At 37.0% G+C, this 72,089-nt stretch overlaps 3 protein-coding genes and 1 pseudogene across 3 annotated transcripts; 2 read left to right on the top strand and 2 right to left on the bottom strand.

The window, feature by feature from the left end:
• Window positions 1-1,229, bottom strand: part of LOC143531581 (S-type anion channel SLAH1 pseudogene) — a 1,263-nt pseudogene extending 34 nt beyond the window's left edge.
• Window positions 1,230-37,550: 36,321 nt separating this feature from the next.
• LOC143531580 (uncharacterized) lies at window positions 37,551-38,988 on the bottom strand. The gene is made up of 2 exons (XM_077026846.1): window positions 38,688-38,988; window positions 37,551-37,969 (listed from the first exon to the last, which is right to left on the bottom strand). Exons 1-2 carry the CDS (start codon window positions 38,923-38,925, stop codon window positions 37,560-37,562), a joined length of 648 nt encoding a protein of 215 aa, XP_076882961.1. The 5' UTR covers window positions 38,926-38,988; the 3' UTR covers window positions 37,551-37,559.
• A 20,165-nt stretch (window positions 38,989-59,153) lies between these two features.
• Window positions 59,154-60,545, top strand: LOC143531588 (uncharacterized). The gene has a single exon (XM_077026852.1). The coding sequence runs from the start codon at window positions 59,154-59,156 to the stop codon at window positions 60,543-60,545; it is 1,392 nt and encodes a 463-aa protein (XP_076882967.1).
• Window positions 60,546-67,788: 7,243 nt separating this feature from the next.
• On the top strand, window positions 67,789-69,936 carry LOC143531587 (uncharacterized). Its single transcript, XM_077026851.1, has one exon. The coding sequence runs from the start codon at window positions 67,789-67,791 to the stop codon at window positions 69,934-69,936; it is 2,148 nt and encodes a 715-aa protein (XP_076882966.1).
• Window positions 69,937-72,089: the final 2,153 nt, after the last annotated feature.

The following is a 72,089-nucleotide window of genomic DNA, read 5'->3' as shown; positions in this document are numbered from 1 at the left end:
TTTGAAGCTTAAGCGCCTAGATTACTAGCTTTTTCTTCGAAGGTTCACTTATCACCGTCTCTAGCAGCAAGATCAGTATTCGTGTTGAGCGCGTTACAAACCATTATAACAAACGAAACCAATACCGGCAGTCCCAAGAAAATAAGCATAACCAAATGAGCCATTGTGGTCTTCATCTCTTGTGCATATTCTATCGAACCCAATGCCAATACTGTCAATGGATACGAATACGCCCACCACACAACACTAAACTTCTTCATTGATTTCTTGAACAAATTCGGCCTTAACACCAAAGACAAAAACAAAAACACCGAAAGATAAAACATCTTTGACGAACAATCAAATGTCCCCGAAATTGAGCCCCAAGCTAAGCTCGCCATGCTCGGGGCAGCAATGAACAAGAACATAACCGGCCGAAGCATTGCTGGCATGCAACTGGTTCCCATTAGTCTTTGATAGAGTGTAACAAATAGTACCACATAATGTACAAACCCTAATGTAAACATTATTATTGCCCACTCTCTCCACCCCATTTGCGCGGCTGCCCGTGCTCCAACGAAGTTCCCGATCACAGAAAGTTGGCTTGCCGGATTCGCTGCAATTGATAGAAACCTCTTCCCTTTTGTAAACCATTGTCCGTATATTTCCACGTCAAGAATTAATATGGGGACAACAAATAGTAACCAAAGTGCATGATAATAAACGGTTGTTGGAGATAAAAATGACAATGGGGAGGACTTGAGCAAAAGAAGCCATGATATCCAAGGGGCAAAAAGGTAATTTACGTTGATATGGTTTAGGTATTCATCTTTGACCATGTTGAATAATAATGCACATCTTAAGATATATAGTATGGAAAGTGATACGAGTATGAACAAAGATAAAGACCATATGAGGAGGAATGCGGCGTAAGGGATCGTTAACATTTTTCGATATGCATGGGCGTTTTGCGGCGGCTCTACTAGGGTTTTCCAAAGTAGGGTTTGCCAGCTTAAGGAAAGAGTTATACGAAAGTAGCCTGCATGGAACCTTGAAATGAGTGGAAAAATAGTAGATTTGATTGTTATTAGTGTGTCGTCGTGGGCGACGACTTTAGGGGTGGTTGTTGAGTCGATTGTTAGCATAACATGTGGTGGTGGCGGCGGCGGGTGTTCTTCGGTGGATTTATCTTGGGTTGTACTGGTGGTGGGAGTGGAGAATAAGGTGGTTTGTGTGTGTGTTCTACACATTGTTGTTACTATAGCTGATGAATGATGATATGCAAGTTTGCTTCTTGGTGGTGTGACTTGTTTCACATGTTTGGACTTCGGGAGAGAGAGTGTATATATAGAGAGTAAGTGAGTATTTTTAAAATATTTTAGTTAATTTTATTGTGAGAATAAAAAAGAATTACACTTTATAATAGGAATAGATGATTATCTTCACAGGATCAGAGACCGGGTATCTTTCGATCTCTTATTAATTATTAAGTAACTAATTAATAATCCATTTTAAATTAAAAATTTTTATTTGTCTTATAATTTTCTAAAATATATATGAATAGGCCATATGGATGTTTTACCCATACTTAACTGTCATCATTGAATAGTATATGGTCAGTACAGGCCACGCCCTAAAAACGCCTTCAAAACGGCTAAAACGGGCTACCATAATTCGACCACTACACATATTCACATGCCTGTTTAGTATGGAACCAGCCCAGAATTACTCATACATATTTCAAAAATTTCAGACTTTTTTTTTTTTTTTTTTTTTTTTTTTTTTGAGACATGGATTACAACTAGGTCATGGTGTGAATCAACACTTTAGGAGTTTAGCCTTTCATTAGGCTAAAATTATAAAAATAAAATAGTAAAGAAATAAAGAATTGTACCTGGAGTATAAAGGACTTAAAAACTTCAAAGATTTTTATTATCGAATATTTTACAAGTGAAAGAGAGGGTTTTTGATCAGTGGTTTTTTGATCTCTGCCCCATTACAAAAACCTACTACTCCTTTTATAATGGGAGTTCTATAAAACAAACAAAAGAACAACAGTAAAAGTAATAATTATACATCAATTATTTGGACAATTGTGTCCAAAAGAGATTCCATTTGTCTGGGCTGCTGGCTTTAATTATTGTACCTCTACCCACTTTTTGAATTATTGATTCTCCTTTATTCAGACGCATGTGATCTGGGACACTAATTATTCATCAAATTTTCATATATCTCCTTTAGGATATACTGTTAGAAGTCCTTCTAGAGCTTCAACTTCTCAAATAAGAGAAAAATATCCTGAAAATAACAATAGAATTAATGAATTAAGAATTAATTCTGATAATATAGTTAGAGGAATTAATAGACCTCAACAAGACCCGGAATTAACCGAGTCAGAAATGGATTTCTCTATATCATGAATAATATAGAAAAAATTGATTTTAGACCAGGCTCCCTGGTAAGAGATAAAATAAATTCTGAATTCCAAGATCCTAAATGGGAGGAATTTAGAAAATGGTATTTAAAAAATTTTGAAATAAAACAATTACTATATTTTCGAGATGAATTTTATAAAGAATTAGAAGAACAAAATTGTATTATTTATTTTGTTCCATGGTTCTTTAATAAGTATGTGAATAGTATAATTTCTACTATTTACAGAGAATATGATTTAGGAGAAAAGAAAATAAAATCTATTTTCCCTCCTCAAACAGGTTTTAAAATTGAAAAAGAAAAGGTAACAATGTATTACCAAGCTTTTCAAAAATTACTGGAAGGTGATACTTTACCAGTAACAATTTTCCACCTAAATAAATTATTTAAACATATAAATTATACAAATTTATGTTTAATTATATTAGGAGAACAATTAGGTTCTATCCAAGAAAAAATTGAGGAAATAACCTCTTTAATAAAAAATAAAAAAGTTTTTGAAACAGGAGAAGTTATAGCCGTTCCAGCTATTCAACCCCCTCCTGAAATAAGAGATTTTAAATTAAAATCTAATTCTGAAATATCTAAATTATTAGATACTAAATTGGAATTTATTTCAGAAAAAATGAAAGGTTTAAATATAAATACTCTTTCAAAAGAATTTTCTAAATCCACAAATAAAGAAAATTATAAAGAACAAATAAACTTAGAAATTGCTAAGTTACAGAATAAATATGCTAATAAACCTAGCATGAATAAATATTATTATGATAGACCAACTCCTCAAGATGTCTTAATAGAAGAACAGGAGTACATAGTAAATAATTCTTATAGTGGGAAGAACATCTATGAATGGAACATAGATGGTCAAACTGACACCCAAATAGCTAATACTATACATCGAATGATGATGTATTCTACGATATGTAAAGCAAATGGAAATACAGATAAATCTATTGCTAAAATGATAGTAGCAGGATTTACTGGTCAATTAAAAGGATGGTGGGATAATTATTTAACCCTCCAAGACAGAGAACAAATTTACTCTTCTGTAAAAGAAGAAAATGATATCAGTCAAGAGAATAGTGTGTATACTCTTGCTATCAATATAATGGAACATTTTACAGGCAGATGGTCTGATAATTCTGAAAATATTAGAACTCTTTTGCAAAATCTAAAATGTGAAACCCTTACATCATTTAGATGGTATAAAGATACATTTTTATGCAGGGTAATGGAATTACCAGAGAGTAATAGTACTCATTGGAAGTCTAAATTTATAGACGGTTTACCTCATTTCTTTTCAGAAAGAGTTAAACAGAAATTGAGAAAAGATAATATTAATATTAATTATGATGAATACACCTATGGTAGTTTAATAGGTATATGTAAAAATGAAGGATTAGCTTTATGTAATGAAATAAAGCTAAATCAGCAAATTAAAAGACAGTCTTTAATGGAAAAAAGACAGTTAGGCCAATTTTGTGATCAATTTGGCATGGAGAGAATTACTCCCCAAAATAATAAAAGAAAAGACGCTTCTTCTCAAAAACCAAAAAAATATTTTAAAAGGAAAAGGAAAAGAGAAGAAAGAAAAATAGAAAGAGATAAGAAAAGGGAAATTAAACCCTTTGAAAAATTTTATAAAAAATCTTTTATAATTTGTAGAAAATGTGGCCGTCCAGGTCATAAAGCAGCAACTTGCTGGGTAAAGAAAAAATTGAATGAAATAAAAGATGATAATCTTAGAGAAACTTTAGAAAAGATTATCATAAATTCTAATAATACTTCTGATGAATCAGAAGCAGAATCTTCATATGAAGATATAAACATTTTAGATAATGAAAGCTTTATTTCATCTTCTTCAGATGATAATAGAGATTGTCATGAAGATTGTTGTAACAATGAGATAAATAATGATTCAATTTATGATATTATATCTCAATTCCAAAATATGGAATTAAATGTTATAACAAATGAATTTTTAGATTTATTAAAAAATATTCAAGATGAAAAAATTAAGAAAGAAATGATTTTAGACTTAATAAGAAATGATAAAGGTGAATCATCTTCATCTAATAAAAATTTTCAACCTTATACTTTTGCTGAGGTTAAGAATCAATTGAATAAAAGAAATCAACTAAATAAACAGGTTGGTATTGAAGAATTAAAAATTGAGATTAATAATCTTAAAATAGAAATTAATAATCTTAGAAATAACAATAATAATTTAGAAGAAAGAATTATTAATTTAGAAAAAAGAAGATTGGAAATTAATGATGTAAATTTTCCAAAACTTCAATTAGAAAATTATTTAAAACAAATAGAAGAAATAACTTCTCAGAAATGGCATATTAAAGTCAAATTAATGATTGATAAACAATTTTCCAAAGAATTTACTGCTCTTTTAGATAGTGGAGCAGATTTAAATTGTATTCAAGAAGGATTAATCCCTTCAAGATATTTTCATAAAACCACCCAGAAATTAGGGTCTGCTGGTGGAAAACCATTACAGATAAGTTATAAGCTTCCCAATGCTTATATCTGTAATAATAATAAATGTATTCCTAATAGTTTTATTCTTGTTAAAGATTTAACAAGTCAAGTAATACTTGGATCACCATTTTTTAGGAAAATATTTCCTTTAACAAAAGTGGATGAAAAAATTATAAAAGGAACATTTCAAGGTGAAGAAATATCCTTTGAATTTGTTTCTGAACCAATCACTAGAATCATCAATAATATGATTGATGATTTAATTAAAGCAAAAATAAACCAAATAGAATTTTTAAAACAAGAAATAAATGAATTAACTATTTCAGAAAATTTAAAAAATCCTAAATTAAAGGATAAAATAAAATTGATTCAAAATAAGTTTTCTTTACAAATATGTAATGATCACCCAAATGCTTTTTGGGATAGAAAGAAACATATTGTTTCACTTCCTTATGAGGAAGATTTTAATGAAAGACAAATTCCTACCAAGGCTAGACCTTGCCAAATGAATTCTGAATATTTAGAATTATGTAAAAAGGAAATAGAATCCTTAATAAATAAAGGATTAATTAGAAAATCTAAGTCTCCTTGGTCATGTACAGCGTTTTATGTTAATAAACATGCTGAGCAGGAAAGAGGAGTTCCTAGATTGGTTATAAATTATAAACCACTTAATAAAGTGTTAAAATGGATTAGATATCCAATACCTAATAAAAAGGATTTATTGGATAGACTGCATGATGCAGTTATATTTTCTAAATTTGATCTAAAATCTGGATACTGGCAGGTTCAAATTAATGAATCTGACAGATATAAGACAGCATTTACAGTTCCCTTTGGACATTATGAATGGAATGTAATGCCTTTTGGGTTAAAAAATGCACCCAGTGAATTTCAAAATATAATGAATGATATATTCATTCCTTATTCAAATTTTATCATTGTATATATCGATGATATATTAATATTTTCAAAAAATATAGAAATGCATTTTCAGCATTTAGAAATCTTTAAAAATATTATTATAAAGAATGGTTTAGTAATTTCTAGACCTAAAATGATGCTTTTTCAAACTAATGTTAGATTCCTTGGTCATAATATTGACAAAGGAGTTATAATTCCAATACATAGAAGTATTGAATTTGCTTCTAAATTTCCTGATGAAATTTTAGATAAAACTCAATTACAAAGATTTCTTGGGAGTTTAAATTATATTTCTCCTTATTATGAAAATCTTGCAAAGGACACAGCTATCTTGTATGATAGGTTAAAAAAGAATCCTAGGTATTGGTCAGACGATCATACTAAGGCAATACAAAAAATTAAACAAAAGGTTCAAAATCTTCCATGTTTGAATCTTGCTAACCCAAATTGGGAAAAAATAGTTGAAACTGATGCTAGTGACATTGGTTATGGAGGAATTCTTAAACAAGTTTCTCCAAACAATAAACAAGAATATTTGGTTAGATTCCATTCTGGAAAATGGAATAATAGTCAAAAAAATTACGCAACTATTGCAAAAGAAGTTTTAGCAATAGTAAAATGTGTTTTAAAATTTCAAGATGATTTATATAATCAAAAATTTATAATAAAAACTGATTGTCAGGCAGCTAAATTTATGTTTGACAAAGATTTTAAACATAATGTTTCTAAACAAATGTTTGCAAGGTGGCAAGCTCATTTAGCCCCTTTTGATTTTGAAATAATTTATAAAAAAGGATCTGATAATAGTTTACCAGATTTCTTGACGAGAGAATTTCTCGATTCTATTTTGCAGAATTAATGGGAATTAAAGGACCATTGAAAATTGCAATGGGAAATATTCGAAGACAAATTGATTTTGAATATAGGATGAGGATGAGACATGCTTTAAGAATAGCAGAATATAATATGGACTATTCTTTACATCCTCAAGAAAAAAATTTTCTTATAGCAAATGAATGGAATCAATACTATATTTTTAAGAATCGAATAAAGATTCTTCAAGAAAAAGAGATAATAATCTCTTGTGCTTAATTTTATTTGCAGGAATGGATCCTCCATGGCGAGGAGGAAAGAAGAGCCAATCCTCCAATAGAGGAAGAGGCAGAAATTCTCATAATAATTCTGAAATAATTATTGGTCAATTTGGCCAAAAGAGGCTAATAGCTTCCAATATTGCTAATATAGCAAATTCATCCAGTAATACTGGAAAAAATCGATTTAATAATCCTGAATACCAGGAATTCCTAGCTTTCAAAGCAGCTAAGGAAAAAGGAAGCAATACTTCCTATTCAATTGTTACTCAATCAGAAGAATCTGATGAAGGTTCTTATGATCAAAATCCTTATAAGGAGATAATTTTACTCCTTGATAATAAACAGCTTAAATGGAAAGATAATCCATGGACCTTAATGGAAAGGTTTTTCGATACTGGATCATATCCAGCTGGAATTTATAAATCAAGATTCGTTTATGAATCAATTTTAAGAGCAACCGAATCTGCTCAAATTTTCCATCATAATTCTGGAAATGCTAAGGTTTTTACCTATAGCAAAATAATTATTAAAAGGATAATATCCTTAGAAGATTGGGGAAATTCTCCATTAAAAGAAAAAGAGATGAGTCATCCAGAATCTGGTGCTCTCATCAAATTTAATTATTGGGATTATATTGAAGCTTTCAATAAAGCTTTTCTATATCAAAATCCAATGAAGAAACATTCTTGGTTCTTCAAGATATGTCCTCAGGTTTATAACCAGGATATACCTAATTGGTTTTTAAAATGGTGGATTTCCTATGGAACATCTGTAAAAATTTTACCAGAATCCTTTAAAGGATACTATAATAAATGGGTTGAATTATCTCCCAGAATAATCGAAGCTACTCATAATAATGAGTTAATTGAAGGAATGCCTTCTCTATTTTTCTTTATAGAATTTGGAATTCCATGGATATGGAGATGGTCTTCAGAAGTTGGTCATACCACTCAAAATATTCCATGTTTAAGAAGAATTTTCTATACAAAATTTTGGAAAAAATTGACTTCAAAAAATAAAGAAGGAGTCATAGAAGGTCAAGAGACCATTGATCAAATTGAATCAACTCTGGACCTGTATCAAAAACAAATTCAGGTTCAATCTCAAAGAGAATCTCCTAGCCCATTCCAACAGATTGCTAGGAAGATATCAATTAAAGAAGGAAAGGATCTTTCCAGAAAAGATTTACTGGAAAAATACTTTGCAGCCATGGAAGAAGATTTAATGAAAAATTTCCAACCAGGGCAATCTTCATCGCAATACTCTTCAAATCCCTCTTCTAATCAAGAAGAAGAAGAGGATACAATGTTAGCAGGTTATTCTCAAAATCCAGAAGACGATGTCATGGATGAGGTCACAATAAAGGCCAAGACAAAATTGGAAATGTTAAAGAAGAAAATAATTGAATCAATTGACGATGAGGACGAAATTATGGGTCCCAGATCACATGCGTCTGAATAAAGGAGAATCAATAATTCAAAAAGTGGGTAGAGGTACAATAATTAAAGCCAGCTGCCCAGACAAATGGAATCTCTTTTGGACACAATTGTCCAAATAATTGATGTATAATTATTACTTTTACTGTTGTTCTTTTGTTTGTTTTATAGAACTCCCATTATAAAAGGAGTAGTAGGTTTTTGTAATGGGGCAGAGATCAAAAAACCACTGATCAAAAACCCTCTCTTTCACTTGTAAAATATTCGATAATAAAAATCTTTGAAGTTTTTAAGTCCTTTATACTCCAGGTACAATTCTTTATTTCTTTACTATTTTATTTTTATAATTTTAGCCTAATGAAAGGCTAAACTCCTAAAGTGTTGATTCACACCATGACCTAGTTGTAATCCATGTCTCAAAAAAAAAAAAAAAAAAAAAAAAAAAAAAAAAAAAAAAAAAAGTCTGAAATTTTTGAAATATGTATGAGTATCTGGGCTGGTTCCATACTAAACAGGCATGTGAATATGTGTAGTGGTCGAATTATGGTAGCCCGTTTTAGCCGTTTTGAAGGCGTTTTTAGGGCGTGGCCGGTACTGACCATATACTATTCAATGATGACAGTTAAGTATGGGTAAAACATCCATATGGCCTATTCATATATATTTTAGAAAATTATAAGACAAATAAAAATTTTTAATTTAAAATGGATTATTAATTAGTTACTTAATAATTAATAAGAGATCGAAAGATACCCGGTCTCTGATCCTGTGAAGATATGGTATCAGAGATCGAAAGTACCAAGTAGACAAATATTTTAGTTAATTTTATTGTGAGAATAAAAAAGAATTACACTTTATAATAGGAATAGATGATTATTAGAAAAATGATAAGGCAACCATTGTATTTGTCTACTTGGTACTTTTCTACTTTATTGGATTTTTTTGTACTTTTTAAAACAATAATATTTAATAAAGTTAGGATTGCATTAACAACAAAGATAATTATGCAGCAGTAAGTGAATTTTAGCATTGTTTTACTAAAGGCAATCACTATTTAAGAAATTTCATCAAGAACACAAATCAAAAAATAAAACTTAGCTTTTGGTTTTTAAGTGCTAAACATACACAATTTACCACCTACACACATGGAGAACTGAATGCGAGCTTAGCTAGTTTTTGCATCGACGGCCTAGAAACATGCAAAGTGGAATCTTTAGGTGATGATAATCAGCAGCCAAAAATCTTTCAGTGAATCACTGGTCGATGCTCCAAAAGATACAGGGGAGCATGTTGAATTCAAAATCAAATTTTTTTTAGGCCTATCGTAGATCTAACTCCAGTGACCGTGTTGTTCTTCCTGCCATCTTTAATAATAATCCTTCAACGTACTGAATCACCACTTTTATTACATTAGTTATTATTGTAAGCAGTTAATTAAGCTTGAGAATAATTACTTATTAATTCATGCTTAAGTTATATATATCATTGAAAATTATGTGACTTGGGTTTTCAGTGTGCTTGGTGAAAATAATTAGTTAACGAATCAACCAACATTAATTCATATAAATTTATATAGCGATCATATTATAATCATGTGCGCACCCAAAATTTGTGGATTCGATCTTTTATGAAATTCATTCAAATATTTGATCCCTTAGTTTAGTCGATTTATAATTATTTATCATCATAAAAATTAACTAATGTGAAAATGGATGGATATGTTATTGTCTTTATTTATTTATTCTTTTTGGTGCAAAATGCATGTTCTTGGAAGTTTACGTGGGACTAAAAAGAGGCTGACTAACTCGGCTAACCCTTTTGGACCGAACCGGCTAGATGTCTCGTTCACTTTGCACGTTTTTCCAGCTAGATGTCATGATGGTGGGCCCACTTATAAAGCTCGGCTTAAGGGCTTGACTAGTCAGTCAAGTGGGGCAGTGGGCAGACAACTAAAGTTCACACCACTTTCAGTTTTTAATCCCATATATTAAGGTAAATTATATTTATCTTAATTAACTAAATTATAAAATTTATCATTTCAAGAAATTATTTTGTTAAATAATAATAATAATAATAATAATAAAACTACCTTTTATTTTTATTTTGAATTATATACATGAACATAAAAAACCCAGGGGTTGGGGGTGGGTTAGTGGGGTTAGTCATGCAGGAACTGCAACATTGACAGTGCATTCTCGGGTTTAAAATACAAGAAAAAAAAAATGATTAGATTGGATAAGGGAAGAAAAGAAAAGAAATTATATACTTAAAAGACATTCTCAAGTTAAAATAAAAGAAAATAAAGTGTTAATTACATTATTAAGTTAAATGGGATGAAAAAGATTAGAAAAAAAATTTTAACTTTACAATTATGGGTTAATGAAACGTTTAAACGGTTATAGAGTAGCATATTGGATAACTTCAGTTCTATAAAACCTCATTGTTGAGTTAACTAGGAAGGAAAAGATGGGTTAATTAGTAATAAATAAACTTTTCCTTCACAATCCGGCCATATTTGGCAGAAAAGTTTTGGAGGAAAAATGCCTAACTTTTCTTTTCATTCTCTTTCTTTTTTTTTTTAATAAAAAAACTCAAAAACGAAACAAGAAAAATTTTCTATCTTTTCCTTTCTAAACCCTTAAATAAAAAACTTAAGAATGCAGTGTGAGAGAACTTAGCGGCATCTATTTTTGATTTCTTAACGACTGATGTGTCTGCTTTTAAACTTAGTAGGTTAAATGTGTGCATTGACATTGGTTCGATCTTCGTACACTTCTCTCTGTGCTATGATACTATGTCTTTGTTTGTACTTTAGTCTTTGGGCCACATTTGAAACAATAGTGATACCATCGAACTATGAGTTAACCAAATGGCTGATCGAACCCCTTTAGAAGGCCTAAAATGAAATAAAAAATTGTGGGTCTTTTTCGGATTTTATTGTTACGAAGCAAAACAAGTAACGACGAATGCATTTGTCTTTTCAAATAACTTAACAATCATTTTTATCATTTAGTATGTTTTCTTGTCTAACTTCACCATTACCACATAACTCCTTGACTAACTTCCGTTTAATCTTCCGGAGTTCTCGGCATGTCCAGTTGGGGATCCAATATAGATGACCCAAGGAAATTGCCTTCACCACCTCCACTGTTGGAACCGGCCAACAAAAAAAATATCTTGGCGAGCTTATATATTTTGGTACCTCTTCTAAAATGACTTATTTTAAACAAACTCCATTTTGACCCGTTTTGATTTGTTAAAACTGAAACTTTTTAAAAAAAATGCTTGTTTTGACCTGTATCTATTTTGCTTAAAACCCGTATTAACCAAACAACCCGTCCAACCCTCTCAATTTGCAAGGCTTTGGGACGACATTTTTTTATTGAACCAGTACTGATTGAACACAATTGTTGGTATTTGGTATAATGTTTTCAGTATCGATCAATATTCAATACCTTTTGTTTCGGTATTTTTCGTATCTTAAATCGTAACGGTATGATTAGTACCAAACCCAAAATATTGGATATGATTTCACACTCGAAAACCAATTTTCGTTTTTTTCTCAGGGTTTTTCTTTCCCAGTATTTCTCAATCTTATAATTAGACAAAACTTTGAGAATATGAATATTTTATAATATATAATGTTAGTGCAAGAAACAAGTTTATCAGATTTAGTGGAAAGATGGAAACAAAATGAGGACAAAACAAGTTGCACACGGAAAGTGCTTTTAAAGATGTTGTTTAGTAGCACTTTAGCCCCACTCAATCTCACATGATTTTATTTTCATTTAATTATTTCTGTTTGTCGAGTTATATATTACTTCGATATTTATCCGATATATCTCTATTTTATTAGTCTTCTCTTGATTAGAACATCGTACTAGTGAGCTCATATATAAATTACGTTTATTTATAAACACGTGATACATGAGTATATATTTTTATGGAAATTAAAGTATCAAAATTTAGATAATAATAATATTTACAACAACACTCTTTAAAAGTGCAAGTGTATTGTGGGCTAATAGAAGAAGGTTTGGTTCTTCGGAAGTTCGATTCCTATTTGTGCCACTTGTGACAGATTATGGCAATAAAAGATTAGAGTTAGACCTAACTTGTGCAAGGTTGTCAATTTGAATTCCGAGTCTACCCGGGTTTTCATTCCAGCGCATGTTACACTACACCAGAGAGTTCTGCTCTAGTGGTGGCACAACTGTCAAGGGCAGCCGAAGGTATGCACTTAAGCCAGCATGACCCGATTAAGACAGCATAGTTAGGTCATAGTAAGGCAACGAGGGTCTCTAAAATTTAAGAAGTACGATAGTTTAAACACAAGAAAGTCACATTTTTCAAAAGAAAAATTATAATTGATATGATAATTTATGTATGCTGATGCGTAATGTGGCTACTTTGAGAAAAAGTTCTCAAGACTATTTTATAATTATTGCAACAATATTAACTTTTAAAATATAAGTCCATTATGGCCTCTTCTTTACACTTCATCTTGTTATCCAGTTGGGTAGGTAATAGCTATGGCTTGGCATGAATATTTGAAAAGATTCGAACCTAACAAGAGTATAAAATTTTTTAAAATGTATATTGGTTGGTTTTGAATCGTTTGGTTGAGAATGTGAACACGTCTAGCCAAGCGAACCAGGTTAAACTTAACTTGACATATGACGGACTGATCCATTATTTTTATAATTTTATTAACATGTAATTTTAGATAGCAATTGGAACAAACTAAGTATTAATTATATCTTAAAATTACTTAGAGATTAATTCTAGAAAATATGTGAAAAAAAGTAGGTTAATAGATTCGTATATAAGTCAACTTGCAAAGACCCATATCGTGTTTATGTCGGATTGAGGTATGTCTTACACATTTTTAGGTTCATGTGAAAATTATGAGAGTGATCAACACGACTCGCTTAATACATCAACCTAGTTTGGAATGATTTTACAAATACAGCTAATTTTCTGTATTCTCCCGTTGTCATTGTATACTCTTCATTTGCCACCTAACTAAAATCCGACGAGTCAATTTCCAAGAATTCTATATTTTGTAATCAGATTTATAATAATAAAAGTTCTAAATGCTTTTACATAAAAGGTTTCAATTCATATATTACGTAAACATCATTAGATATTGATAAGCATCATTAGATATTGATAAACATCATTTTAAAGCATCCCTAGCTATCTATGTACATATTACATCTTTTTTTCCCTCTCCTTTTTCATATGTTTGATTGTATTTAATTATGAAACGTTTAAACGGTTATAGAGTAGCATATTGGATAACTTCAGTTCTATAAAACCTCAATCACCATGTTCAAAATGAATTCAAAGTTATAAATATTAATTAGTTTCTATACTTACTATTCATAAACCACACACATTTAAAAAGAACAAACAAACAAACTCATCAAATTTTATCATATAACTTCATTGCTGGATTAGTTGCAGTCTCTAGTTCTCTACCTTTGTTGAATAAAACCAACAAATCTACTGTCGCTGACAGTCCTCTTATTTATAATGATAATCGTATAGAAAGTTAAAAGTGTTACGAAATATAGAAAACATCACGCATTCATATCTTTAAAACATGCACATATATGCATACCTTTTTATATTTACGTTTTTTCTTTGTTTTGTTATTTTTTATTACCTTTACAAATCTTAAATATATATAAACGAAACATTTAAAAGCTCTTTGGCTGCTTCCTACATTCTCTCAAGCCACCAGATTGTTTTATTTGTTAATGAAGACTTCTCATACATTTGACCCGAATTCATGGACATGGATCTTACTAAACTCATATAACAATTAAACGGGTTATTACATCTCATTATATTAAAATATCACTAAATATTTGATATGAAAAATTCTATAATATATATAAAATAGGAATAAACTAAAAATTAATATCCATTTTTTTTAAATAAATATTATTTATATTAGGGTTGAGCAGAAAACTGAATTAACCGAATCGAAAACGAATTAACCGAAAAAACAGCACTGAAAAAACTGAACCGAAGATTAACCGACGGTTAATGTTTTGTTTTCTTGAAATATCGAAATTTCGGTTTCGATTTGGTTATCCATTTTTAAAACACCGAAAAAAACCGAACCGAACCGATTGATGATGATAAAGATTATCAAGATGATGAGGAATGGACTAAACTTTTAAGATAAATAAATAAGATGATGAATGAACATCGGGACTAAACTTTTAATGCTTTTTAATTTTTAAATTTTATTTGGCAACTTTGTATTCGTATAGTTCCACGCAACACGTGTCAATTTTTGTTTTTGAATTCAATATATATGTGGACTATGGTACTTTAACGCGTTCTTATACAAGCTTAAAATATGCATTTTCATTATTTTGATTTTTGTTTTTTGCAATGTCAACGCTTAAATGAAAAAAAAACCAAAAATAACCGCACCGAAACCGAAATTAACCGAAAAATCGAAAACCGAAAAATCTAAAAACCGAACGGTTTGTATATTCAAATAACCGATTACTTCGTTTTCGATTTGGGTTTTTCCTAATAACGGAACCGAACCGAACCGTGCTCAGCCCTAATTTATATTAAGCAACAATTTTATAGTAAAAAACATAAGCGGGTCATGGATCTTACCAAACCCAGATAACTTTTAAACGGGTTATAGTATCTTATTTATTTGTGAAATTATTTCATTATTAAACCTTAAGTATATTATTAACTTATTTACAATAAATAAAATTAAAACTAAAAAATATATAAATATTTGACACAAAAAATGAAACACCATCCCGTAATACGGGAGATAAAAACTAGTTTGTTATAAAAGAATATAGTAGTAATTATAATTATTATATATTTCTTTTACAAATATTTTCGTGGTTACCTAATATATTACAAATATTTTGGATACTTGGTTTGGTAGGAAAACTTTAACAAAAGTATCCATTAACTGTAAACTTTTGTCACGCGTTACTGGAAAAACCAATTCGATTGCGGGTTTGCGGTCCTATATATTGTTGATAACGGTTCATTGTGTAAACTTTTTCTGTACTATTCATTATGGATTAAATTTGAAGACTAAAACATGTTAAAACATATTTACTAGTTAGTATAGCATTAATCTATGATCTACAAATTTACTTGCTTCGCCTAATAATGAAACCTTTTATGCATCCATATTAATTTAATAACACTCCAATGTAATTATAAACGCACATATATAACGCGATCATAGTTTAAAACTATAGTACACTAGCGTTTTAAGTATAAAAGTTTCATTATAACATGATTGATTGCCTCCTGTCCTATGGAACCAGGAAGATTGAACACACTGCCTTGATGGTTGCAAAAGTTTCATTATAACATGATTGATTGCCTCCTGTCCTATGGAACCAGGAAGATTGAACACACTGCCTTGATGGTTGCATAATAGTTGAGCATAACAACTTGAGCATATAAGTTTACATGTAATGGCCAACCATCCAAAACAAGTTGTAGCTCCTCCTAGTCACACACTCATATGTACGAGCAATCAGTGTGGATTACAATATGATTGTACGGAAACAAATGAACGGATATAAGGTATATATGAAGAATTAAATGGTCGTTCAATGAATCAAAATGGTTGTCAGCCGGATAATATGAACAAGAGGAGTTGGCATCCACCCGACACTTGTGGTATAAGTTTGATTATTAATCAAGTTGATGTACTTTCTTACCGAATGGAAGGCCGTACTGAGTCATAATGCTACTATGTGGTTTTCTTGCTTCCCATTATCTTTTCAGACCCATTGAAAAAAGCTTGTTTTTTTAATTTTGACACATAGCAAGCTAAAAGTCAGATAAAATAAAAATCTACTCCTTTCTTACAAGTGGTTGTGATTCCTTAATTTATAGGAACACAAATATTCTTTTCTTCTCAACCCCTATTTTACATTATTTTTCACATGTAACTAAATAGATTGATTATTGGAACCAAAGGTTTTTAAGGATTTTAAAATCGAATGACATTATACATAAGTTGTCATTCTTAATAGTGTACTGAAAAGGAGACAAGATTGATTTTTGTATTAGTTTTATCTTCGACAAAAAAGTTTTATACAAAAGGATTAATTTCACAACGTAGCTTCATAAGTTTTTACTAGCGTAACATGCTCTTACAATACACGTAGGTTGTTCACAATTCGGTATAAAGTCATGAAACCATATAAACGACAATGATCATTTGGTTTCACTATCGTCTTTTTGTAATCGGTTAGTGGGATTCATAATCCTTAATTTGTAACGAATGGTTTGGTTTGCCATTTATATAGAAAGACGAATGAAGAGTTAGAAAACTTAACAAAGCTAGAAAGAACGATCTATATTGAATGATACGATTTATTACAAAGACAAACGCACACCGATTTAGTATAAATCTTTTTGTTGTCGGTATTTCGATCTTCCTCTCTTCTGTGTACCCTTCCTATCAACTATTAGGGTACGCATACTTATGGATGAGCAAATTCGGTACCGGTATCGGTACCGAAATCGGTGCCGGTTTGGTACCGTCGGTACCGAATCGGTACCAAAGTTTTTTGTTTTGGGATCGTTACGATACCGGTATGGTATGGTACGGTACCGGTATTTTCCGAATTTTTACCTTCAATACCGATACCGTCCGGTACCGATACGGTACCGAACCGAATGTTTCGGTACATGTACCGGTACCAATAAGTTATGAATTTCGGGAGCGGTATTTTCGGTATGGGTACCGAGTTCATCCCTACTTATACAAGAGGAAATGAATATCTTTAAGGGACTACTAAGGACATGTATTCTTCTCTTATTGGTGTGGATTTATTCACATTCCTTTTGCTTTAGACTATGTGTTATTTTTGAAGCTGGCGTGTGAATTCATCCAATCATATTGTGCCACCTGGTGCTGATCGACTAGACCCAACCCTTCAACCCTTGTCAGTCGCATCACCAGTGAATTCACCTCGTTGTCGTTCGCGCCCGTTAAATTCATCCATTTGTGACCCAACCCATCAATTTTTTTTCCTTTAGCCCAATCAAGCACGTTTGCCGCGGGTTGTGGTGCCCGCGCTACTCGATAAAGCCGGTCGCTTGCTTGCCACAATGCATAGTCTTATGCCACGTCACCATGCATGGTGGACCTTTTGAAAATAACTGTTTTATTTTATTGTGGGTAGAATTACCAACTTGTTGGTTCATTGTAAGTTTCTTATCTCGCCAACGGCCGTATAACGGGTCAGATCATGATTTCTTTTTTTGCAATGCATTTTTATTGAAATTTTAGAACATGAAATATTTTTTATAAATGGGCTAAAAAGGTAAATTAATAAAACTAGGGTATCAAGATTCCCACGCAACTCACTTTGGTGTGTTTTAATTGTGAGGATTTTGTGATATATGTTTGCCACATTTTAAAGTCTAAACCCAGGGTTGTGATTCGTCCTTCGTCCACGTTAAAACATAAAAGCCTGTGTCTAAAGATAAGAATGAAATGGTTGTTAAAGTGTAAATTATCATCTAAAATATGAGAAAAAAAGGTGTATTCCAATTTCCGTATCTAATATTTAACCATTAAAGATAATTAAAAGGAGCAAATCGCCAATAATTTAATTAGTTATTTTTAATATCACTGTCCTTTAATATTTAATCTTTAATCACTAAAATTCAACATTTTAGTAGTTTTATAAATGCATATATTTGTCAATCAAAAGTTGTTATTAACAATGTTACAACTCTTTTAAATGACTTAAAATTTAGAGGAAATTTATAAGACAAAGATGAGAACCTCATTTTCTACCAATTAGTCATAACTCATCAAATATAATTTAGATTCTACTTTAAATCGATTCATATAAAATTTGAAAATTCAAACAAAAAAATGATTATTTCATGTGTCTATAAAATGAACTATAGCTCAATAAGCCATTTCTCATTCCAAAATTTGGATCCAGGTTCATTTCAACTTTGTATATATAATCAATTTGCCTCCAACTTCATCACATAGCAATACAAATGCTACTAAAATAGACCGAAACTATCTCCGTCATTAATCACTGGCAATGCCCATTAATGTTAAGTAACTAAAGCAGTGGCCAACTATCGACAAATTACTAACAAAACATCTACCTAAGGTTAAACCCACAATTACTGACAGATTATCGATGGTTTTGCTTGGAGGGAACGATAGAATTTCATCGATATGGGACTAGGGATGAGTAAAAATCGGTATAGTACCGATTGGTACCGGTACCGGATTTGGTACCGTTGGTACCAAGGTTTTGAGTTTTCGGGACCGGTACGGTACGGTACAGGTATTTTCCGAAGGGTTCTGCTAGGGACACCGCCCCAGCACCGCCTCAGGCGCCGCGTATAGGCCTATACGCGGCGTTTTAGGGTACGATTTGACGTCCTAGCCTGGCCTGTCATAGGGTTGTCGGTTCGTACGGGCTATACGCCGCGTATAGGGCTATACGCGGCGCCTAGGGTGTTGTATATTTTTGAAGCCCGGCTCCCTCCCCTCCCTCTCTACCATTTCTTTTTTCCTTTATTTTTTTTTCTTAACCCTCACTCTCTTCATTCATGTCACACCCCGACCAAAGGCGGCGGAACATGCCGGGGTGCAACGATTGCTCAAAAGCGCATGACACTATTTAAAGCGACAATATTTAACAAACTCATTTCATTTCACATCATCGAAAATGTCACATAACCAAATATTCATAACTCAAATACAACTAAATATAACAAAATATAGCAAATCAAATATTGTTCAGTTTTGCTAATATCCTAACGGTATTTGTGACGTTTTCTTCACCGAACTCCATAATCAACCTAGATGCAAATCTGTAACATTTCATAAAATAAAGTTTATCAACACAAAGGTTGGTGAGCAATTCATAAGTTTGAACAATAGATATATAGTATGAAAAGCCACAAAACTAGTATACAAAACCATAAATAATAGCTATAAACTTGGATAAATAGTTATCGCTAACAAGTTAGCGACACCCAACTATAAGGGGTTGCCAAATAGTTTAGGATTTTATAGTTATCGTTAATTGCATTACGTTAACGACACCTTGCCATGAGGGGTTGCCAAATGGTCTAGGATTTATAGTTCCACCATCTAAAAGCGATAAACACATAGTCAAATAAGCATAGAACACCAAATCGAGCAATTATTCAAGTAAGGTATACAACAACGTTTGTGGTTTAAGACCCAAGTATAAAACATTTAGTTTAGATAAGTTGAAATGTCACCCCCAAAATAAAAGATAGAAAACGGGGTATGAAGTTACTCACATTCAAGTAATAAACTTGAAAGATTGATTATTTGGAGATTTGCCGGAACGACGAGTTTAACGTATGAAGCCTAAATAAAAGAAAGTCTTGGATTTAGAAAGGTTGTCTTGAAGATCTTTAAATAAAATAATTGTTGCAAAAACTAATCAATTAAAGTTCAAGGTTTAAAATATAACTATTTAAGAATTTATAATAATAACCCTTTTAAAAAATGTAAGTTTGCTCAAAACCGGGTTAAAGTATCTAACCTTAATATTTACTTAACCAATGTTAAGTAATAAGGTGGGGAAAATGCTAAAATGCAAGTTCCATTAGGCTAAAGATACTAAAACGGGTTTTTAACGAGTGTTCGGGTTGTCGGTTCGGGTCTTGACAAATGGTCAAACCCAAAGTCAACTTTCCAAAATATTAATTGTTATGAGATAACTCATTAAAACATACTAACACTTAACCAAGTATGTAGATCTATTGTTTATAACTAACAACACACGTTAAGCGAGTGTTCGGTTTTGTCGGTCCAAGCTATGTTATGAGATCAAGTTGGATCCAACTATTCCAAGTACATAAGAAAATAATTAAAATCAGTTTGTAAACTATTTTTTTAAAGAAATATACAAGTCTTGATAACTAAAAACACACTTGTGTGTCTTAAGCGAGTAAAAGTCGGTATAGTTCGGTCTCCATCTCACAAATAGTTCATAGATGGTTTCTACATGCCCAAATATCATAGAACTTGTATATTGGTTTATAAATGAAGAAAACTTAAATTTTACAACAAAAAAAGTTAACTACAAGTCTTTTAAGCAAAAGTTTCGGTTTAGTTCGGTTTCTATCTCCCAACGAGTTCATAGATGGATTCCATATGCTTAATATCAAAGAACTTGTAAAAATGATTTTCGAAACTCAAATCTAGCAATAAACATGTTTAAACAACTATTTTAACAAAACTAGTAAACAAAAGTTCGGTTTCCGGTTTGGACTAGTTTCGGTTAAACCGAGGTTAGTCTTATACAAACCCACACCATGGAACTTGTAAATAAGATGAACAAACTAAAGGGTTAAAAGTTAGTCATAAGTGATATGTATAATAAGTTATGTGTGTGTAAATATATATCAAGAACACGAAGTCCTCCATGAACCCTTGCCTTATGACATTTGAAACTTAACCAACCAAAGTTGGTGAAGTAACAAATAAAGGAAACAAGGGGTGTGTATTATATATATATATTGTACCACCATATTCAAGAGTTAGTAATGTTAGATGAACAAGTTAGAATGAAAGACTATAGTTAGTTTGACTTGAGAAGTCAAAACTTCAAGAATACATAAGAAATAACAACCTTGAATCTATGGAGTTTGAGAGAGTTTTTGGAGATGTAGCAAGAGTAAAATGAAGAAGATGGGTGTGTATATATAGGGAAGGAGTGAAGGGTTGGGTATAAAGATTCTTTTATGGTTTGCATAAAAATGGGTATGTTTAAATGGTCAAACAATGCATAATATAAAAAAATATATTTTATATATTTTAAATGACAAGATCCAATATTTTATATATTTGAAATGTTCGGGTTACAAACGGGTCGGGTTTACATAACAAAAGTGACCCGAAATTGACGAATGTCACAGTATAACCAACACCAACAACCATATATGTTTCCGGAGTCGGACGAGGAGATGCCGGACGGGTAACGGTCAGTCGGAGTTGAACCATGTGTGTTTCCGGGGTCGGACGAGGAGATGCCGGACGACGCTAACGGTCAGTCAGAGTTAAACTAGGTTTCGTTTTATCTTTATTTTTTACATGTTAGGACATAGTTGTAGATGTTAGGACAGAGATTTGGTGAATGATTTACTTTAGAAATTTGTCTAGGCACCGACCGTTTGACGGTAACCCTAGCTCGCCGGGCCTCCTAAACATAAAATAGATTTCCCGTATTGTTACTGTTAGCGCAAAAATTTTTATTATATTATTACTATTAAAATATTAATATTATTATTAAGATATTGTTGTTATGAAAATACTATTGTTAGTAAAATAAAATAGTATTATTGTATTTATTAAACTAGTATTATTATTATTATTATTATTATTATTATTATTAAAATAATATTATTTAAATACTATTTAAATATAAATTATTATATTTTTATTATTATTAAATTAATTATAGTAAAATACTATTAAAATATTAATTATTATATTATTATTATTTTTTTTCTAAACATATAATTATTAGTATTAAAGCATTTAGTATTCTATTATTATTATTAGTACTAAAATATTATTATTATTAGGTACCTGATGTACGCCAGAGAGTCAGATGTCGGGGTTAGGCGGCGACGCAAAGACTTTCGGAGGTACGTTTGTATAGCGTATTGTATAATATAATATAATAATATTATTATATTATTATATTATATTATGTTATATTGTATTGTATTATGTTATATTTATGTTAGTGAGTTTTTCTAGAAAAGCCCACCTGTGTTGTCTTATTATGGGTTTTTTTTTCCTTTTTTGTATTTCTTTTCTTTTATTTTGTTATTATTTATGTTATTTATGATTATTATTAATATTAATAATATTTAATTATCAATAACATATTATTATTGGAAATTCGATAAAGGGCGTTTAGTAGCAGGACTTATTTGGGAAAATTGACAGTGCGAAACGAACTTTTAAATTATTGGCTGCTTTCGTTATGGGCATCTTCAATCAGTTACAGTGGCTTACTTGGGAAAACTGGCATTTCCAAACGAACTTTCAATTTCTTGGCTGCTTTCGTTATCGACATCTCAAATCTGGCTCTTCGATTTCTTCGAACTCCAACGGTCTTGACCGCCGGTCACCACCAACAACCGTAGTTGTGTTCACTCGAACACATATCTGTTGTCACTAAGCTTAAGCTTAGGCTTGTTATTAGTTTTATTTTTAGTTAGGGGTATTCTAAGTTGTTCATGTTGCGTATATTAAAAAATTATCGGCTTATATATATACGTATATATATTGTAGATGTGCGGTATAAGAATTCATTGCATCGAGATAACCAGCACCAGATCGAGACGTTAGTTTGATGAGTTTGAATCTCTTGGATCCGCGGTATACGCTAACGGTAGCGAGAACGGGAGCCCCTACTTTGGACAGATAGGTGGAAATTCGGTCATTGCTCCAACATAACGAGCTCCAGATTGAGATATTAGTTCGCACTTAGCTGAACCGGTTGACACGTATGCAGACGTGGGTTTAGGTTCAGTGCTGACCCGGATATTAACACGTATGTTTACAGCATTCGTTGACACGTTTGCATAATACACAATGAAAGCACAAACTCAAACAACAATCCATACAATAGCAATTGTCTTTGTTATTTTTCTCTTATTCTTGTTTGACTGGTCGTTGAAGAGAATTGCTATTGTATGGATTGTTGTTTGAGTTTGTGCTTTCATTGTGTATTATGTAGACGTGTTAATATCAGCGCCAGCACGGAGCCTAAATCCACGTCAACATACGTGTCAACCGGTTCAGGTAGGTCCCAGCTAATATCTCAGTCTGGTGCTCGTTGAGCTGGAGCAATGACCGAATTTCCACTTATCTGTCCAAAATATGGGCTCACGTTCTCGCTGCCGTTAACGTATACCGCGGATCTGAGAGATTGAAACTCATCAAACTAGCGTCTCGATCTGGTGCTGGTTATCTTGACGCAATGAATTCTTATACCGCACATCTACTATATATATACGTATATATAAAAGCCGATAATTCTTTAATATACGCAACATGAACAACTTAGAATACCTATAACTAAAAATAAAACTAATAACAGGCCTATGCTTAAGCTTAGTGACGACTGATATGTGTTTGAGTGAACACAACTACGGTTGCCAGTGGTGGCCGAAGGTCAAGAGCGTTGGAGTTTGAAGATATCGAAGAGGCGGATTTGAGGTGCCGATACCGAGAGCATCCAAGAAAGGGTTCGTTTGGCACTGTCAGTTTTTCCTAAGGTAATCACCGTAACTGGTTCAAGATGTCCATAACGATAGCAACCAATAAATTGAAGGGTCGTTTTGCAATGTCAATTTTCCTATATAAGGCCTACTACCGAACACGCTTTGCCGAATTGTGAATAATAATATATTATTCATAATTAAAATAATATTAATAATAATTATTATAAATAACAATAAATAACAAAAAAAAAGAGAAGAAAAAAAAAACAAAAAACATAACAAGACAAGCTGGTGGTTTTTTCTAGAAAAGCTCCCCTATCTGCCACGTATAGACCGTTACGCGGCGTCTTTTTATGAATAAGACGCCACGTATAGACCTATACGTGACATCTTAGTCTGATTACAACCTGCCCTGCAAAGGCTGGGCTAGGTTGTCAACTCGTACCTTAGACGCCACGTATAGAACACCGACCAGCTGGATATGGTTGAGAGTTTACACAGGGCCGGCGTGAAGCCGCAAGAAATCGAAGCAGCCCTCCGCGAAAAGTTTCCCGGTGTGCAACCTGCATTAAAAGATATATACAACCACACCGCCAAGATTATGAGGGATGGGCTACTAGGCGACACCCCTATGAAGGTAGTTCAAAACACTTGTAGTTTTAATGTGTACTTGTCGTGCTTGTAATATTTAGCAAAGTTTTATTTCATCAAATGCAGGCGCTGGAAAACCTTCTCGCAGGCAACGGTTTCACGTTCTATACCCGAGAGAGTGATACCGACGACAGGACGGAGGAAATTTTCTTTTGTCATAGTAAGTCGCATAAGATGTGGCGTGCGTTCCCCGAGGTGCTGATGGTTGACACGACGTACAACACCAACATGTACGACTGGCCGTTGGTTCAGTTTATCGGTGTGACCTCGACATCACAGTCGTTTTGTATCGCCGCCGCGTTTTTGATCAGGGAACGGCAGAGGAACTTCGGCTGGGCTCTGGAGAAACTTAAACAAATGCTCTACGACTGCATGGAGCCACGCATGATCCTGACTGATGCGGACCAGACCCTCATGAACGCATGCGACGCGGTCTTCCCTAATGCCACCAAAAATTTATGTATGTGGCACATATCCGAGAATATAAGGAGAAAATTTAAGGGCCTATATAGCACGGAAATGGGGACGGACTTTGCGTACTGGTGGAAGGTCCTGTATCAGTCGCCAACGATTCAGGAGTCCGACCATCGTCGCCTCAACATGGAGCGTCATTTGATACGGGACGATAGAGCTGGTGAGTCCTTCGTATCACCTGACAGTTTTTAATAGCCTAAACATACGTGTTAATAACGTTTCCTTTTATTTTTCAGAGGTCTGGTAATACATTCGCAAGAGCTGGCTGGATCTATACAAACACAAGTTTGTAGCCTGCTGGATCGACGAACGCCGAAACTACGACGAACCGAGTTGAGAGGCAGCACGCAAATCTGAAAAGGTACCTCAATGGAAGCAACAACTCGCTCGACACAATTGCCAGGCACATCCTTAAAATGGTCAACTCGCAGATGAAAGAAATCGGTAAATCTTTTGAAGTCTCCCGCTCGAAGGTCATGGAAGGACATCGACAACACGTCTGGTTGAAGAAGCTAATAAACAGGGTGTCGATTCACGCTCTGGGTCTACTTGTTTTATAAATTTATTAATATTAATATTAATATTATTATAAATTTTATTATCAATATTATTATAAATTTTATTATCAATATTTATTACTAGTATTTATTATTATTATTATTAATTTTATTATAATTATTATTATTATTCGTTATAAATATTATTAATAATATTTATTATTAGTATTTATTGTTATTATTAATATTTTTATTATAATTATTATTATTATTTGTTATAAATATTATTAATAATATTTATTATTTGTATTTATTGTTATTATTAATATTTTTATTTTAATTATTATAATTATAATTATTTGTTGTAAATATTATTATAAATATTTATTGTTATTATTGTAATTGTTATTGTTTTAATTATTATTATTATTTTTTATTATTATAGTTTGTGGACGACGAGATTGAGCACGAGCTCGAGCAGCTCGGGGAGGGCGAGGGGCGGGGCCACGGGGCGGGGCCGCGGACCCCCCGAGGGCAACAACGTGTTGCTCGCCTACCCTCATGTGCAGTTCGCTGAGGGTTCGGATGCCCACACAGGATACATTCGCCTACGCCAGATGCACCCGTTTCCCAGCACGATTATTTCCTGGTCGTTTTTGGAGTCCTGTGACGCGCACCAGCGGGCGGCTGAGTACATTGGATAGGATACGCCCTGGAGCCGATGCTTCAGTATGCCACTATCAGCTCACCGGGAGCTGACACTGGAGGTTTACTCCACGATACGCATTACTTAAGTTTACTCCACATTGTTATGTTTTTAATATATTATATTAGATTATATTATTGCAGGCCCCGCGCGTATGGTACGCTAGAGATTCAGATGAGGGTGCCAGGCGCCGATACGACACAGTCGGAGGTTTACTTCCGCATGTTCGGGCATGACGTCCATCTCTCGATGGAGGAGTTCGCGGTTGCTCTGGGCTTATACACCGCGCAGGAGGTACGCAGCCCGATATACACGGAGAGCATCCACCAGATGCCGGAGGACGAGCTGCAGGTATGGTGGCGGGCCATCAGCGATCACGACTTCGGGGATAGGACCTTGGGCACCAATTCCAAGGTCTCGTCTATTAGGGACCCGCTGCACAGGTACGTTCTTAAAATGTATTCTATTGTTTAGTATAACGTAATATATATTAATGATAATATAATATAATATAATATAATATAATATAATATAATATAATATAATATAACATTATATTATTATTATTGTTAATAAATTATATTATCTTATATTACACAAGTACCTTCACAGGCTGATTGCGATGTCCATTGCGGGTCGCAATCAGGGCGCGGATCACTGCAGCCTACACGACCTGTTTTTTTTGAGGTATCTGCTGACTCATAGGCACTGCAACCTCGCTATGGGGTTTGTAGACTATTTTGTCGCCTACCAGTTCAGGCAGGGACGAGGGTCCTTGATGGGTGGTGGGTACGTCACCCAGCTTGCGATATCTCTGGGCCATGGAGACCTGGTGGACGGCCTGCGTGTAACATCCCGAAATTTCTAAAGTAATATTTATTATATTATTTTGTCGGGTGAAATAAACGAGTTAGTGGAACGATAATAATAATAGCAAAATATGAAAACTTAGTAGGATAATTAGATGGGATTAGATATGGACCAAAAGGAAATATGGGTCTTCGGTCCATGGGCTTAAGGGAGTATAAATACCCCCTTAAACCCCAATCCTTTCCATTCCATCCATTTATCCATCCTAATCTCTACACACTCCAAAACACACAACCCGAACCAAGATCCAAAGGCGAGGACCCGAGCTCGTTGGTGCTAGATCGTCGTGACGAACCAAAGCAACAAGACCAGCTCGTGTTCGTAGTTCGATTCATTTACGGTACGTTTATATCGAGAACTTGTTCGTTTAGGTTTGAATTAGTATAGAAATGATAGATCTGTGTTTGTATGGTAAAAACGAATCCAACAAAGCTAAACTTACTGAAAATGGATATGATTTGATGGGTTAATCGATTGATAAAAGAACCCGTAACCTATATGCCTAAATCGCACCCTTTAAACATCGATGTTAGGTCGATTTGATGGTTGGGGTTTGTAGGCGCTGGTCAGACGATTCCGTGGATACCTAAATCGAGTTATTTGGTTAAGAAACGAATATGATTAAGGGATTTAAGGACGAATAGTACCTGCAGCTGGACAACTTCGCCTGCAAGCTAAGTTCGCCTGATGAACTTCGCCTGCAAAGCTAAGTTCGCCTGATGACAACTTCGCTGCAAAGCTAAGTTCGCCTGATGACAACTTCGCCTGCAAAGCTAAGTTCGCCTTATGAACTTCGCCTGCAAAGCTAAGTTCGCCTGATGACAACTTCGCTGCAAAGCTAAGTTCGCCTGATGACAACTTCGCCTGCAAAGCTAAGTTCGCCTGATGACAACTTCGCCTGTAAAGCTAAGTTCGCCTAAGGTTTAACTTCGCCTAAAGCTAAGTTCGCCTAAGGTTTAACTTCGCCTAAAGCTAAGTTCGCCTAAGGTTTAACTTCGCCTAAAGTCAAGTTCGATTAGAAAATAAATTAAAAACGATAAGTAAAAGTAAGCTAATACTAGGTCACCAGATTAAATCAGGCGAGTATTGATACGTGTAACTTATACAGTCAGCCGAGCTCAGTTAAAGAAGGGATTTACAACTATCGAAGGAAGAAGCAGAGTTCAGGTGAGTTCTAGCCCCATTTATGTGTTATGTTTTCGGGGCTGTGTGCATACTCGATATGTTTGTTAATACGCTTATCATAAGAGATAAGTGTCTGCCTTATGTGAATGATGTGATATGTATGAATGATTGCTTGAGGGTACGTGAAAGATCTTCGGATATTGCATGTACTGTCAGGTTGTAACGCTATGTATAAGGTAAGTATGATATGTATGCTTATGTGTATGAACGTGATAAAGTTAATAAAAGAAGGAAATGATGGTTGTATGGTTGTATGGTTGCGAAAAGGGTACCGAGCCCTAATAATACTCGAGGTATGATGTATGGTTGTATGGTAACGAAGAGGGAATCTGACCCTACTAATATTCGAGAACTAGGGAACCGAACCCTACTAATATTCGAGGAAAGAGGGTACCGAGCCCTAATAATACTCGAGGAAAGAGGGTACCGAGCCCTAATAATACTCGAGGAAGGAGGGTACCGAGCCCTAATAATACTCGAGGTATGATGTATGGTTGTATGGTAACGAAGAGGGAATCGAACCCTACTAATATTCGAGAACTAGGGAACCGAACCCTACTAATATTCGAGGAAAGAGGGTACCGAGCCCTAATAATACTCGAGGAAAGAGGGTATCGAACCCTAATAATACTCGAGGAAGGAGGGTACCGAGCCCTAATAATACTCGAGGTATGATGTATGGTTGTATGGTAACGAAGAGGGAATCGAACCCTACTGATATTCGAGAACTAGGGAACCGAACCCTACTAATATTCGAGGAAAGATGGTACCGAGCCCTAATAATACTCGAGGAAAGAGGGTACCGAGCCCTAATAATACTCGAGGAAGGAGGGTACCGAGCCCTAATAATACTCGAGGAATGTAGGGCGTAATGCTCTTTATAACGTAAGATATGAAAGTAAGTTAATACAAAAGAAAGTATGAAAGTATGAAAGTATGAATGAAAGAATATAAGTTTATGTGTATTGTATAGTGTATGATTAACTAGAACTCACTCAGCGTAGCTGACTTTTAGTATGCACGCAGGTGAGTAGAATGAGACAGCTAACTTGAGCGGGCACATGGTGGGCGAATAGGAGACTGGCATCTGAAGACTCAAGATGTTTTAATGTAATTGACGTTTATTTTGAAAGACAAGAATGTTTAATTGAGGCAAGTTTTGGATTGCTGTAACGTTTCATGAAAGTTTTTATATTCCGCGAAAGTTTTAATGAACTCTGATTTGTACGAACTGTGTTTATGAGTAAATCCGACACTAAAGTAGGGCTACCGGGTTCGGGGCCTTACACTGCGTATCACTCCGACCCGTCCCTGCCCGTTGGACCGCCAGCGTTGCAGCGGCATGCACATTGTGTGTTCGTTCCCCGGGCCCCACGGCCCACGGGACCGACTGGTGGCGGGGGCGGGGGCGGGGGCACGTGCGCCTTACGTCCCGGTGCCTTTAGTCGAGCCTCCGCCGATCATGGTACCGGAGGTGGAGCTTGTACATGAGCCTGTCGACGCGGGGGAGGGGGCCGGCGGGGATCTTGACGACGGTGGTGCCGGACGTGAGGATCCGGGCACATCTTAGGTAAATTCGACTTCGTATTAAACGTATTTCTGTGGTTTTGTTGTTAGGGGCCGACGCAACACGTTCCACGCACATATCGCGCGGTGCGTCTGGGTCCCGCCATCGACGCTAGGTTGGAGGCCTAGAGTTGGAGATGAGGCGGATGTCGCGCCAGACGGACTGGCGGATGAGCCAGATTTCGCGCCAGATCGACTGGCTTGTTGCCAGTCGGGTAGCGGAGCTGTCTGGACAGCAGAACACCGTGCCACCGCCACCGCCACCACCCCCCAGTTTTGACCACGAGGCGAGCACGTCTGGCGTGAGACGCGAACGGGGCGATGACGTGGATGTCCCGGACGGTTCGGGGCCGAGGCGCAGGGGAGAGGACGACGGCGACGTTGACGACGCGTTCGGGGGGCTCGTGGGCCACGACGACGACATGGGCATGGACATGGGAGACTTCACGTAGATTTTATGTTTTAGTTGTCGTATTTTCTTTTATTTGTACAGATTTAACAATGATTTTTGGTATATATATGTGTTAACTGTTTTTCACCGAAAGGATATTAAATAATAAATAAATAATTAATTAATATATAATGATAATAATAATAATAACAAAATTACAAAGAAAAAAAATAAAAAAAAACATAATAAGACAAAATTGGTTGGATTTTCTAGGAACACCGGCCTATACGCCGCATATAGACCTATACGCGGCGTATAGGCCGGTGTTTTAGCATTTGGGCGGTGTCCCTAGAAAATCCGTTTCCGAATTTTACCTTAAATACCAGTACCAAACTGAAGATTTCGGTACCGGTACCAAGATTTGGCGATTTTCAGGATTGGTATTTTCAGTACCGGTACCGAGCTCATCCCTATATGGGACACTATGATGAGGGACTATCCTTCAACCATATGTAAGGATAATATTTTGGATTCGACAACCTTTAATATCGTGTTGGTGATTTTGTGATCGTCGGTAAAGTCGGCCTTCGGTACTCCCTCATTGGTAATATTGTTGTGAATTAATTTATTATAGAAAATTAGTGTTAAATATATGGAAGATAGCTTACGTGGCGTCTATGTGGCCACGCTAGAAAGGGAACATGTATCCAATAGAAAACCTCCCTTAATAGAGTAGTAGATAGTGAGCGTTAATTATTATATTAATCAAAACATTGGCTTTTCAAAAAAAGTATTTAATTATTGTTTCATATCAAGTACTGAATATAGAGGCTCAAGATGCTTCAAAAAAATAAAAACAATCTTTGTGTACTTTTTATTTAGTCTTTATGTGATGAAGACCTTGTCATCCGCCAACTCGAGCACATCACCAAGTTGATATGTACGCATGATATGATGTATGCATCGAGTGAGACATATGTAGACGAGTGCGGGTTGTTGGAGGTGCATGCATAGTGAATACTGAATAGTCAGCAGCGTTATATGCTGGATTGCATTAAATTGCACGCGTTTGTACATGTAGTAACAGCATTCGAATCTTGCTTACTTTTTGGTATACTAGAATCCAAATTCCAACACTTTTATGCAAGCTCATATTCTTGGGCATCATCATACCTTACTAATTTTAATGAAATAGATATAATTGCCGAACACTTGATCTAATAAACGTGATCAGAAAATGGAACGTGTGTGTTAATTACGACGTGCAATTAACCCTTACTGTTCATAAACAGAATCACACAATAAATTCATAGTTTTAAATGAATGATAAACATATTAACAAATATTGGAAATTTCCTAACCGTATAGTTTCTGTGTTACATAAAATTAATGTCAGGAATCAGGATAATATATAAAAGAAATGCAAGGCGATATATTGTTGTGCTTTGTGATTGTATAGCGTACGTTGATCGATATCTCTGGGATTCTTGTTGCACTTTTAGATTGAAACAATTCGATGGTACTCACAGATTTTCAACCGAATAAGACTCATAGCGGTCCAAGAACAAATATCATTCTTATGATTATGTTCGTACACTAGAAGTTTTTGCGGACACTGCATCAGGAAGTTATTTTGGGCGGGTTTAGGGTGGAAAAAGGGTTCCTGTTTCAACTTGGATTTTCATGTAAATAGACATTTCTACCATAACTCTTAATCAAGATAGTTGTATGTCAGTGATAACTGTTTTTAGTGTTTTATCCATTTTTTGTCAAATCAACTGAAAACTGAATTCAATATTAGTGGTCTCATAAGGCCAGTATGGAGGCGGATTTAATCGGCTAACCTTCTGTCTCGCTAGCCCTTTAATTCTTGTTGTCTCTTTAAAGTCTTGCTGAAACAACAAATCTTTTGCTGGTCCATTAAAGTTTAAGACTTTATGTAGACCCATACTAGGTTCAAAATTAATATTTGAATTCAGCTACTACAAGCATGTACTCCGTGTCTTCAAACTTGCACATAACTTGTATTTCTTAGGTTTTCAAATCCAATTACATTAATTAGATATGTGTTGATACGATTAAAATACCCAGGTTGTTACGCAAGCAAACGTATTAATAGTCTTTTTACTATGTTCCCAAGTTGTTACACAAGCAAAATTCTATATATGCCTCAACAAATTCTTCTAATTGATTTCTGAGTGACTTAGAATTGGCATTCCTGTTCCTATATATTACATTTGGATTCCGGTTTATGATTACTTTCGTTTTGTATGAGTTTCTCCTCACTTACGTTATTTTTCATACCATCTTCAAGGAACAGATTTGATTACTTGCAGTCCCTATATAAGTATATATGGTACTTGTAAATATGACAACTTCTCCTACGTATGGCATGAAGCTTGCAGGAGTTAGGAATTTTGGGGTCACAGATTTGTGATCCCGTTATGATGCCGCTGGTTTTTTTTTAACTTTGTATTTGATGCTTTAATGGTGCTGTTTATGATCTTTGTGGTAGATTGCTGATTCAATCTGATAGTGTTGCCATTTGAAGTAGCAGGTTTTGAAATGCTTTTTATATAAAATTATAAAAAGATCATTTTATCTCACTTGAGTAAATAATGTTTTGATTCAATATAGATATTTCATTTTTATAGGCATTGAAATTAAATTTCTTATGGTACAAATTATTTTTATAGCAATTTTCAGAAGCTGGATAGATTTTTCTTAATGTTCTTATTCTATATTCTATGATTTTGGACCCTTAATTGTTTTAAAATCAAATCAAACCATTTTAACCAGAAACCATTCTCACCCATTACCCGATCCGACCCACACATACTTCCCGGGGTACTTATATGTACCTCGTGTGTCATCAGGTAGTGCCTACATACTGGTGCGTGATTTGATTCCCATTAGTTGGAACCAAGTAACAAAAGATAATTTCATACACCACCTCTAAACGTGCAACATTACACATATCCCAAAAGACGACTTTTTAATGCATAACGTACAATGCTCTATAAGCAAGATTTGAAGACATGTAATTTTGCATGTTTAGGGTATATAAAATTTCCCCGTCATAGAATTACTTCAAGTTCTTTAATTACTTAAAATGCATCACTTTTAGAGTTCACTTTAGTTTCTAAAAAAGGTTGACCCGCCCCTTATGCTACAAAGTTTCCGTCATGCAATAATTAATATGCGTAAAACATGTACGAGACCATCTTATGAACATAAAAAAGTAACAAACGGCAATTTCCCGATTGGTTATAAAAACATACGTTATACAGCTACCAACACGGTAACTACTTACACAAGACGTCACAAACCCCATCGATCCCCCCCCCGGCCAAAAAAACTGACTTTGTACTACTCGATTGAGCTAATCTTTCATTTACACTATGAAGTTGAAAACATAAAGTACAAATCAAATCAATTTTAAAAAGATAAAAGGACAATTGTTAAATTGGTACAAACATAATTTTGTCAAGAAACAAATCCAGAAGGATACAAATTTACCAAAGATCTTGCTCCATGCCAAATGTAATGTAAACACGGAATCGTAAATGCAAGTATATAAATAGTGAAGCGTGATATTAAATTCAATATAATATTGTTATTGAGTTTTAGTAAGCCAATATAAACTTTAACTAAATTTTACATGCACGCAGCCTTTTGTTTTGTGTCAATAGTACAATTTCCACCACCGCTGCTTGACCCGCTTCCAATTCCTTTGCCGGCACCAGCACCCACTCCCACACCTATTCCAACCCCGAATCCTCCACCTAAACCGCTATCATCTCCTCCGTCAAAACCACTACCTAACCCTCCACCAGCCCCAAAACCACCCCCATGACCCGAACCCCCTCCAATACCTCCACCACCACCACCTCCTCCCCCTGCTCCAAAACCACCCCCATGACCTGAACCACCTCCAACCCCACCACCACCTCCTCCACCTCCGCCGACACCTCCAGCACCACCACCTGCTCCAAAACCGCCCCCTTGACCTGAACCACCTCCACCTCCTCCACCTCCACCGCCACCAGCACCAATGCCTCCAGCTCCACCCCCAACACCAAACCCGCCACCATGACCAAACCCATCTCCAACACCTCCTCCACCTCCAGCTCCACCACCGCCACCAAGTCCTCCACCACCAGCTCCAAACCCACCACCATGACCCGACCCAACTCCAACGCCCCCTCCTCCAGCTCCAAATCCACCAACATGACCGATCCCACCTCCATTGCCTCCTCCACCTCCGGCTCCTCTACCACCAACTCCAAATCCACCTTCTCGACCTCTCCCACCTCCTAAACCACCACTACGTCCTCCACTCCCACCAAACCCACCTCCATCACGCTTGGAACCTCTCCGGCGGCCACCAACACAACCTCTCCTACCTCCAAAGCGGCAATCATCATCACCCCACCGATTTGTTTCATGATTGCCATCCCCAAGAGCTAATACACTCAAGTGGAATACAATGGCAAGCCCTAACAATATCACCCAGCCCCATTTTTGAGAGAAACCCATTTTTCTACTCACTTTCTCTTGATGTGTGTGTTCTTCTTCCAATACATCGATCAACATTTATACACACATGTATTCCTAGCAACTTGCAACACTAGATTAAAACTCACAAATACTCGCGAACCCATTAATGTTGCATGAGCATGGAAAGCATTGAAGCGTTAGCTGGGAAGTTATTATCGAATTTAATCGCAATTGATTTAAGTCAAATAACAAAAGCTGGATAAACTTAATTAAATATTCACGTATTTATTTCAAGATATATAGATTAACCTTATAAAAGTTATTTTCGACGATTTTTGCACAATAATACTTCATTTTTGCTGTAATATATCCGTACATGACGTTAGCATAGAATATGATAGTACATAATTTAGCAAGATATATATTGAGCCCAAACTAATATAAAAATCAAATAAAAAAGAAAGAAATAGCGTTCATTTGAAATTCCGATTTGACTCGTTCCTTCTTCGTGAACACCAATATATAGAACCTGAACAACGATCAATCCAGCCAACCACCACCGTTGGTTTGCGTTGACCACTAGACTACACCACCGTTGACCAAGCCAGCGACCAAAGACCAATGTGTGCTGTTTTTTTTTTCAATATCACCAATTAATAACCCTAATTTATAATTGTTAATTTTGCCTTATATTGTTATATTATATTTTGTTACTCATTAGGACGACGGACCTTTTTATTTCGACTTAGCCGAGGTGTTTACCAAGGTGTTTAATCCTCGGAGACGGCCGTGGAAGAAGGGTTCCGGTTTCAACTTGGATTTTCATGTAAATAGATATTTCTACCATAAATCAGCATATTTGTACGTCTGCTATAACTGTTTTAACCATTTTTTTTATCAAATGAACAGAAAACTGAATTCAATATTAGTGGTCTCATAAGTATGGAGGCTGATTTAATCTTCTAACCTTCTGTGTCTCGCTAGCCCTAAAATCTTTTGCTGGTCCATTAAAGTTTATGACTTTATGTAGACCCATACTGAGTTCAAAACTTAATATTTGCATTTAGGGGCGTTTTGGTAGCCTCTTTAATCATTAAGATGCTACATCTGAATCGGTCAGAGGTAATGGCTCATACCTGTTAGTGGTTAACTTTTAGAGACATGCTAAATGATTCACTGGCAACCTCTTAATATATCAATCAGACTTCTTATTGATTTAGCATAAGATTGCCAAACAACCCCTTAACCGTATCTCCTCGAGCACATCTCACCCGAACCCCCGGTCCCCACCGACGACCGAGTGGGATCGCAACGATGGATATGTGTGTGCTTGTATTGATGCCACTCTTGATCCCTCCATTGCACATCTCGCCGTGGGTACTGCCACTGCCACCGAACTTTGGTCCATTATTGAAACCACTTTTTTCAATCAGGTGTTTGCCAAGAAATTTCAATACAAAACTCAGTTCAACTTCTTAAACAGAATAATCAAAGCATCACAACCTATTGTGATGCGGCCAAAAAGTTGGCTGATCAATTGCAATCCGTTGGTGACCCGGTGAAGATCTTATATCACAAGTTCTCCATGGTCTCGATTCACCTTCCTTAATATTGAGTTCTTTGGTCTTAATTTGTAAATCCAATTACATTAGGATTTAAATATCTTAGCCGAGCCAGGCCCTTACAAAATATATAAGCTAATTTTTTTAAATGATAATTAACTTTATAGCAATAAACATAGAAATAATATAGTATTAAAATCAAATGCGATGATTTTTGAAACTCTCCAAACATTCTTGACAACAAACTGTTTGATCTCCTCTTCGCGAAACTATTTCTTTTATATTTTATTTGACTTTTGTTTTTAATTTTTAATTTTAGTTTAGACTTAATAACGTAAACTTAATTAAATGGATTTGGATAAGATGAAAGTTTTGGGCCCAATAATTATAAGATGACCAAGATCCAATATTTATATTTATATATATATATATACTCAAAAAAGTTATGGGCTCGACTGACAGTCTGCCTTGTGCACCCCCAGGCCGACCCTGACATTAAGATATGTGTTGATAAAATCATCCGAGTTGTTACGCAAGCAAATATATTAACAGCGTCTTTTTACTGTGTGCCCAAGTTGTTCCATCTCTCAAGTATGCCAGATAATGATCATATTCCTCAACAAATTCTTTCAATTGTTTTTTGAGTATGTTAGAGAATTGGCTTTTTTTAATAGTTCACTTGTTGCTTTATATGACATTTGGATTCCAGTTTAATTATGATCTCTGTTTTCTGCCTAGATATCATTTATTTTATGAAATTCTCCTCACCTAAATTATTTTTCATACTGTCTTCAAGGACCAGATTTGATTAGTTGCAGCCCCTATATATGTTACTTGTAAATATGAAAACTTATCCTATGTATAATATCAAGAGAAAAGGCAAGAAGCTTGCAGGAGGTAAGAAATTGTGATCCTGTTTTGATGCTGCTGTTTTCTTATATTTGTATTTGCTGTTTTAATGCTGCTGTTTATGATCTTTAAAGTAGTTTTCATAGTAAACCTGACAGTGTTTGCATTTGAAGTAGCAGGGTTTGAAATGATTTCTATAGCAGTTAAAAATCAACCCTTTTTGACCAGAAACCCGTTCTGATATGTTTCCCAACGGTCCCGACCGACCTGCATGTTTAGCGAGGCTAGCTATATGTATCTTGTGCATCATTAGGTAATGCCTTCTGATTGGTGCATGATCTGGCTCCGATCAGTCACACTGGTAACTAAGTATCATTAAGAATCATTTTTATAAAATCTTAAATTTCCATATTATAAACTGTTCCAACAAAAAAATTAGTTGGTTTTTTTACTAAAAGCGCGTCACTTTCAGAGTTCGCTTTAGATTCTAAAAAAAGGTTGCCCCCCCCCCCCTATACTACAAAGTTCTCGTCATGCAATAACGCACGTAAAGCATATACAAGACCATCTTACGAGCATAAAAAAGTAACAAAAGATAATTTCACGATTGATTATAAAGCATACCTTATACAACTAACATCACTGTTACTACCTACACAAAGCGTTACAAACCCCATCGATCCCAACTAAAAAAGACCGACTTTGTACTACTCGACTGAGCCAATCTTTCATTTACACTTTGAAGTTGTTCCTGAAGATCCTTATTGTACGCTAGCAATTGATCATACTCTTCAAATCCACTTTCTAATATTCTTTTAACCTCACTAGCATCGGCCCTTAACAACTTTACTGTTTGATCCTTCTCACTATATTCAGATTCCAAATTTGTGATCTCTGTCTGCAACTTATATATATCTTGTCTTTTAATATCCGCGTCATGTGCACTCTTTTTCATACAGTTTTCATAGGCTTGGTTTTGCTTCTTTGTAGCGCGTATGGTCTCAGTAATCACGATAACCTCTTTGATGTATTGGTGTAGAGTGTTTATGGCAAGCAAGAAGATAAGCGAAAAGCCTGCATTAAAAGATAATTATAAGTTATAAATTATAAATTATAATCAGCATATTCAAATGGATCTAGCTCTCATTGAAGATTTACTGAACATACGAACTCCAGATCTTATAATTCGAATCTAATTGCGAAATTCATTTTAGGAAGCTCAAATCTGTATATAAAATGGCATATGACATTACGGAAACGATATATTTAAAAAAAAAAAAAGTCTGTTGTGCTTAAGATCTTTAGGTTGATGCCCTTTCGACTTAAGAGGGTTCCTTAGGGACCGATCCACTCTGCGTAGACTGACTGAACGCAGAAAACCTTCCACTGGCACGCTATCGTCTTTTCACGGGACCTATCGTTACTCATGTCAACATTCTCACTTCTGTATCTCCAGGTCTATAAGCTGATAGTCGAGTGGCTTTACGCTCATATCCCGAGGATATAATGCCCAATAAGGTTATCAAATGAAGCGTAAATGCGTAATTACAATTATAACAACAGAAAAAGGTATACGAGTTATAATATATCCTCTAAACATGAATAGTCATTGGTTCGGTCGGTACATAGACATAGTCACTTATCTTATCGTAACAAACCCTAGAGTATATGATATGTTCAAATTGCATCTAATCTTATACCAAAACCAACAACTTACACATCAATTTCAGAGCATAACAACTAAAGCAATTGATCGGAATAATAAATTATAAAAAATAAAAATTAAATTTACCCATAAGATAAGCTTCGAATATATGGTAAGCTACAATGACGTCACTAGGTGAATTGACAGGATCAGAACGACGCCGGATTAACGATAAGCTGTAAATATTGTACATCAAGAGTACGAACACGGTGGCACCGACTGATTTAATAACCAATTGAGCTTTGCCTCTTTTCAATTCATCTAATTTGGCCACCAGAGGATTACGGAACGGAGTTTTGAATGCGAGTAATATTATTATTATCATTTGGGCGAATGAAACGGTGAGCCATAGGTAGATTGTTGTGTGGTTGTCAATCTGAGGGTTCGATAGAACGTTGATCGGTGATGGCATCCTTCACCGGCGTCCGGTTGTATTGGTCAACCAGAAAGGTGTGGTTTTGACTGTGGATGGATTGGGTTTCATATACACCGGGTGAATAAGATGGATAAAAACATATTTAATGTGGTCGGTTTGATGACTTGATCTAAGATAAAAATTAAAATACAATAAACTAGGACGGAATTAAAAAATAAAATAAAAAGTTAAATTTAATAATATACATATTAATATATCTTATGGATTCATAATATATAAATAATTTATTAAAATGCATAGATTAATAAGAATAATTTATATTTGTATTTTAAAAATAATAAAATGGAAGGTTGTGAATTTATACCAATTAAGAAAAATAGAAGACTAACATCAATTAACTCTAGTTGACTTGGTAAGCCATAAACATTGTATTGAGTTCAATTCTCACCAACAATGACAAATGGAAAAATTGTGTTGCTTTATATATAAATAGATAGGTAGATACTTAAACGAAATTTAAGAGTTATTTAAAATAAAATTATATATACTCTTACGAACATTAAAAATGTTATATTTATATATATATATAATTAAAAATATCATATTTACTTATTCGTTAAAAAAATTAATAGATGACTCGTACTCTCGTAGTGATTTAAATCAGGAGTACACATGCATGTGCATGCCCACAACACGCAAACGTGGGTTATGCATTGCCTACTTCATGCAATCTAACGTGTCTGCATACTACATACTTGTACAATATTATCTTACAATTAAGGTTATTTATGGTTTTATATATCTCAAGTCATTAATCAGGGGATTAGTGCATAATCTAGGATTTAAGAGTAATAGAGTAGTTATAAACCTTGAATAAGTTTACAATGATGGTATATATGTCCATGTATCTTTTAAAACATGCAAAATGAGTAATATAATATGGCTTAGCAATATAAACCGTATATTATCTTTAGTGGCATCGATGTCACAACTTTCAGAGAGTTGAAATTGAGCGTAGAAAAACAGTGGAAAACAAATTTTATTAAGTTTTTTGAAAGAGAAGAGACGTTTCTCGCAAGCCACCAGCTTACAGAAAGAGAGCCCTAAGGGAGAGAGTTTCGGTACTTTAAGCATATCTATCAATGTGCAAGGACAGGAGAGCCTACTATCTCTTTCGGTCTTATAAAGGAAATAAAGCAAGATGAACAAGCTTAAGTATCGATAGGTGAGTTTAAGGCTGGCGCCTAACTCTGGTTATACTAAAGCAACGGGAGAAGTCAGGATTAGTGCTCGGAAATCTAGAAAAAATAAGCGTTTTGCCTAGACAGAACTTTTTTCAATACATGATCTACTACAATATTATGAAACGAATAACTTGAATGGCGAGTCTTATGTAAAATTATAGGAATACAAAAGAAGCTTTTATCAATTTCTTTCTGTCACATAACCTCTCTTAAATAGCTTCTTAGGGTAGCATGCTTCAACAAAATAATTGGATTGTACGGAAAATGAATCCAATAAATACTTAAAAAGAAATTTAAGAATTATTATTTTAAAGAAAATTATATATATATATACACACACGCTTACAAGCATTAAAAATATTATATTTATATAAATGAAAATATCATATTAAAATCGTATTTATTTATTCATTAAAGAATGTTAATAGATGGCTCGTAGTGATCTGATTCACATGCATGTACGCGCCCATAACACGCAAACATGGGTTATGCATTGCCCACTGCATGCAATGTAGAGTGTCTTCATACTTCAAACTTGTACGATATTATCTTGTAATTAAGGTTATTTATAGTTTTATATATCTCAAGTCATTAACAAGGCGATTAGTGCATAATCTAGGATTTAAGATTTACCTATAAACTTGAATAAGTTGACAATGATGGTATTATGTCTATGTAACTTTTATAACATATAAAATGAGCAATATAACATGGCTTAGTAATATAAAATCGTATAATATCTTTAGTGGCATTGATGCCACAACTTTCAGAGAGTTAAAATCGAGCATAGAATAACAGTAGGAGAAAAGAAACTTTATTCAAATTTTTGAAAGGAAGACACTTCTCGCAAACCACTTGAAGAAACACTAAGTGACCCCGGGCAGATTATGGGTAATCTGGGGGCTAAGTAATGTTTCCCTCGAAGGGTTAGACCCTTGGAAGATGGTTCTTCTGATAACCTGCAAAACAGACACCGTGAGCTCGTCACTGAGAAGGGGGGGGTTCCTCCTTGTGACCACCCTCCGGCGTGAGAATCAGACTAGATTGCTCTTTAAATATAAAAGTATATTAAGAGATTGCTAGAGCAGATATCAGGTATATATGATAAGATAAGATGTTCATACCATTGGGGTATTTATAGCCGAAGGTAGGTTTCCAAGGGGTTTAGCCGGCCCAACACGCTACCAACTGTAACCTATGCACGTGCCCTGCCTGTGAGTGGTGGATAGGTAGCGGCTGACACAGAGCAGGCGTGTCGTGCACTCTTCCTCTTCTGCCAACTACAGGCTAGGCACGTGGTATGGCAGGAGTTGGTGGGTAGGCGGCGGCTATTGGTCACAGTGCTGTGGCGTGCTGTCTGCCATGCTGCTGTCAGTGAGCTGTCGCATTCTTGGTCAGATCTTTTGTCTGTACCTCGTCAGGTATCACACAAAAGATCCTCCATCATACGGACTGGCTCATTTAGGCGGGAGTTTTCCCCCTCCCGCCTTTGCTCATTCCTTCAGGTGACACTGGGGAGAGTTAAGTGCCTTGTGCGTGTAGCCATGCTGCGCGGGTGGCCAGTCCCTAATGGCTTGTATCCGAGGCTGCGGGGACAGGCGGAGTCCTTCACCATTGGGAGGCATTTCCTGCGGGACCAGCTTGCATACTGCGCGTAAGGACGTCATGTCTCCGAGCATGGTTGGTTCTGCGGAACCAGTTGGTCTTTGCGCAGACGTCCCTGTTTAAGGTGAGTCTTGCGGGTCCAACTGGGCTCTGCTGGGACCTACCTCTTCAAGTCCCCCCAGTCCAATGTTCGTCTCATGCATGTTTAATAAAGTGAGGTGAACTTTTGGACTTAAGCAGAGGGTTTTGAAAAGGGTTTTTGTAAGGTTTTCCATGGGGATTCTTCCCGCGGAAGTCCTTGTCACTTGCAGAAATGCCCGAGTTTCCTGCTTGGTCTTTGGGTATGATGCGGGTAGGTCTATAACCTCCTCGCAAGTCGGGAGCGTTGAGTCCTACTTGTTTAGATTCTCCATGAGGTTTTGGTGGTTTTGAACATAGTGATCAATTATGTTAACCACCAATTCCATCCTAGAGCTTCAAACAACGTAGTTCTCGACGTTCCCGCTATGCGGGGATGTTATTTCCGTTTCCGCAAGCATTGCCCAGAAGATCCTTCTTGGTTTCAATTCCCAGCGGAGCGCTAGGTATGTGAAGGGTTTTGCCTTAACACTGTACCAGCGCTCGTCTTACGGTTACTTTACTTCCAAGGTATTCCTGGCGTCAATTCCCTGCGGGTGCTAGGTATGTGAAGGGTTTTGCTTTTACACTGTACCCGCACCCGTCTTATAGTTACTTGGTTGCCGAGGAATATTTGGCTTCAATTCCCTGCGGGTGCTAGGTATGTGAAGGGTTTTGCCTTTACACTGTACCCGCATCCGTCTTACGGTTACTTGTTCACCAAAGTTTACTTGGCTTCAATTCCCTGCGGGTGCTAGGTATGTGAAGGGTTTTGCCTTTACACTGTACCCGCATCCGTCTTACGGTTACTTGTTTGCCAAGGTTTTACTTGGCTTCAATTCCCTGCGGGTGCTAGGTATGTGAAATGTTTTGCCTTCACACTGTACCCGCATCCGTCTTACGGTTACTTGTTTGCCAAGGTAAGGGGTATTTTCCCGCTTTTTTTTTTTTTTTTTTTTTTTTTTTTGAATCTTGTCTTCAAATTTTAAATTTGAAATTTGAAGAGTTGGTAGATGGATAAGAACAACCCAATACCTCAAACGTCGTGTGACGGTTTCTTCTGACGGTGTCAGGACGTGCCAGAAGTTATGGCGACATGACATTGTGGTCATTCCAGTTGCTTTTTCAGGCGCGTGGGCACGGGATTTCGGGCGCGTAGCCGCGAAATCTCTGGCATACGTCCTTGTGACAGATGTTGCCAGCTTGCTTTTGCCACGCGTCATAGTTTCATTGCACCTTTGATTTCTCTCTCTTCCGTATTAAATTCATCGCATTAATTGCGATTACTATATAAAGGGGGAGAGGGTTATTTGCAATTCACACTTTTCACTTTCATCTCTTCTTCTCAAGTAATTTCCGGCGAATTTTTCTGTTCAGTAAAGCATTACCCTGAAATCTCTTTTCATCTTTCTTCCACCATGTCTTCTCATGATGCTGATGACCAGAAGACTGCTGGCGAATGCCAGTGCTCTCTTCCTGTCGATCTGTACCAGTATATCGTCAGGAAGTTCATGCTCGAGTCTCTCGAGCCTGAGTTTCCTGAACCCCACCATACTGTGTACGATGCCCCTAGTGGCAAGATCGGGGTTTATGCTGCATTCTTTGTCTACGGAAACCATAGGTTTCCGTTGACAAAGTTTGTGTACCGTGTCCTGGAGAGGCACGGTGTGCACCTGACAGAGGTGCACCCCATGGCCATTGCCAAGGTCCAGCACTTTGAGTGGGTGTGCCGGATACTGGGCCTTGAGCCCCTCGTTAACCGTCTGATGACCTTCTACACTTGGAGGTGCATCCAGGGGTGGTACACTCTTACAACCCGTATCAAGGGTTTAAAGATTTGTACCACCGAGCGGAGTCTTCGCTCATGGAGAAGAGAGTTCTTCTTCATATCCGCTCGCACCATCCCCATCGCCATGAAGTTCAAGAATGGCCAGGCGCTTCCGAACCTTCCCGCCCTCAACTACGAGGAGGCGGAATGGTTCTCGAAGATATCCCGGGTCCAGTCCCCGGTTTTCCGTTTTCCGGAGTCGGCGATGGTGATGCTGGGGATGAGCCGGGTGTGGAAGGCGGCGAATGCGGATAAGGTTCCGATCGTCCTTGAATATGGTTCGAACTCTGTCCCTTATGGTACGTCTTGTTTCATTTTGCTGACTTCGATTTTTTCTAACTTTCTTGATTTCAGAGGGGAACGATCTTCAGTCGCTCCTGAACCCGCGGGAGGAAGATGGTCCCGCGCGGATGGGTACTCGTGCTCTGGACGAGAACGAGTTGCCCATCTTAGAGCAGACCGCGGGTCGGTTCGTGGAGGTTTACCCGCCAGGCCAAGAGATCCTGAGCCACCGACGGCCAGGTAAGCCTATCTTCTACCCTGAACCTCTCAATGCTGTGCCTGCTGCTGGAGTTGACATTTCTTCTTCTGAGGAATCCGCAGAAGGTCATCCACTGGTGCGGAAGAAAAAGGCTGCCGTCGGGAAAGGCAAGGAGAAGGTGGCCTCTACGGCCGACCCGGTAGTCCTATCTGACTCGGAGTCAGATAGTGCAGAGGTGGCGGGGAAGCCCGGTGGTGAGGAGACCACCGCTCCGGAGGCTGTAGCTGTTACCTCCGGGGAGGCAGCGACGACGACGGTTACCGGTGTCAAGAGGCCGGCTCCATCGGGTTCGCCCCCGCTCGTCCGTACGTTCAAGCTCAAGAAACCCCGTAAGTACCCCCATAATTCTTGTCTAGATTTGTTGTTTCAAATAAATTTTTCTAACACTTTTGCTTGTGCAGGTGTGGATGTTGACGCATTCCAGGGTGGAGTTGGAGCAAGTATTCCCCCGCCAATGAGGGAAGGCTCGGTCAGCCTTCCCGAGGCGTCGACCCAGGCGTCTGCGCCTGCTTCCGTTGGTTCCAGCCTTCCTGAGGCTGTTCCAGCTGAGAAGGTGTCTCCGCCGGCCGTGAGTGCAATTTTTACAGCATCTTTCATGGAGCCGGCGGTTACTGTTGCTGAGGAGGCGACGCCAACAATGGCTACCACAGCGGCTGCCACTATACCTGCGCCACCGGCACCGACGGCCGGACCATCAGGTACGCGCCGGGCTTCCCGCCGATCTATGCCACCTTCCCGTCTGCCTGACCTGTTGGATGGATTTCCTTTAGGTTCAGGTGATGGGTTTGGCGGCTATCGGCCTGTTATTGACCCTACAGGTACGTAGGGTTCTTTTTCCTTTGTATATTTTTGTCATCTTTTCCTAACTGCCTTTGTTTCTTTTGCAGTGTCGGATTCCAATGAAGTGTATGTTCCAAGATGGAACATACGCCGAGGAACAACCCTTCGCACCCCTGTGGAGTGCGTGGATTGGGCTCGCCACGCTGCTCCTCATGGTGCGTTGGGGGAAGCCATGGCTAGCTACCAGGAGGGTAGGCTAACCAATGAGCTTCGGGTTCTCCAAGCCCGGATGCAGCCCCGCGTCGAGCTGCTTTGTCGTGAAAACGACAAGTTAAAAGCAGCTCGCGCCAAAGAAATATCTGAGACGCGGGCTCTGCGGGAGGAGAACCGGCAGTTGGCCGCTGCCGCCGCCGAGAAGGAGAGAGCATTCAAGGCCCTCGAGGTTGAAGTCCAGGCGCGACTCGAGGCCCGCTCCAAGGCTGCCCAAGCTGTGAATGAACAGCTTCGGCTGGCTAAGGAGACTGCGCGAAACTCAACTGAGAGGGCTGCCAAGGCTGAAGCTGTTGCTGAGCCGCTTCGCGAAGAGAATGAGCAGCTTAAATGCAAATTAAAGGCTCTTCAGCATGCTCATGACGCCTTGGCAATGGAAGATGCCAAGAAGCTGCAGGAGATCCTTGACCAGAGGGGGGTGCTTGACCGCACTGAAAGGAAACTCAAAAGCGTCGAAGAGGCTGCCGCCAAGGAAGTTCAACTTGCCAACCTTGATAAAAGCGGAGCCGAACGTGCTTACAAAGAAAGTCAAGCTACCCTCCAATGGCTGCTTCGAGAAGCGTTGCCTCAGGTATCTTTATCTTTTTCTTTACGCTTTCCGCTCGTAATTAGAAAATGTTCTAACTTGTATTCTTTTGTAGGTTGTGCGTCGGGTCCTTTCAGAGACCTCTTATGACGATGCGATGAGCGCAGCCCTCAACGCTTCTCATGAGGATGGGGAGAAGACTGGCTTCCTGCTTGGTCTAGGGTTTGCTGAGAGAGGCTTTCCGCCCTCCAACTTCCCTTTATTCAATGTTAATACTGAAGCTGCTTATGACCAAGCTGTGAACCAGTACGCTGCCTTCCCGCATCCAGTGGTGGAGAAGGTGAATGAAGCTGCTGCTGCTGATGATGGGCTAAACATCCTTAAGGCTTTCCTTGGGCAGCCGCGCTCTGACGGTGCTGGTCCAAGCGGAGGTGGCCCTGAAGCCTGATCCTGAAGATCCCTTCCCACTGCTAGGATAGACAGCTTTGTATAGATTTCTTTTAGGCGGGTAGTTACCCGGCCACTGTTGTAATATATCATTGAAATATACGATTGTTATTCCTTTCATTGGATTCTTTGCTTTATAAACTTATGACTTGCATACTTAGTTTAAAATAGCAATTTTCCAAGTGTTTAGAATAAGTTAACCTGTGAACGTGGTTGATGGGTTAAAGTTTTGCTTCCTCTTTCGTGATTGTGCGGGTAGACCCGTCACTTGCACTTAGTAGGATGGCATAACTTTACCCATATCTGACCTGCGTGTAGGTTTACCTGTTGAGGATAAGTTAACCTTTGAACGTGGCTGATAATAGGTGTGAAGTTTTGCTTCCTCTTTCGTGATTGTGCGGGTAGACCCGTCACTTGCACTTAGTAGGATGGCATAACTTTACCCATATCTGACCTGCGTATAGGTTTACCTTTTCCTCTTAAGAATTTTGAACCGTCCCACGCGCGGTTGTTGATAGGTTGGTGCAGTTCCCTCGAATGATTCATGCGGATAGACCAGCACTTTCATATGGTAACTTTTTTCCCCTTCAACTGACCTGCGTGAAGGTTTATCATGCTTTTTGGGTTCGTGCGGGTAGGACCGCCTTCCCATGCAATGACGTTTTTTGTAATTATGCGGTGAAAACCGGCATATTAGTGTGTACAAAAGTATAAATGTAAATCATCAGCTTCAACGTTTGAAAGAGAATCATTTCCATTAGAAGTGGCTCTTGGCCTTTTCTGTACAAATTGGAATTGATTACATGCAAACTGTGTAATTGAACTCCCTTCCATGTTGGGACAGGAGTGCCATCGAGCCGACACGCACCTGTTTCGGGATCTCGTTCTTTACGCAGCATGTAGTCTCCATATTGAAGCTGATTTTTTATTCGTGTTTACCCCAGCCATGGTTCCACACGCACCTGCCTGCCTGCTTAGCTTTTATTTCGCCACGAGGTGCGCGAGCGTCCCATCTCTGACGAATGTTTCGACCATGTCTTTTACGTCTATGCATTCTTCAGTGTTGTGGCCTTTTGTTCTGTGATAGTCACAGTACTTGCTCCGATCAGCATCGTGACGATGTCGGATTACTGGAGGCTTTGGCCATGGGAGCTCTTCAGTAGCAAATATGTCAGTGACGCTTTTGGTAAGTGGCGTCCATCTGGAGTTCCGGTGCAGCTTTACATTATCCCTTTCACCCAATCGGTGCTGTAAGCCGGATGAGGTGTCAAAGTTTACCCTTGACTGCCAAATGCCTTGCTTCCGTTTTTTGTTCAATCGGGCGGTGAGGACGTTGTCCTCTCTCGTCCTCTGGGTGTAAAGGTTTGTGCTCTGCGGAAGGTCTCTACCCAATTGCTTCTCCGTTTCCGCATAGCGTTTGGCTGCTGTCATGATGCCATCCCATGTGGATGGCATTCCATCTTTACCCGTTAGGGTGCGGATAAGCTCTGGGTCCTGCGCGCCCTGGATGAAGGCTGCGCGAACAAGATCCTCGCTGATATTGCCCAAACTTAACTTCTTTGAGTTGAAGCGAGTGATGAAGTTTGGCAGAGATTCATCTTCTTCCCGTATGCATTTGAGGATTGTCCATTGCTCCTCGGTATACTTTCGCTGCTGGCTGAAGTGTTGGCTAAACTTCTGCTGGAAGTCTGCCCAGTCGTAAATGTGGTTAACCGGTAAACGATCAAACCAAACCCTAGCAGCCCCCACCAGCGTCATTTGAAACATGTAACACCACGTGGGTTCCGTCCAGTTGCTGACGGTTGCCCCTGCTATGAACCTGTTCAAATGGTCGTCTGGGTCAGACATACCATCATAAGTGCCTATGTTGGGCATTTGTTTGGCACTTTTTGGGGCAATTGCTTCCGCAATGTCCCTTGCAAATTTGGACGTTCCCGCATTTGCAACGTTCGGTCTGAACGTTTTGGAGAAGTCTCGTGAACTTCCACCTGTATTTTTTGGTTTGAAGGCTTGTCCAAACTGCCTTTTCGGTTGGGGTTCCGTTTCCTTACGCTTCCCTTTCGCCCTGTGGCGAGGGTTTACGTCGGAGTCGGATTCCTCTGAGTCAAAGCATTCGAACTCGTCGGCCTGTTGCACGGAACGCAAGCGTTCGTCCAACTCAGCCTGGAATTCCTTTTGCCGTGTTTCCGCCCATGCCTTAACTTCATCAAGAGTTTGGTGGGGGAGCCTTCGTTTCTCAAACTGGGTATCAGTGGACCTCAGTAGACGATCTTTTACTGCACTTGCCCCAGCTTGAGTAACTGGGGTAGTGTTCGTAAAATTTGCTTCACTTGGCCCGACTTGGGTAGCCGGGGTAGTGTTTGTAAAAACTGTGTTGCCGGTGTTCTCCCCAGTAGCTGGAGTTGTGGTTACCGGAATTTCTCTAACCATCTTTGAAGTTTGAAAAAACTGGAGAAAAATGTAGTTCTAGCTTTATGCACGGATGGCGCCAATGAAGAAACACTAACCAGACCCCGGGCAGATTACTGGTAACCTGGGGGTTGGAGAGCTGTTTCCCACGAGGGGTTAGACCCTTGGAAGATGGTTCTTCTGATAACCTGCAAAACAGACACCGTGAGCTCGTCACTGAGAAGGGGGGGGTTCCTCCTTGTGACCACCCTCCGGCGTGAGAATCAGACTAGATTGCTCTTTAAATATAAAAGTATATTAAGAGATTGCTAGAGCAGATATCAGGTATATATGATAAGATAAGATGTTCATACCATTGGGGTATTTATAGCCGAAGGTAGGTTTCCAAGGGGTTTAGCCGGCCCAACACGCTACCAACTGTAACCTATGCACGTGCCCTGCCTGTGAGTGGTGGATAGGTAGCGGCTGACACAGAGCAGGCGTGTCGTGCACTCTTCCTCTTCTGCCAACTACAGGCTAGGCACGTGGTATGGCAGGAGTTGGTGGGTAGGCGGCGGCTATTGGTCACAGTGCTGTGGCGTGCTGTCTGCCATGCTGCTGTCAGTGAGCTGTCGCATTCTTGGTCAGATCTTTTGTCTGTACCTCGTCAGGTATCACACAAAAGATCCTCCATCATACGGACTGGCTCATTTAGGCGGGAGTTTTCCCCCTCCCGCCTTTGCTCATTCCTTCAGGTGACACTGGGGAGAGTTAAGTGCCTTGTGCGTGTAGCCATGCTGCGCGGGTGGCCAGTCCCTAATGGCTTGTATCCGAGGCTGCGGGGACAGGCGGAGTCCTTCACCATTGGGAGGCATTTCCTGCGGGACCAGCTTGCATACTGCGCGTAAGGACGTCATGTCTCCGAGCATGGTTGGTTCTGCGGAACCAGTTGGTCTTTGCGCAGACGTCCCTGTTTAAGGTGAGTCTTGCGGGTCCAACTGGGCTCTGCTGGGACCTACCTCTTCACCATTGGTTACAAAAAGAGAGCCCTAAGGGAGAGACTTTAACTTCAAAGATAATCTATCAGTGGGCAAGGACAGAAGAAACTTTTATCTCTTCTAGTCTTATAAAGGACAGAAAGCAAGATGAACAAGCTTAAGTGTCGATAGGTGACTTTAAGAAAGGCGCCTATCGCTTGTTATACTAAAGCAGCGGGATAAATCAGAATTATTGACTAGAAATCTAGAAAAAATGAGCGTTTTGCCCGGATGAACTCTTTTAATACATGATCTATTACATAGTATTATGATGAATGATCAACTCTTATGTGAAATTCTGGGAATACAAAAGAAGTTATCACTTTCTTTCTGTGTCACATAACCACGCTTAAATAGCTTCTTAGGGTAGCATGCTTAAGCAAAATAATTGGAACTCACGTCTATATGTGAAACGAAATCACATTTACTATACTAGCTTCTTTTTTTTTTTTTTTTTTTTGAACAGCAAGGCTTATATTAATCAAAAAATTAATCAAAAAGAGAGTACATGGCAACAGAATCTCAGCAAGAAGCTGAGAAAAAAGTTCAAAGAGAACAAAACTAAACCAAAACACCAAATACAACATTCCGTCCAAGTTAAAACTAAACCATAACCTCCACTCTTTTATAGATGTCTTGGACCGTATAGAAAGCCACAAGAAAGCCAATTCTTTTACATCGCCCAATACTTTATGAAACAAAATAGCCTTGCCATCAAAAATCTTCTTATTACGATTACACCATAAACTCCACAATGTAGCGAGGAAAATAGTAATAAGCAATTTCCTTTTCACCTTATATGAACTCCAATCATTCCCAAAAAACAAGATTGACTTGACATCCGCAAAATTACCCGGGTTAGGAATTTTGACCCACCTACAAACCTCTTCCCAAATGGCCATCGAAAACGGACAACTCGCCAAAAGATGGTTCGCGTCTTCATCCTCCATAGAACAAAAGGGGCAAAGCAACTCTAATACCGTCATACCCCTATAGGCTAGGGCGCTCTTGGTTGGAATTCTACCATCGATTGCATGCCAAACAAAAATTTTTACCTTGGACGGGGCCCAACAATCCCAAACAAAAGGATGAACTTGATACATATTACCTTTTGATTGCTCCAAATCAAGACGGACCATTTTTACTTCAAACCCGTTGTGTAACCCATCTTTCCAAACCACTCGTCTTCAACCTGCAAAAGAGATTTATGAGCTAAAACTTCCATAAGCTGTTGAAGTTGGTTTCGTTCTTCAGCTGTAGACGGGCTCCGTTCCACCGCCATCTCCAAGAGTCAATCCCCCCTGTACCCTCACAACAATCCATAACCAAGACTTTTTTGTGGGCTGTCAATTTGAAAATGGATGGGAAAATGTCGCTAAATAGGCCTAATCCGCTCCAATTATCCCCCCAAAAATAACTTTTATCACCTTTTCCAAGCTTGCACACAAGATTTCTATGAAGGTCCATGCCATATTTCACAAAATCCTTATCTATCTCAGCTATAGACTTCCATACCCCTGAGAGATGCTTTTTAACCGAAACAACTCTTATGGTTCTAGCGTTCCCATGGAAAGAAAAAATCACTCGAACCCATAGAAGATTCATGGAGTTTTTTAGCCGCCATCACCATTCACATAAAAGTGCCAAATTCGCGTCTTTAATACTTCCAACCCCTAGCCCGCCTCTACATTTAGATTCAAGGATACGGTCCACGCTACCCATTTGACTTTATTTTTTTGATCAGCCCCTCCCCATAAAAAACGTCTTCGAATGCCTTCAAGAATATTAATCACTTTCTCTGGCGCTTTATACAACGAGAAGAAATAAGTTGGGAGGCTCCCAAGGACCGCCTTCAAAAGCGTTAATCTCCCGGCAAAGGAAAGAGTGTTGCCTTTCCAAGCGGACAACTTAGCTTGGAATTTATCTATAACCGGCTTCCAACTAACAATTCTTTCATATTTGCGCCTACCGGCAGCCCCAAGTACGTGAAGGGCAAGGAGCTAGGTTTACGAGCCATTTCCTGATCTTCCACCTCAATCCCAGAAACACTACTTTTTGACAAGTTAACCCGAAGCCTTGAGATAAGAGAAAAAATCCAAAGAATCCGACAAAGATTGAGAAAATTATCTTTATCCCATTCCCCTATAAAAGTAGCATCATCAGCGAAGAATAAATGCGAGACCGTAGGTCCACCATTAGGGAGTTTGATCCCTTCGAACAATCCAATAGACACCGCCTTGTCCATCATTTTATTAAGGATCTCCATTCCCAACAGAAAAAGGAAAGGCGAGATGGGATTGCCTTGCCTAAGGCCTCTCCCCAAATCAAACTCAGTGGTCAGCGAGCCATTCACCAAAACAGAGGACCGACACGAAAAAAGAATACCAAGGATCCAATTTTTCCATCTAGGAGGAAAGCGCATGTGAGTCATAACAACGAGGGTACATTTCTAATTTATCGAGTCATAGGCTTTCTCGAAGTCGACTTTAAACAACAATATTTTTTTCTTAGACTTTTTTCCCCATGCAATAATCTCATTAAGAATGATTATTAAGAATGAGAGGACCATCTAATATACTAGCTTGTAAGAATTAAAATTGGGTTGTACGGAAAATGAATCCAAGAGGATATTTTCCCAAAGAAACAAAAATTAAAAAAAAATACTAGGGGATACAGATTTACCGAAGATCTTGCTTCATGCCAAAGGCGATAGCATACATGCATGAGTAATGTAAACATAAAATCGTAAATACAAATATATAAATAGTGATACATGATATTAAACTTAATACAATATTATTATTCAGTTTTAATAAGCCAACTACAAACTTGAAGTAAATTTTACATGTACAAAACTTCTTTGTTTTGTGCCAATCGTTTACTTTCCACCGCCGCTGCCCGACCCACTTCCAGTTCCTTTGCCGGCGCCAGCACCCACTCCCACACCTATTCCAATCCCTATTCCAACCTCGAATCCTCCACCTTTCCCACCACCACCTTGTCCTGATCCTCCACCTAAACCACCACCAGCTCCTCCGCTAACACCACTACCTACCCCTCCACCAGCCCCAAAGCCACTCCCATGACCTGAACCCCCTCCAATACCTCCTCCTCCTCCACCACCACCACCTCCTCCACCTCCAGCACCACCACCTATTCCTCCCCCTGCTCCGAAACCACCCCCATGACCCGAACCACCTCCAACACCACCACCGTCGCCGCCTCCACCGGCACCAACTCCTCCAGCACCACCACCCACGCCTCCCCCTGCTCCAAACCCGCCCCCATGACCTGAACCACCTCCAACACCACCACCACCGCCTCCTCCACCACCTCCACCTCCTCCGCCACCAGCACCAATGCCTCCTGCTCCACCGCCTACTCCTCCCTCAGCTCCAAACCCACCACCATGACCAGACCCACCTCCAACGCCTCTTCCTCCTCCACCTCCGGCTCCATCACCACCACCAAGTCCTCCACCACCCCCAACTCCACTACCAACCCCTCCAACAGCTCCAAACCCACCACCATGACCGCTCCCACCTCCAAGGCCTCCTCCACCTCCAGCTCCTCCACCACCACCAAGTCCTCCACCTCCTCCGGCTCCACCACCTACTCCTCCGCCAGCTCCAAACCCACCCCCACGACCTCCCCCACCACCACCACCAAGTCCTCCGCCACCTACTCCTCCCCCGGCTCCAAATCCACCCCCATGACCTCTCCCACCTCCTTAACCACCACCACGCCCTCCACCCCCACCAAACCCACCTCCTCCACCACGCCCAAAACCTCCCTGGCGGCCACCACCACAACCTGATCTCCTACCACCAAAGCGGCAATCATCATCACCCCACCGTGTTGCCTCACTATTCCCATCCCCAAGAGCCAATGCACTCAAGTGGAAGACAATGGTAAGCCCTAACAGTATCACACAGCCCCATTTTTGAGAGAAACCCATTTTTCCACTCACACTTTCCCTTGATGTGTGCGTTCTTCTTCCAACACATCGATCGCCATTTATACACACATGTACTCCAAGCAACTTGCAACTTTAAACTCACAAGTACTCGCTAACCATTAATGTTGCATGAACATGAAAAGCGTTGAAGCATTGGTTGGGAAGTTATTATCGAAATTAAATGCTGTTGATCTAGTCAAATAACAAAGCTGGATAAACTTTATTAAATATTCAGATATTTATTTTTGATATATACAGATTTGCCGTTTTCAAGTTATTTCAACCAATTTTGCGCAATAATCCTTCATTTTTGTTGTAGTATATACGTACATATATATAACGCTTGCAACGAGGAGGATAATATAATTTAGCAAAATATGTAGTAGCTCAAATAAATTATTAGAGAAATTTATGAAACAAATATAAGATATAAAAAATGTTGTAAATCAACTTTGTTTATAGTTCTTTTATTCCTATCTTCTTAAAAATCGACTCAAACATCTGTTTATAATTATCATCATGCAAATTATTGGAGAAATACGTAAGTAATTAACTGTTTTGTAATTAATAATACTTTTTAAACAGGCTTTTAGTTTAGTTAACGAATTATTTATTTTCTTTTACTTTCTTTTTTTATGTTTTTAGAAAAGTTGTTGCTATATATAGCCTGTATAGTTCAATTTAAAACCCACGCTAATCAATATTTCTATTTTGGTAAAAATGACGTTATTTAACTCTTTTATCAGATTTAAGCATAATTATATGCGTCTAAATTTAATACACCTTGTATTTATAAGGTTTGTTATATGGTACTTTTCATGTTTTTGATTTATATATTTCTATAAGTTTTCATTTGATCTTTATATATAAAATAAGAACAATTTATCATTTCTTTTAGCTCTAGAATGATATTTATGATTTATATGGGTGGTTGACATTTTCAACTCCTATGTGGGTACGCAATACGTCCGCTCAACTAGTCGGCACCATCATACCGAAGTGGCCGTAGTGGGCGCTGTTGGGTACCAGATCATATAGGGCGGCGTTCCTGTCGGTACAAAAGACGCCACATCAGCTTTAATTCTTCCCGACCCGCCCCTTCTTATGACGATTCCTTCTACTCTAATGTCCACTTCATTTCATTAACCGCTATGATTTTGATGTATAGTTTAGATAATTGATCTCTCATGTCCACTCCATTGCATTAATAACTATGCTCTTATTTTGGTTTGCTCTAAGACCAAAGGCTATAAATAGTTTATTTGATCATTTTAATTTAAATATGTGATAATTAATGGCATGCATTTACCTTGGAGTATTGAGATTTTCTCGTAGTTTTTTTGGAGTATGGCCGGGCATGGGTTAAGGAATTGGTCAACACCGACACTAGATCTATCGCAATACTTCAAAAAGTAGTTCGACCTTCATCATTGTTTGTACTGGGATATTTATCATATTGATACAGAATGGACATTTTTTTAAAGATAAATAATAACATTTTTTAGCTTCTTAAATCACATTAGAAGAAATATGATTTAATTTCATGAATTGTTATAAATTAAATTGGATTGTTTTCTAAATATTAATATTCTGATAAAAGATAACAAGCCTATATGTAAAAATCTCAGACAGAAGCATCATGTCAAGATATTTAGTTTTATTTTAAGACGTAATTTTGTTTATCTTAGTAGAGTAGTATTGGGGGTAAAGTGCTCTCCGATTTACCTAAACCTAGCTCCCAGACTCAAAGATCCAATCAATGGCTTACATCTCAAATTTATTTCATTTAATTCAAAAGTACATGACTCATAAGTAATAGTGTTCCAAATTACCCGGTTCACTTTTCACACAAAGCTTCAAGATTCTTTGCAAATTAACATTCTAGGTACTTTTTCCCTCATGATCATCGTAACAAAAATGAAAATAATAAAAGATGAAAAATATATAAGATATATAACATAGAAGAAAACGAAAAAAAGGGGGAAATAGATAAGAGAAAAGAAATTGATCATTTAAAAAAGAGGAGAAAATAGAAAGAGAAAAAATATAAAAAAAAATTCCCAAAAAGAAAAGATTTTTAAATTAATTAATTTTAAAAAGTTATTCATTTTATGCATTTAACCGATTATCAATAATATATTTAAGCCATTATTATTAATAATAATAATAATAATAATAATAATAATGATAACAAAAAAAAACAATGTATTCAGTTTTTTTTTTAAAGAGTAAACTTATAAAAGAGCTAAAACTGTAGATGCTGCAAAAGGGCCATGCAGTAAGTAATCTTGCCAAACCCATGGACCCTCTAGCCAGGGCCGGCCTGTGTGTCAGCGAAAATAAGTTAGGGTTTTAGGCCCACACTTAATTAAGGCTTTCAAGTAACAAAAACAATTATATATGGATATATTATAATGGATAAAATAAATTTAAAGTAATGTATAGGTGTTGTAGGCTTATGTTACTAAAGTATAGATCATGAGTTCAAAACTTGTAGTAAGCAAAATTTGTTTCCTTAACAGTTGTCAAAAAAGGCCCCAAAATCTTATTTCAATTTAGGCTTCCACATTCGTTGAGCCGGCTCTGCCTCTTGGTGGTTGAGAACTAAATCCATAAGGCTGTTTGGTATACTCGTTGTTCATTGCCACCACCGCTTCACCCTCACCACTCTCATCTTCTTCCTCTCTTAGAGACTCATTCAACGTGGAATTCTTCATGCATTCTTCCCGCCTGGTCCCTCCGCCCTTGTGGCAGTCCTTGACGGTGAATTAGCAACATTGGCGGCCAATTATTTAGAGGAAAATTGGAAATAAATAATCTCACTTTTCGTGTATTGACCGATAATAATCCCACCTTTAAAATCACTAATAATGGTCCCACCTTTCAACTATTTTTGTCACGCTGGTCTTTCGTTAAAAAAATACTTAACGTCGTTAAGTTTTTTCCTAGTTTCAAATCGATGTTTTATGGCTTTTGATTGGAAGAAGGATACGAGTCGACCGATGTAAAACCTATCTCGAAATGGTGATCCAAACGACGAAACAATGTTTCAATTCGGGTGCTTGAATTTCCAATTAACAAAAATCAAGCCATTTGAATCACCGTTTCGAGATAAGTTTTACATCAGTCGACTCATATCGTTCTTCCGATCAAAAGCTCTAAAACATCGGTTTGAAACTAGGGAAAAAACATAACGACGTTAAGTATTTTTTAACGGATCGAGGACCAGTGAGACAAAAATAGTTAAAAGGTAGGACCGTTGCCGGTAATTTTTAAAGGTGAGATTATTAACGGCCAATACACAAAAGGTGAGATTATTTATTTCCAATTTTCCTTATTTAGAAGGCCTAAAGCAAAATAAAATGAGAGGGTTTTTTGCATTGTCTTTATTTGATTAATAGTTCTGAAATTATTCAAGTTATTTGGCCCATTAACAATATTTGATCTGTTAACTATAAAACACAATCCAAACCCATTTTTGAATGCCCAACTACAACATAAAAGTAATTTGCTTGTAAAAAAATCCAAGTTTTAAAGGACTGATGTTGGAGATTATCTAAAAATTTACCAAATTAACTATGAAAACCACACTCATCGACTATCTGTGAGGGTGTTCATTGCTCTTATGGCGTTTAGTTGGCAGCTTGTCTTCGGACTCAGTAGCGGAGCCAGAAATTTTTTCTAATGGGTTCGGGATATTTCGGTGCTTGATTTTTTTCGGACATCAAGTTTTCGGACCTAAATGGGTTGGGTCGGTCATTCGGTCAAACAAACAAAATGCAATATCATCATCATAACAAAAGTACGTAGTCGACATTTAATAAATACAAAGTCATATTAAATTATAAAAAAAAGATATTACATATTAAAATTGTTCCCTACGCGTTTTCATATTTTGAAAACAATTCATTACATCTTCAATCGCAATATTAAAAAAGAATTCTTTTTCAATATAACAAATGCAAGCATCATTAAACACTTGAAGCAATTAAACATCAGAATCAAAGAAAGACTCGTCGTGAGGTACGGATCGAATGATCGATTGAAACCTTAGACATTTAAAGCAATCAAATAAAGAGTCGGTTGACCGGTTAATAAGTTCAATCCAATTAACAATCGACGGTTGAGTTTCTTATCTATCAAGTATCGACGTTGAGTATCACCTCCTCGCTTCTTCGCCAATAGCCCCAGTTGCCCAGTTTGCCTCCTTCACTTTGGTCTCCTTCGCCTAATTCATGTATGTATGTTTTATGCTTACCGACTTACTCCTGAATAGTTTTATAGGTGAATACTTAAAAAGAAACAAAGATTTCTATTATATAGAGACATAAATATCGAGTATTCAAGTGTATTCTTAACCCATAAAAATATTCATATTATATTATATTATAAAATATTCACATTATGTTATTATATTGGGCCATAATTTATTTGTATTTCATTGTATAGATGCTAGCTACTCAATTTAATTAAAAGATTCTTTAAACGGGTCAATAACGACTTTTTATTAATAACTATGGGCTTTTTCTTATGGGTTTCGAATATTTTTTTAAAATAATGTTGGGTTAGCTCACCGAAAAAGAATGGGTTCGCTCGTTAATTCATATATATATGTTACATATAAAACCGAAAAAATACCAGGTTCGGCCGAACCCGGTTGTAACTATGTGGCTCCGCTACTGTATCGGACTTGATCAAAGAGAATGAAATTTGCTTGCGGGCATGGACGTAAAAAAAAATTATTACTTTCTTAAGGTGAAATCCTAGATGAACGAGGAGATGTGACCAATGAGAGATTAGACCACTCGCAATGCAAGTTTCCTATCAACACAAAATATCTTTAAAATTTTACTTAAGATTTAAATGTCTCGTTAGTGATTCAAATGGCGGTTAAAGAAAAATAAAGAAGCTAAATTCATAAAATTATATATACTTATTTCACATCTTTAGAATTGCAACTGACATTGTGATATCTATGCCTTGGTCAGTTAAAAAATCTCACCGAAAGGGTTGGTGCTTGGTAGCCTATTTGTATCAAGGCGCGTTAAATAGTATCTTTCCCTTTAAGTTGAGGGTTCGATCGAGTTCCGTAGTGATCATTGATGTAGATTATAAACTTATAAAGTAGGATTATAGAAGATCTGTAATTGAATTGAAAAAAACTCATAAAATCTAATCAATTGTTTATTTTATATAGTTTGCTTGGTAATGGCCGGTTTTGTCTAATCTCATTGACAGTATAAGTCTAAGCAGTCCAAGGCATTGACCTGGTCAGAAGTCTACATCCCACATTGCTGTCACAAGGCAGTTGCATTGGCCATTGGGCATGCAATGCAGCTACTTCTTTATATAAACAAAAGCTATCCTTCTCGGACATGATTTAAACCATTTAGCATCAAAGTTACACACAACACCTAACTGAAAATTATTCAAAAAATGAGTACTTTAGGTTATTTTAAACCAGGTGGGAATAATGAAGATCAAGACAAGTATGGTGAACCTATGGTGTGGATTGGAATCTACGTCGCAGGAGCATCATTAATATGCATCCTTGCCATGGCCGCGGATTTGTTGCATGGTTTCCGAAATAAAAAATTATGGTTTCCATGTAAGTACTTTTCTCTCAATGCTGCATCTATTACCGTGATAACAATTGCCATGAAACTGCCTGTGGATCTAAGTAGTGAGATGCCGAGTTACATGGACCAAGCAGCCAAACTAGGAAGTTTGGCTTTCATGTGCACAATGATGGCTAACTTTATGCCTTCTTTAGCCGCCATGGACAACAAGGCACTCCTTCAAAATGTCATAGGTTTGTCCATTCTAGTTATCACCATGATAGTAAATATTCACATTGATATATATACTGGTGTCATCAAGCATATACATTCCAATATATCAAGGGTCAACAGTTCCGTTTTTGACTTTGTTATGATTGCGTACGTCTATACCGCTATAATGCTTTTGTTACTAGTAATAACGATTGCATCTTCCCTAACAATTCCAACCTCCAAAGAAATTTTAGAGGTCAAGTATCAAACCACAAACAGAACAATCTTAACCGATAAACAACTACAACATACACAAGCGTCTAAGGTTGAGAAACTAAGGCAACATGTGAGAAAATATTGGGTCATGGCAGAAACTGGTAGCCCTCAATTTGTGATGGCCATCAATCCATTATCCACTGCTTCCGGGGTAATTTGTGTAATTGTATTAGGCCTGAAACTTTCAGTGCTCGAAATTCAGTTTAGAGAACCACGAGTATATAAATCGGTGTACAAGTGGTCAATACTTTTCATTGTGATAACACATTTCATTGGGGTCCTGATGGGTACCATTGCTCCCATATTTAGATGTTTTTCAGTCTTGAGCTTCAAGTTGGTCACCAAATGGAACATGACTTATTTGATGGTATTTAAAGTAGAAAAGCACTGGACCCAAAAGTTGTGCGAGTGGAAACAAAGTCGTATGCATTTTCTATCAAGCGATAGATTAAGAACTCTGGTCTGTTGTTTAAAAGGTATCATTATAAGCCTTTGCGTTGAACTTCAAAAGGTTATTGTCATTTACTGCAAAGTGATATCGCTTATCCCAACAGTCATTTCAATAGGTGTCGCCTACTCTTTAAATAACAGACTGGTTACTGCACTCGTCGTCTCGGAAACTGATAATATAGAGGTCGACCTCAGCAATTACGTTTTACATAATCATGATGATATGGATCTTGCTGAGAAAACATTGAGGCGAATAACAAACTCTATGAATTACTTCATCTTAAGCGCTGAGAAGGAACAAAGCAAGGAACTCTTAGAGCTTCTAGAGTAATGTACAGGATTCAAAGGAGTAGAGACCTTTGACAGTGATCATGTCCAACCTTTGCTTTCTGTTGAACTTGTTAACTCTTGGAGCTTACCAATAGTAACCTTAACATTCATTGCTATCATTCTCCCAAATATCAGTAAAGACACAACTAAAAGCTTGTTAAGAAGTGTTGGTGAAGGTCTTTCATACACCCATCAGGTGGAAGAAATCCTCAACTGTGAAAAAGAATATGTAAATATTCGAAAGGCTACAAAGATCTTATGGGATGAGTTTGAACACAAATGCAAGTGGTTGGACAAGGATCTACAGAAAGAATTTTTTTAGAGGCAAAACAGCAACAGAGATTCTTAAGTGGTTTTCTGATAGAGCTAAAGATATTGTAAGAAATATCAATGAAAGTGTAGGTGGAGAAATGGTGAACACTCCCAAGGAGTTGATTGCTGCCAATTCAATGTACCGAATGGCCAAAACAATCTTGCTTAGAGATGAATACAACGCAGAGCCGATAAAACGAAGAACAGTTGTTTGCCCTTTTAAATGGCATGATTACAGACATATTCTCCACTTGCTTCACTAACTTACCGCAAGCCATAACAGTCAAATGTCAAGAAAGTGTGACAGAGAAAAGAGAGAAAAGTGTCAAGGCTGCAGCCAAGCTTCTTGGTAAGACTACGAAAATAATAGAAAGACTTGAGACACGTGAACTACCAAGCATGGAACCTGATAAGATGGCATATGTTGATGAGTGGCGTCTTTATTATAAGGCATGTTAATGAGTATCTAGTAGTGAGAATTTGTATTCCATTTCTTTCTCTGTTTATTTTTTCCCTGGAAGTTGTATGTATGAAACTTCAAGTGTTGTCATGTAACTCTGGATGCTTAGTAATATATGATTGCTTCATTATTTTGTCCATATTGATTTGCTTACCCATCCTCATGTGATCTGTCCTGAAATTGTTTAAAGAGGTTTAGAATTTTGAGACCTTGGCGTATGGGTGTCTCACGTATACTCTGCTTGAAATTGCAATCAGTTGTCCTTCAACTAGCACTACAAATCAAATGAACAAGTTTCCAAGTCAGGCTTTAGCTACAATGTTTGACCTGAAACAGTTAACAAACTTTTTGGTTCCCAGGAAGTGTCATAAAGGCAAAAACAAGTAAGATACATGGTCTTTTCTTTCTTATTCATCATTTATGTTTGATTCCACTTGATACTATCAATTTTGAGCCTGCTTCTCCCGACTCACTTTCTATGTCTCAGAAAAAAAAAAGGTCAAGCGCAATGAAGATTGTTACAAGATTGTTGAGATTGAACAGTAAAATTAAGAGAGCAAATCTCAGCATTATTCAGTGGGGGGAAAGCCCGTTTGGCCTAGCGGTATCAAGAAGTTGGATAAGGCTTTGCCTTTCCAAAGATTGAGGGTTCAAGTCCCGTAGTCATCAAAAGGTGTAATTTAATTTAGCGTAGAGTGTACGTGAGTTGCCATTCTAAAAAACATATTTAGCCACATTCTAGCAATGCAATACATTTATATGCAGGCTGCCCAAACGAAATCCCTAATAATCCATTCATATCCAGCACGATTGTATGGCATAAATACATCAACCGCGAGTCTAGATCCGCCCCTGCGTCAACTAGACAAATCCTCATTAGTCAGTATAGCAACGAGAGAACAGTTTTATAAACTCTATGGTATGGTTATGAATAGAGATCGGGGAGATAAAATGTTATGTGAAATAGGATAGAAATTCTTGAAGACGTAGGATTAAGGTTACAGACTTTTAGGAGAAACGTAGAGTTTTTTTATTTTCTTATTATAATTCTATCATAGGGGGCGTTTCCTTACCTTATCTCGAGTGTAAAATGATATATTACTATAATACACTATCCTCAAATTAGTATTTATAACACATATTTAGTATTCATTACTAATATCACTATTATTATTGATATATTTACATGTTTAGTACAACTATTATTACTATAACACATATTTAGTGTTCATTACTAATATCATTACTATTACTATAACATATATTTAGTACTGATCTATTCATTACTAATATCACTATTATTACTATAACACATATTTAGTATTCATTACTAATATCACTATTATTATTGATCCCACGCATATGGTTTTCGAGCCGGGAGTCTCTCTGGAAGCAACGTCTCTATCCTTTGGGATGGAGGTACGGTTTGCCTACATCCTACACTCTCAGACCCTACTAACAGCTTTGCTATTGGTGGGATTTATACTGGGTATGGTTGTTGTTGTTGAGTTTATACTATTTACACTGTATAATTTTTTAATACATATGAAGCGATCGTAAGTGGAGGAGAGAGAACAATTAATGTTAAAAATATTTAAAAAAATATCGTTTAATTGAAAAGAAAAGAGAAAATATAATAATTTTTAATGTAATTATATGGATATGAACATGAAATGGGCTATGAATGCTCTAAGGTATTTCAACTAAATGGGTTAGAGAGGGTTCGGGTCACATGTCTTTTTATTTATTTATTGAAATTTGAAAAGTTGTTGCTTCGGCGTGTATAGTTAATAGTGAATCAGGTAGTTTGAAAAAATCACCCCATGAATCAGATATTTTGAAAACCTGTTTTAAAAATGAAAAAAAAAATATTAAACCAAAACAGGCTGAAGCCCATAACAAAATAAAATTACAGTCTCAAACTATAACTATACAGAAATACCACCTTTTGATCTCTGTTGAAATCAGAAAGAGATTTCCTCAGTGCCTTCTTACACAATTTCCGATGTTCTCTAACACAAATTCTGATACTCCAGTGCCCGGGAAGTCATCACTCATGTGTAACGAAATTCTACAAACTCGACATGCTAAATAAACTCTTTTCATTGTAAGATCTTCAACCTGAGAATCTAATATATGCACAAACAAAACCAAAATACCTAAGGTAAAAAGCGAACAAATAAATGAATAAACGAAAATAAAAATATTTTTGTATTTTTAGAACTTAAAGCAAACAACAAAAAGGTAAAATCAAACAAACAATCTAATGCTAAGTGCACGACGACGCCATTTTGATGACTGTGGCTTTAATCATGCAATAACCTGATTAAGCTAGATATCTGGCGTAAGCAGGGTATCAGATCCATGAGAAGCATATGATTAGTATCACACTTTTTCATTTGATTACTAAACTAAAATTATATTACTAAATTAAACGAGGATGGACAACCAATGTCAAGCAATACTTTAAAATTGATTATTAAAACAAAGACTTTGATTATAGATTAAAATTCAATTTAAAGAACGCAACCCCCTTCAAATATCAGGTCATCGGTTTCACACAAAACTCGTTTGATAAGTGGATACCACATAGACATGGTCTTGGAATTAATTAGATAAAGTGATAATTGAAATCATTTTTAATTATATAAATGCCAAATGACCCCCATAGTTACCAAACCACTCACAATAAAAGAAAACCGAATGCTAACGATAAAAGATAGACACTCGAAACATAAATAATTCGTTTAAATCAACTAAACACAAGTTATTCCACAATATTTAATAAAGAACAAACCCAAAATATAAAGGAACCAAAGTTTATGTTTAATCTAACAAACAAACCGGAGAAAGTTACAAAGAGATTAGCATGGCTTCATTATCGTTATTCATCCTTGATTTGCGTGCATAGCAGCCAAGCTGCTCTCAAGTTCCTCCTTAAACTCGCAGCCCTAGGCTGCTGTTGTTCGTGCAAAACCCGCCCCCGGTCAATTACGTGACCTGCCTTTTCTTAAGAATCCTTCACGTGGGCTTCCCACTTGGGCCACTTTGTACAACTTATTTTCAGCCCATACATCTTCTTTTACTAATATGAGCCCAATTTATCATATGGGCCTTTTCTCGTTTAATCCATACTCCATAGCATCATCAAATTGCCAGTTTGCCACTTGGATTCCTTTTTACTTTGAGCTCCGTTGTGATTAATTAAAACTCTCATCAATTTAAATGGAGTTCCTGATTCTCGAATACACCTTCACATAGAGGCGCACAAAAGACTCGAACTTGAAACCAGACCTGAAAAAAAGCAGGAAATTGTTTTTTATACCCGGATTTTTAATACCCAAACTCATACTGACCCTACCCGTAAGGTACGGATAGGGTATGCATTTCAGTACCAAAACCGGATCCAGAACCGGACTCAATTTGTATCCGGTAATACCCGAAAATTGGAACCGGTTCCATACCCGGAACCGGGTTTTTCCTATACCCGAAACCGGGTTTTTCAAATACCCGATCTATACCCGAAAGTACCCAAAAAATACCTGAAAAATACCCCTAAAAAGTACAGTCCCTTAAAAAAAACCAATCTCTACCTCAAAAATACCTGGAAAAAAGCTCGAAAAAACCTGAAGATACGGTTTTTTCAATACCGGTTTTATGCTCGACCGAACCCGATGCATAGGGTATGGTTTTTAGAGACAATACATGGACCCGAACCCGACCCGGTATTGCTAATACATGATTTTCTAATACCCGATCATACCTGAACCCGGTTCCATACCCGAAACTGTGTATTTAAAAAACTCGATTTGTACACCTCTACCTTCACAAATGTCAACCATATATGTTTTGAGTTACGATTTAATTTCCATTCCAAAATTACCATCATATTTATTTACATATACTACATGTATTAATAAATATTAATGTCTTGACCTAATATTATATAGCTTTAATTATGGTTGCTGATTGTTAGTTTTTACTTGTATCTCTAATTTTATTGTTTTAGCTCGTTTCCGTGATAACCTACCAACTATAAAAATAACTTGATATAATATAATTTGTAACAATGCCATTATACCAATGCATTTTATATATGATTTAACATGAAAATTGTAGTACTTAAAAATGCACCGATCACTAATCTAGCTTGGGTTCGCTCATTTGCACCCCTAGACACTCAAGTCAGTCAACGGGTGTCGGTCCACAGACTTAATTTCCACGTAAGGAGACAAATAAAGACCGGGATAAAACATAATTGGTATTCAGTACTCACCATCTTTTTCTTGTCTCTTTCCCAGCAAGTTCTCTTAAATTATTTATCAAAATCATGAATTATATAGACACTTGCAACCTACACTTTAATTGTTAATAATTAAACTCTTAATTGAAATTATATTTAGGGAACCTATTTTGTTAAATCAAAACCAAGTTCTATAGTTTGTTAAAATGGATTTTCACTACTAAAGATAGAAGAATTAGGGACCATAAAATGTGACAATAGAAGATATGCTTATAGTTTTACTGCAACCACTCGATTGTGTATATGCGACTTTGATTTGTGAATCTTTGGTTGTTTGGAATAAGTTAACTTTTGACTCGACCTCTCTCAATCCAACCTGGTTTTGGGCTCCATTGTCGAATAATCCTAGATCCGTCACTCTATTAAATTATTAATTTTCATCAGGAGACATGTCAAACCTTACTCATTAAGTTTCATTGGGAGACATGCTGATCTTTATGCGAGACGCCTAAAAACCCAACAACAATAATCCATTTCATAGCTAATTAAAGAGCCTAATAGGAAACTGTTATCAGCAACAGAAAGTCATCAGCAACTCGAAGAACACATGTAAAAAAAACTTAACAAGCTTTTTCATGTCGTCGTTAATTTAGCAACAATATACTTCACTCGTCACTGATTATCTAGCATCGTATATCATCTTCTATAATTAGGAAATATTGCAACAAACTTTTCCGGGCCACTTTTAATCAATTTTCAATCTAAGTTACACTAGCTGCTACAGAAATATTTTAGCACCCACAGATTTCTAATCACTTAGCTTTGCAAGATCTGGTTTAGTACAGGTCGTCGCTAGAAAATGGGATTGTGTTGTATGTAGTAGAGACATCGGGTGACATGTTTCGTATCATATACCATATATTTAACGTGCCCAGTCAGTCAGCGGGTGTTGATGAGACAAGACTTAATTTCCACACGGACAAAAAGAAAATAAAAACAATTAAATGCAATGTAGGTTGCAACAGAGACGTAGACATGCGGTGCGCCATAAACCATATATTTAGCGGACCTATTACACACGACAAAATTTTCCACATATTTTTTTCTTCTTATTTGCATTCTTTTTCCAAGCAAGTTCTCATTAATTATTCATCCAAACCATGAATTATAGCTGCTGCAAATCTATTCTTTGATTTATCACTAATTTAATTTATATAAAAATAAAAACTAATATAATTAATCAAAACCAAGGTCTACAGTTGGTCAAAATACAGAAAACAAGCGTTTTTTCTTTCAAATTGAAGTCAAAACATTTTCAAAATTATAATCAGGATATATATAATTAAAATGCGACTTTAGAAGAGAAGTTTAAGTACACTTACTCAGAGCGTTAAAATTGCAACTGACTTTAAGTGTACGCGTCCAAGCCATTGAACTGGTCAAAAGTCATCATCCAACATTGCTATGAAAATTCGGTGGTGTTGAGTACGCAACTTCTTGGCAGATGTTTCTGATGAATTAATAATGCTGGCCTTCAGTTTAGTGTTCAACTTAACGAACTGTTCATCCGGAGAAAGTTACAATGAGATTAGCATCGCCTCATTATCATTATTCCTCCTTGATTTGCGTGCACAACACCAAGCTGCTCTCCGCTGCCTCCTGCAACTTGCAGCCCTAGGTTGCTGTTGTTCGTGCAAAACCCTCCCTCGGTCATACGTGACCTGCCTTTTCTTTAGAATCCGCCACGCGGGCTTGGCTTGCCACTAGGGCCACTTTGTTCAACTTATTTTCAGCCCATGCATCTTTTACTCATACAATGCAACTTTAGAGTATATGCTTATATTTTCACTGCAACGAACTTTGCAACAAATTTTAGTTGCTCAGTTACTTCTATATAACTTTAAAAAATCCCAAACAAGTGTTTATTTATATTTTCTTGGTAATACATATATTAATGGTCATCATTTACGGTGCAAGTCCAAGTCATTGAACGGGTCAAAAGTGTAAACCCAAAATTTCTATGACTATTTTCCATTGATCACTTTCATTGAGTCGATGTGCACTCTGCAACTTCTTGGCAATTTCTGATCACTTTCTTGGCAATTTCTGATAATAACATTACTTTTATATAAAGAATATGTTTACCTTCTCCGAATCTTTTTAAATCATTGGCATAAAAGCTACACACATTACCCGGCAAAAAAAAAAAGAGAAAAAAAAAATCCAAGCATGACTACTTTAGAAGATATAAAGTACCAACCTACGGTGTGGATTGGGATCTACATCACAATGGCATCATTCCTTTGTGACTTTGCCATGGCTGCAGATTTATTGCATGGTTTCCGAAACAAAAAAATTTGGTTTCCGTGTAAATATTTTTCTCTCAATGCTGCATATATTGCAGTGATAACAGTCGCCATGAAACTGCCAACGGAAATTTATGCTGATCCGCCAATAACCGACAAAGCAACCAAACCACTAAGTTTGGCTTTCATGTGCACAATGATGGCTAACTTTATGCCTTCTTTAGCAGCCATGGACAACAGGACACTCGTTGCGAATGTCATAGGTTTGTCCATACTTGTTATCACCATGATTGCTGATATTTTTATTTATATATATAATGGTGTTATCCACCATATGGGTTTCGGTGTTTCTATGGCTGGCAACTCCCTTTTCACATTCTTTACGCTTGCATACATCTATACCCCTATGATGCTCTTGTTACTAGTAATAATGATTGCATCTTCCCTAACAATTCCGCTCTCTAAAGAAATTTTAGAAGTCAAGTACCAAACCACCAAAAAAACAGTCTTAACTGATCAACATCTACAACACACCCAAATGCCTAAAAGTGAGAAACTCCAGCAATATGTGAGAAGATACTGGATAATGGCAGAAAGTGGCAGTCCTCAATTTGTGATGGCTAGCAATCCATTATCCATTGCTTCTGGAGTAATTTGTGTAATTATACTAGTCCTCAACTTACTTGTGGTGTTCACATCTCAAATAACACTGCACAGGCAAAAACAATATTATCTTGAATCAAACTACAAGTGGTCAATATATCTCATTTTTATAGCACAATCCATTGGGGTCTTGGTGGGCACCATTGCTCCCATATTCAGATGTTTTTCGGTTTTGAGCTTCAAGTTGGTTTCCAACCGGAGTCATTTCACGGTTTTCAAAGTAGAAAATTACTGGACCCAAAAGTTGCATGAGTGGAAACAAAGTCCTATACAATTTCTATCAAGCAGTAGATCAAGAACACTCATCTATAATACAAAAGGTATAATTATAAGCCTTTTCATTAGACTTCAAAAGGGAATTGTCATTTTGTGCAAAACGATATCGCTCATCCCGACAGTCATTCCAATATTAGTTGCCTACTGTTGGAAATCACAGAAGGTAAGGCAGGTTACTCCACCCGTCGTCTCAAGAACTGACTATACATATGGCAACCTTAACAATTACGTTTTGCATATTCATGATGAGGTGGAGTTTGGTGAGAAAACATTGACGCGAATATCAAACTCTATGAATTCCTTCATTTCAAAGGCCGAGAAGCAACAAAACGAGGATCTTTTAGAGCTTCTGAAGCATTCGACTGGATTCAAAGGAGTACAAAACTTTGACACTGATCTTGTTCAACCTCTGCCTTATGTTGAAGTTGCTAACAGTTGGAGCTTACCAATAGTAACCTTAACATGCATCGCGCTCGCTCTCCCAAATATCCCTAAGGACGCAATTAAGAGCTTGTTAAGAAGTGTTGGTGAAGGTCTTTCATACACCCATCAGGTGGAAGAAAGCCTCAACTGTGAAAAAGAATATGTAAATATTCAAAAGGCTACTATAATCTTATGGAATGAGGTCGAACACAAACGCAACTGGTTGGACAAGAGTCTAGAAAAAGATGCTTTTAGAGGCAAAACAACAACAGAAATTCTTAAGTGGTTTTCGGATAGAGCTAAAGATACTGTGAGAGAAATCAATGAAAGTGTCAATGGAAAAATGGTGAACACTCCAAAGGAGTTGATTGCTGCCAATTCAATGTACCGAATTGCAGAAACAATCTTGTTTAGAGACAAATGCAACACAGAACCACTTACCAAAAAACAATTGTTTGCCCTTTTAAGTGGTATGATTGCAGACATATTCTCTGCTTGCTTCACTAACTTACCGCAGGCCATAACAGTCAAATGTCAAGAAAGCGTGATAGAGAAAAGAGAGGCAAGTGTCAAGGCTGCAGCCGAGCTCCTTGGCAAGACTACAAAGATAATTCAAAGACTAGAGACGTGTGATTTACCAGGCATGGACCCGGATAAGATGGCGTATATTGACGAGTGGCGTCTTTATTTGAAGCAATCAATCCCTTAAGTCTTAAGGTCTCTTGCTTAGTTCATTCTGTTGCACTTCTCTCGAGGGTGATTCAAGCAAAACAATTCAGCAGCTACCAGATTGTCCATCACGAGACATGTTAATGAATATCTTGTAGTGAGAATTTGTATTCCATTTCTTTCTCTGTTTCTTTTTTTTTTCTTTCTGGAAGTTTTATGTATGAAACTTAATGTGTTGTCATGTAACTCTGGATGCTTAGTAATATATGATTGCTAAATTATTTTGTCCATATGATTTGCTTACCCATCCTCATGTGTTCTGTCCTGAAATTGTTTAAAGAGGTTAGAATTTTGAGACCTTGATGTATGGGTGTCTCACATATACTCTGCTTGAAATTGCAACTAGTTGTCCTTCAACTAGCACTACAAATCAAATGAACAATTTTCCAAGTCAGGCTTTAGCTACAATGTTTGACCTGAAACAGTTAGTTAACTTTTTGGTTCACAGGAAACTGATAAAGGCCAAAACAAGTAAGATACATGGTCTTTTATTTCCTATTCATCATTTATGTTTGATTCCACTTACAACGACAACAATAAAGCTATTAACAGGGTCCGGGAAGGGTGGGATGCAGGCAAACCGTATCTCTATCCAAAGAATAAATTTTGATTCCACTTGATAGTATAAATTTTGAGCCTGCTTCTCCCCGAGTCACTTTCTATGTCTCAGAAAAAAAGTCAAGTGCAATGAAGATTGTTACAAGATTGTTGAGATTGAATAGTAAAATTTAGAGTGCAGATCTCAACATTACTCAGTGGGAGGAAAGCCCCTTTGGCCTAGAGATATCAAGAAGTTGGATAAGGCTTTCCCTTTCCAAAGATTGAGGGTTCAAGTCTCGTAGTCATTAAAAGGTGTAATTTAAAGTGGCGTAGAGTGTACATGAGTTGCCATTCTAAATGTGTCCAACAATATAAAAATTCAAGTTTAAACAAACATATTTAGCCACATTCTAGTAGTGCAATAAATTTATATACAGGCGGCCCAAACGAAATCCCTAGTAATCCATTCATACCCAGCACGATTGTACGTCATTAATACATCACCGCCAGTCTAGATCCGCCCCTGCGCGCGCCAACTAGGCAAATCCGTATCAGTCAGTATAGCAACGAGAGAGCAGGTTTATGAGTCATCGGTCAGAATATTTGAAAAAGGTCACTCGGTCAAAAAACAATCAAATTTCTAGCGGGTAATAGGCATACTATTTTCTTTATTTTCTCATTTGTTCTAGTCTTTTTTTTCTTTTAATTCTGGTATTTTGTGATTCAGCAAAAAGCTAAAAAGAACTATTAAAACTTCCCATGATGTATTAAATGTGGTTTTCGAATATATTTAAGAGGTATTCGGACGACAACACTTATGCGAGAAGAAAAAAGTACTGTCAAATATGGGTTTGGAAAGTGCTTCATCCAACTTTTTAAAGTCAAAAATCTTGGTGTTTTGGAAGAAGCACTTGCAGGTTTTAGTGGGGGTTTTGATGTGTTGCAACTTGCCATATCTTTCCCATATAACTTTGTTAGTCTTTTTGCCATAACTCCATATGATATTTTTTCCATGAGATTACCTTTCCTTTTTGATTAAACTGTAGAGTTAAGTTCATTTTTCATCTCTATGGTTAGGCTAAACTGGGAATTTTTGTCATATCTACCACCATAGTTCAACTTTTTAAAACATTACAGTCAAAAAGTATTCTTTTGTATTTATATAATTAACCACCAAACGGGGTTGGGTCGTGTTTGTGGCATCCGGTCATCCGGTTAGCCTATTTTTTAACGTATTTATATAATTAACTTAACTTATTTGTGCATTTTTTAAACCTTAAAAATAAATTTGCATACTTTAAACATAACCACTTAAACAAATAAAATTAATATATAGGGTTAGATTATAATAGAAAGTATAGTTTTTATATGAATGATGGGAAGTAATTTTGTACATTGATTTTGAACATCAAGGGTTGAGATTAGTTTAGGGGAAAATCAAGTGTGAACATAAGGGAAGGGGTATAAAAGGAATAACATATTTGTTGACTTTCTCTTTCCACATGCAAGGCACATGCCGAATTCCCCCATCATTTTTAAACGTCCATAACTTTTTTTACGACGTTTTTATTGAAAAACAAATTCACCATAATA

Source organism: Bidens hawaiensis, unplaced genomic scaffold (assembly GCF_021521415.1).
Source record: "Bidens hawaiensis isolate Kalapana, Puna unplaced genomic scaffold, B.hawaiensis_p1.1 tig00009192_1, whole genome shotgun sequence".
Lineage (NCBI taxonomy): Eukaryota > Viridiplantae > Streptophyta > Magnoliopsida > Asterales > Asteraceae > Bidens > Bidens hawaiensis.
The sequence above is the reverse complement of the archived record's forward strand: the minus strand, read 5'-3'. Positions and strand labels throughout refer to the sequence as shown.

Excerpts from the sequence above, each read along its gene's own strand:
- LOC143531588 (XM_077026852.1), top strand. The coding sequence starts at position 59,154 with ATGAGTACTTTAGGTTATTTTAAACCAGGTGGGAATAATGAAGATCAA.
- LOC143531580 (XM_077026846.1), bottom strand. The coding sequence starts at position 38,925 with ATGATAATAATAATATTACTCGCATTCAAAACTCCGTTCCGTAATCCT. Across the intron at positions 37,970-38,687 it reads ATTCGAAGCTTATCTTATGG|GCTTTTCGCTTATCTTCTTG; the intron begins GTAAATTTAATT and ends CTTTTAATGCAG.
- LOC143531587 (XM_077026851.1), top strand. The coding sequence starts at position 67,789 with ATGACTACTTTAGAAGATATAAAGTACCAACCTACGGTGTGGATTGGG.